This window comes from Nelumbo nucifera, chromosome 1, assembly GCF_055504915.1.
Source record: "Nelumbo nucifera cultivar China Antique chromosome 1, China Antique-T2T, whole genome shotgun sequence".
Lineage (NCBI taxonomy): Eukaryota > Viridiplantae > Streptophyta > Magnoliopsida > Proteales > Nelumbonaceae > Nelumbo > Nelumbo nucifera.
In genome coordinates, this window is record NC_142649.1 from 115,803,206 (window position 1) to 115,875,294 (window position 72,089).

Below are 72,089 nucleotides of genomic sequence, written 5' to 3' on the forward strand. Positions count from 1 at the left end.
ATTTCCGTGGGGATATTATGTTGGATGTGCATCTTAATAGCATCATTTATAGTAGAAACATCACGCAAGTCTATTTGATTTTCGTTGGAAACAGACAAAAACAGAATATGAAGGTGATCTACGATCTTTTAGAGCAAATGATTGGATTTGGCCTAAGATATTGCAACTAAGGATGACTGAGAATCATTTATTAGTTTATTGATTTAGCTAAAAATAAGACTGTGTAAATTTGGTTATGCACATAGTACTTATAATCCCAAATATTTATTAATCTAGATAGAGTTGAGAGAGATTTATTTAGTGGTTTGGAGGAGGAAGAAGATGAACAGTGTTTTTGCCCTTCTTTGATATATTTTTAAAAATGTTACCATATTTTAAAAATTATATTAAAAGGTTTATCTATATATATATATATATATTATATATATATATATTAAAATAAAACGATTAAGAAATTTTCTCATTTTTTTTAATTTTCTATTTTTTTATTCTATTGCATTTTCAAGACAACCAAAGACATGCACTTTCCCAATAACCTAAATAATCTTTTCTTCTAAAATTTCTCCTAAACTACCTCCCCCACTATCCCCTAAATTATCTCTAATTCCTATTTATCTTCTAAATTATCTCTAATTCTTATTTTAGCTCTAAAATTATTTCTAATTTAGTAGAGAGTTTTTGTCCAAAATTATCTTTAATTCCTATTTATCCTCTCTCCCACTTTTTATCTATATCTTTCTACAAAAAGTTTGGATTAAAAAATTTAAGAATTATTTAAATATTCTAACAAAATTATATAATAACTTTAAAATATTTATTAAAAACACAAAAAAATAACTTTTTATTTTAACAAAATATATCACGAAATTATGTACTAACAATTTAAATTCTGTTTTTTCGGATTATCAATTTAAATGTTATTCAAATAATAAAATTTAACATTAAAAATTAAAATAATATTTAAATATTTCAACAAATAAATATATTAAATAACAAAATATTATAAATATATAAATAGTTATACAACAAAATATTTAGTAATATGCAATAGCTTTAAATAAATAAAATTAAAATAACAAAAAATTTTAAATATTTTACATATTACTTAAATATTTAAATAACTAAATATTTAACATAACTATATTTTAAATAGTTAAAATAACGAAAATATGTAATAAATTTAAAAGTTTTCTTAAAAGTAGAAAATAATTATAAAATAATATTGAAATTAATAATAATTTAATATCTTACAAAAGTAATAACGGAATTATGTAATAATAGTATAAATTATAATTTTATGGATTATTAAATTCAATAAGTAGTTAACATTTTAACAATTAAATATTTTACATATTATTTAAGTATTTAAATAACAAAATATTTAACATAACTATATTTTAAATTAGTTAAAATATAGAATTTATGTAATATTTAAAATAATAATAATTTAATATTTTTACATAATATTATAAATAAATAATTTTACTTATATCCATTAATAATTCAAGAAAACAACTTTCATAAAAATTAATATTTAATAATAATAATAATAATAATAATTTTAAACTCTTAATATTAATTTATTTTATAACTATATATACTAATATTAGTATTTATTTCATTTTAGTAATTATTTATTGTTTTTGTGATAAATGTATTTTCAATAATTATGTATAAATTTATTTTTGTTTTGTTATTGAATAGAAAACTTTCACTATTTATTGGGTTTAAACTACTATTGTTGAAATTTTTAAATTTTGTTTATTGTAATTTTGTTATAACTTATTGATTAATATTTATTAGAGATTATACTATTATTTGAGACTATACTATTTATTGACTAATTTAATATATATTTGTAGTAATTATTGTATTTTTCATTATCAATATATTTTCAATAATTGTGTATTTTTTCTATAAATTTTCAATAGTTAATGGAGATTAAACTATTGTTATTTATCAGATATGAAACTCTTGATTTAGCTGAAATTATGAGTTTTCATGAGTTGGTTCGGTTTGGTTGTAGATTGTTTGGCCAACCAAATTGACCTGGTTGTGAAACCAATTGGCCATTTGTGAAACCTACTCAGGTTGTATCAGTTTGGGTCAATATTTTGGTTTCGTCAGTCAATTCAAAAGATTTAAACTTAAAAATTAAATTTAAATTTTAAAAATTATAATGCAATTGTTAAAAAAATTAAATTTATGATATAAAACATTTTAGACTAAGAAATATGGGAAATTTTCCACTTTTCCATATTAAAAATTATATTTAAAATATAAAATTTTAATACATATCAATGGTGAGGTCATCCGATTTTGGTTGATTTACAAATGGCCAAAGCGAAATTGATCCAACTTGGTCGAGTTGAGAAATTTTTGAACCAAAGCCAACGTAAAATATTAGAAATCTGACCAATTTGGGTCGAGCTTATCAGGTTGGTTGGTTTCATCAGTTTGATGAATAAACCTAACTAAAATTAATTATTGTTATTTTTGTATTATAAAAAAATTTATGAAGAGTAGTATATACGATATGAATAATTATTAATTATTTAAAAAGTTAAAAATATAAAACAATTGTATACTCTTATGTGTTTCTATTAGGGCCATTTATTAGAACAAACCTTATAATTTTACATATTTACTTAAACTTACCTTATAGTTTTCATTTTACTAAAATATCACATATATTTTAAAACTTATTTACTTAATCAACCTTTCATTAAGGAGTACTTGTTTTGTCATTAGGCCCATGATTTTTTATTCCAAAAATACCCTTAACACTTTTTTGTACAGAAAAGAAAATTGACCAAATATAGTCACTTGAGTGGTTGCCCATGTCTTAGGGGCAAAAATGGTATTTTTATTTTCTTTTGATTAAATTTATTTAAATGAACATTAGGATCGTCACTGTCATTTTCCACTGTCATCTAATCGAAGATTGATTAAATTCATTGCAAATTATAAGTGGTGTTTTAGTAAAATACAAACTATCGGGTAGATTTTAGTAAATCCATGAAACAATAGGGGGTGTTTTAGTAAATGGCCCTTTCTATTATTTAGCTTTCGCTTAAGAATTCCCGTGCATCGCATGGGTCCCCACTAGTTTTTATTGATATTATGGCCCAAAAGTTTCCCTTATTAGCTATAATCCCTTTTTTTTATCCCCCAATCAGGTCTCTTATTTCCCTCATAACATATTTGATTGCCACAAACCCTAACTATAATTTCATAACTAGCATGGTACCACCTTAGAATTCCCTTCCTATGTCTCTAAAGTTAAGAGGATTTCCCATTTTCAATCCATATAACACACTACAAACATTACAACTCTTGTGGAGTTTTAACTCTAAGGATAAATTGGAGAAGCTTTTTACTATGATTTATAGTAGAAAAGGAACAGGTTTCAAAGATATGAATAGGACTGATGCTTGCTTCTATTTGCAGTAGCAACCCAAGGGCCATTACTGTCAGTTAATTGAAATGATTGTGAATTCTTATATTCTTTGTTTATTATATGATCTTTTTATTGTTTTTAAATTTTAATCAATCTTATTGTGTTAACTATTTCAATCTTTGGTGTGGTTGCAGATGGCAAGACGACCATAGAGATCCAGACATCCCTTCAGTTTAGGTAAAATCTTGAGAATTGATGATCCCTATGCCATAGGTGAATAATTGATAAGAATACACCTTGCGTGAATGATAGCATGCATAATTATCAAAAGAAAAATGATAGCATGCATGAACCTTGTGGTAGCAAGTCATAGTTTGTCCTTCGATAGCCTTGCATGAATGATGGCAGTCATATCCTAATAACCATTTCATGTTAATATTTCCATAGCTTTCTTTAGTATAAATGATACGTGGGATCTCAGATTTGTTATAAAAAAAGGAAGAAAGTTTTTTTTTTTCTTTTAATCACAAGGCTGGTTTCTGAGTCATCCATTTAATCCTAATATTAGTTGAAGAATAAATGAAGGAATAGACTGCCTAGACTAAACCTCGTTCTAGATGTGTAATCTTTATTTGATCTATGATTCCCTTGGAGTTGCTATCTTAGGTAGTGCCCTACAGGTTGGAGAATGATTGACTTCCTCTAGGATTTCCAGGTGGTGGATTTGGTTTGGGTTCAAAGATCAGTTTTCTCTTCCTTCCAAACTCATTTGAAATTTTGTAGATTTTTGGGTTTTTTTAAGAAAGGTGAGAGAATGCATGAGTATTAATAGTTAATAAGCAAGTCCAATACGAGTCCTGCATTCCATTTGGGTCACATAGAAAAGGGTTAGAGAGGGTTGGGTTGAGATGATATCTTATGACTTTTCTTGTTAGAAGAGAGTTTCCATCCGGGTTGTGGCTATCTTATCCCACAAGGTAGTTGATCCCCTCGTGATGATTTGATCTATTATTTAACAAAAAAGAAGCTCAAAGATCTCCAAGATATCCCTTTGTGAATTAGCTAGGATTTGGTCCAGCTTGGCCTGATTTAAATGCCGTAAGTCTTTAATTTCATATAGCAAAGCTTTTAGACCAGTTCCTTTAAAACAATAATAAAGAGAGCTAAAATGACCTTGGCCTCATATAGTAGGACTGAATTTCCCTCGTGTCTTTATTGCTCTTTGGTTTTCCTTCCTTAAGAGTAGTAGTGGCTAAAATCTTCCTAGAAGCTGTTGGTTGTGAATAAAACCCTTCAAAATTGATTCATTGACCTATCTCTTAAGGAAGTAGGGGTAATTCACTACTATAAATCCCTTTATCTTCATTCAAGTCGAATGAATTTCTTCTTGAGCTGATTGTTGTAAATATTCAGAATAGTTAAAATTCCAGTTCATATTTCTTGGTTAATGTTTGATTTCTAGGTAACAATGGCAAAGGAAATTCTTTTTTTTTTTTAAGAAATGGGTAGACTCTAGGGAAGTAGGTAGTGAGCTTCCTTCAGGATGAAATGCTTTTTTAAGTGGATGGACTCTCAGTTACCCACCATCTAACATGGCTGCTAATATTCAGTTCAACCATTTTTATCTTCTTAACTATTTTTAAAAGGAGGTAAAACATTTTTAAGTGAGGATGAAACCAATGGACTCAACGATCATTTTTTCAAGCTTTCAGTCTAGTACATCTAATATGGTTTAAATTGGATCCAGATTTTGACCATTTGAAAATGAATCCAAAATTCTTCATTGGTTTAAATTGGATCCATTCTAACTTTTGTTTTTTTTTTCTTCCCTAATATTTGAGTATAATCATCTTTTCTTTTTTTTTTATTGTGAATATTAGTAACTTAGCATTTAAAAGAGTAACTTAAATTTTAACAAATTATGCTTTTGTGCAGAGCCATGGGTTGGAAAACATTCTTTTGGGTGGAGATTATCTCCATATCCCTCATAAAACTTCACCACCAAACTAAGTAAGCCATCTCAAGCTTATTTTTATTTTCATATATTTACTAGCGGGGACCCGTGCGATGCACGAGAAAACGAAATGCAATTTTTGACAAATTATTGTAATTTATTTAGGTTGGTATTATTTGATAATTTGAAGTAATTATCATCCTATGTTCTACTAATTTTTGGAATTTAGTGGTTATTTTTACAAAGTTATAATAATTTCATCTATTTTATCATATTTTATGGAAATTAGTGATTATTTTTCTCTAAGTTCTACTAATTTCTAGTAATTTCTATTATACTAATTTATGAGAATTCTTGGTCAATATATACTTATCTTTTATACTTATTATATGATAGTTTATTGGTCAATTAGTGGAAATTAGTTCTATTATATAATTTCTACTAATTTATGGTAATTTCTATTATATACTAATTTCTTGGAAAATGTTTACTAATGTATTATATTTATTATATGATAGTTTATTGGTAAGTTATTGTAATTTATTTGATAATTTCAAGTAATTATCATCCTAAAGTCTACTAATTTGTGATAATTTCTTTTGATTTATTTTTAGTAATTTTTTTTATAAATATTGGTAATTTATGTCTAATAATGGTAATTTCTTTTAATTTATATTTGATATTTGTATAATTATTTGACAATTGTTAGTGTTACATTATTTGACAATTTTAGGTATAATAGTTATCAAATTAAAAAAACAATCAAATAGCAATATTTTTAACTTACAATATGTAACAATCTTCAAAGCACAAAATCTATTAATGTAAACCAAAGCAATCCATGGTTCAAAGTATTGACACGTATCGTGTCAGTGGCTTTCCAATACGCCCCTACAGGGGTTGTATCGGGTCAACCACTGGTTTAGAGGGCATATCTGCCCGTGTCGATATTTCCAATACGCCCCTCTAAACCGATTTCAAAAAAAAAAAATAAGTAAAGCATAAGAAAAAGGACTGACACAGGGCATATTAGCCCGTGTCGATATTTAGAACCTTGAAGCAATTCATTAAGCTAAACGCAAATAGCATTTTTAACTAACATTATATAACAATCTTCAAAGCACAAAACCCAAAAATTTAAACCAAAGAAAGTCAATAAGCAAAAAGACAAACATTATTTTTGCTGATTTTGTTAACATTATTTATTAAATATTTAATTATTAACAACATTTATCAATAATAGTAAGTAATTATAATATTTTTTAATTAATCAGTAATGATAGTTTTAATAATATTATTTAGTTGATAATTTCTTTTGATTTGTTTTTAGTAACTTTTTATAAATATTGGTAATTTATGTCTAATAATGGTAATTTATTTTAATTTATATTTGATAATTTTTATAATTATTTGACAATTGTTATTTTTACATTACTTGACAATTTTAGGTATAACAGTTATGAAATTTCAAAAAAAAAAAAAATTCAAATAGCAATATTTTTAACTTACAATATGTAACAATCTTCAAAGCACAAAATCTATAAATGTAAACCAAAGCAATTCAAGGTTCAAAGTATCAACACGTATCGACCCGTATTGGCTAAATGTATCATGTCGGTGGTTTCCTGATACGCCTCTATAGGGGTTGTATCAGGACATCCACTGGTTCAGGGGGTAGCTAGGCCGTAAACTAGCCCCTCTGAACCGATTTCGAAAAAAATAAGTAAAACATAAAAAAAAGCATCGACATAGGGCATATCGACCTGTATCGATATTTAGAACCTTCAAACAATTCATTAAGCTAAATGCAAATAGCATCTTCAACTAACATTATGTAACAATCTTTAAAGCACAAAACCCAAAAATTTAAACCAAAGAAATTCAATAAGCAAAAAGACAAACATTATTTTTGTTGACTTTTGTAAATATAATTTATTAAATATTTAATTATTAACAGAATTTATCAATAGAAGTAAGTAATTATAATATTTTATTAAATAATCAGTAATGATAGTTTTAATAATATTAGTTAGTTATTTTTAATATAACCGTAATTATTAAATTTATGAATAGGATTTATTAACAATATTCATTAAATTAATAATTACCAAAATTAAATTAAATTAATAGTATTCATAAGAAATAGTCATTAATTACAATATTTTATTAAATAATCAGTAACAATACTTTTAATAACATTTTTAATTATTTTTAATATAACAATAATTACTAAATTTATTAATAGTATTTATTAAAAATATTTATAATAATAGTAATTATTAATTATAATAACTAATTATATTTTTATTAAATTACTGTAATAACCAATAATTATTAAAACCGGGTTATAAATTTATTAACAGTATTTTTATTTTTAATTTGAAGTAAAATTAAAGTGAAAATCTATTTATTAAAAATATTTATAATAACAGTAATTATTAATTATAATCACTAATTTATATTTATTAAATTATTGTAATAATCAGTAATTATTAAAATTGGGTTAAAATAAATAGATAATAGTATTTATCTAAACTGGGTTTATAAATAAAATCGAGGTTTGGTATTTATAGTTAGTAATAGTTTGTAATTATAATCAGTAATGGTTAGTAATTATAATCGATAATTAATTATAATCAGTAATTAAATTATTATTGTTATTATAATTAGTGATTATAATTAATAATTATTGTTATCAAGGTTCAAAGTATCAGAAACGCAAGGTGTACTAGAAAGACAATTTTAAGAAACGTATCGGGATACATTTTGGATACGCATGGATACAGATAAAAAATCAAGATACGCATAAATATGTTAAGAAATTCAAATAAATCATAACAAAATATATTATTAACAAAACTTGCAAGTTTTATATGATTGTAAACAAGTCATTTAAATGTAAAAAAAAAAACATAATTTAATTTTTATATAAAATGTGACATATTGAGATATAATTAGTAGCTATTGAAAAATGATGGAATAACTAAAATGTGAAAAAACAAAAAAAAAACTAAAATATGAATGTATATACATCGATTTTCAAATAACCAATATAATTATCTTAATATTTATTAATATATAAATTTTAATAATTACTTTTAGCATTTATTAATAAGCAGCACTAAGAAAAGAAAATATTGACTAAAAACTAAAAATGCATATACTTACAACAAACAAAGTGGAGTGGTTTAGTGGTAAAATTATGTTCATTAAAATCTTGTGATTAGGGTTCAAGTCTTGCTATTGTTAATATTTGAAGTTTTTACACTAACAAAATAAAATTAATGAGAGAAAGAGAGTCATTAATTAATACAATTAATGAGAGAATTGTAATTAGGTGCTAAAATTCAAATTCAAATTTAAATTTGTCTTAAATATAGGAGTAATTAACTAATTTAGGAAGATGTTAGACTTAAATAGAGAAGTAATAAACGACATTGACATTAATGAGAGAGATTTGGTATTAAATATAAATTAATGGAACAAGGGGAACTGAAACGATTCGATTTGTATCAGTTTTGGGCTTGTATGGACTGATATAGATACAAAACAGTCTGATACAGGCCTGTATCGGCCGATACATACGAAAAGAAATGGAACACATGATTTTTGGCCGATACATTGAAATGATACATATTGGCCGATACATTGCGATATTTTAAACCTTGATTATTATTATAATTAGTTATTATAATTATTATAGTATTTAAATAATCGGTAATGAAAGTAATTAAATTACTATAATTAGTGATTATAATTATTGCATTATTTAAATAATTAGTTTACTGTCATTTGGCAAAAGGGAAGACCACCCCTTTCGTATATACGTAAGATTATATCTTCTGGTGTGAAAATAATATTCTATTTTAATTACTTGTCTTTTACAGGGAGACCCAACAACTTGGGTTAGGAACATCTAATGCATTTGAAAGTAGGGAGAGGAAGAATGTGAATAGGAAGGCAAAATCTCTTTTCAAATGATGTGTTTATTTCTTTTTGTATTTATTTGTTTTTAAATATACAAATAACAAATATTTGTTTGTAAACAAAGATTATTTTAATCTTAATATTGAAATTATAAATATATTAAAATTGTAAATTACATGTCAATAAATGATTACAAGTTGATAATATAGGTTTTTGAAACTATTTATAAATATATAATGGATGGCTTTTGAAGCCATTTGCAACCTTTGGTGATGTTTACTTTGTCACCAAAAGTAAAGTCAATGCCACTTTTGGTGACGTTTAGAGAAATGTTGCTAAAGAATAGTTTCCACGACATTTGCTAAACGTCACAAAAAACTATAAAAATGTCGCTAAAACGTGTGCAGTTGGACATATATAACGCGATTTGCGACATTTGCTTAACGTCATCGATTCTTTCCGAAATGTCGCAAAAACATTTCACAACTTACTTGGTTACGACATTTGTGCAAATGTCTCGAAAACCTTTCCACGATATTTAAGCATGTTTTGACGACGTTTACCTAATGTCGCCAAATCACTTTTTCTTTGTAGTGTGTCTAGGAATTCAAATCAAACTTGTACCATGTTTTTCTTATGCAAATGCTTGTATGTGGGAATAAAACTTTCCCATGTCATATGAGAATTAGCAACCACCCCGTGTGAATTTACATTATTCCCACTTTATGACCTTAGATCCCATGAAGTGAGAGGATGAGGTTTTCCTATGCTATAAAATCATTCATCACATCCTATTATGACCCTTTTTTAGCATCAAGCTTGTACCATATTGGAGATTTGGGTGTGACTACCCAGCATAAGGAATGTGTACCATATATACTAGAAGTAATTGTTTGCTTAGCATAATTCGTTTCCACCTTTTCAGGAATTAGCAAAGCAAAATAATCTTAAAAGGCAAAATTTTAGAGAAGGATGAATTTGATCCCCCATGTTTTTATATTGTCCCTTAACTTCCTCCAAAGTCCAAAGTGCATGTTGTTTGATGATAATATTGTTTTTTAATTGATGAAACTAATGATGGACTAAATAAAATTAAGTATATAAACCTATACCTTAGAAACAAAAGTTCGCTGGAAGTTTCCAGTAGAAAACCTTTTGGCCAAGCATATGCTCATACAGGCCAGCTTGAGTCATGTAGGTAGGTCACCCTTCAAGTCTTTTGTATCTACTTTTGATATTTAACTTTTTTGCTCAACTAACTTCTCTTATCATTTTTTTAGATATGGTGAGCATGGAGTCAATGTTGGTGGCATCTAAGAAAAAAGCTTTGAGGAAGAAGAGAAGGGCCAATCGTTCGTCAATGGAGGGTACCTTGGCCAGCGCCTAGGTGAGGTCACCGTCGTTTTCCCCTCCTATCGTTGACCTTGAGGGAGGTAGCGACCCCATGAGTACTAACCGGGACTCCATGGGCCCTGCTGCCTTTCAACCTCAGGTCAGTTAGGAGGAACATGTTGTCGACCCTTATACCTCGGGCATACCTCGCTTCGTCCTGAATGTCAATGTCTCTATGATTGATTGTTTGAATGACCCGTACGTAACTCTTCAGATGGGAAGGGGCATGTTGCTTCTGGAAGATGTGCGGTATTACCGCGGCTTGGACCCAACTGACATTGGGATTCAGATGACTCGTTGTATACTTCCGGTTTGTCCTCTTTCGAAGCTTCTATCTTTTGGTTATGCGATTCTTGTTCTGATCATACCTTTCTTCTTTTGGTAGGCGAACACCATGGGGCAGGGACTGTTGGATCAGGTCGCAGATGCGAGGAATCCAACTCAACACCGAAGAGGACCGTCAGTGATTCATCGAGCTGAGCAGGAAAATGCAGCGTGAATTGGATGAGGCTCGAGAGACCATTGTTGCCCAGGAGCACCGACTAGAAGAGAGGCGGACCAGGTATACAGAGGATATCCACCGAGCAAAGTTGGCTGACGCTGATCGTTTCCATGGCTCTCCCGAATATGCCCAAGAAAAGGTGGAGTAAACAATCCCCACGATTCGAAAGGGATTTAAGCTTTGTTGCTGCTACTTTAAGATGCTACATCCTGATTTCAACTTCGACACTTTCTCTATCAATGGCGTACCAAATGAGCTTGTTGTGCAGGTCAATAGGGAGCTCTTCACTCCTGACGAGGTTGAAGAAGTAGTTGGCGTAGAAGAGGGCGAGGAGGGCGACGACATTGATGATGAGTTGCAAGACGGTGACGAGGAGTAGGTCGGCCTTGTTGGTTTCTTTTCTTCTGATATTTCCGGGAGCATGCGAGCTCCTGTAAGTTGATGCTTCTTTGGGCCTGTGCGCCCATGTTATTCAAAATTTGGTACTACTCCCTTCTTTTTTTGTGAATGTACCTCGACCTTTGGCCTTAGCTACTTAATGAAATTTAGTTTTTCCATATTTGATATCTTCTTCAAATGGAGTTTCTTTCTATTTAATTGTCGCGCATGTTAGTCGAATTGTGGTTAGGTTGGCTAGGTGCCTTAGTGCCAAGGCGCTAGTATCCCTTTAGGATTTCTTTTGGCCAAGTTGTTGAGAGGTTGGCCTGGATGCCTTAGCAAATTTTTGCAAATCCACGGACATAGCTCGGGACTCTTTTTCTGTGCTTTCTTTTGGCCGAGTTGTTGAGAGGTTGGCCTAGATGCCTTAGTAAATTTTCGCAAATTCGCGGACATAGCTCGAAACTCTTTTTTAGAGATAGTATCTCCTTAGGTTGTTTATATTCCATGCACAGGGTACAATCTTTCCCTTTAGTGTTTTGAGCTCATATGTGTTTTCACCTATCACTTTGTAGACTCTGTAAGGGCCTTTCCAATTCGGTCCTAGCTTTCCCACATCGGGCTTAGGCACCATAACCTTCTTGAGTACCAAGTCGCCAACCTTGAATTGTTCTTGATTCCAACATTATAGTACCGAGCCATTCGTTAGTTTCTTCATCGAATATCTCGAACCGTAAGGTCGGCACTTCAATCTATGTCAGTATTACGACTTTAGTTCCGTATGTCAAGTTGAAGGGTGTTTCACCTATCGCCACCGTAATGGTCAATCGGTAGACCCATAACCATTGGGCAGCTCGTCTACCCACAAACCTTTAGCTCGGGAAAGACGAGCTTTAAGGCCATAGAAGATTGCCTTGTTTGTTACCTCGGCCTAACCATTAGCCTGAGGACGAGTGACTGAGGTGAAGTTTTGCTTTATGCCCATTTCTGTACACCAATTCTGGAATTTGATATCCTCGAATTGCTTGCCATTGTCTAAGATCAAAACCTTAGGTAGTCCGAATCTACATACAATACTCCTCCAAAAGAAATTCTGTACGTTTTGAGCTGTAATGGTTACCAGTGGTTTGGTCTCTACCCACTTCGTGAAGTAGTCGATTGCTACCACTAAGAATCTTCTCTGTCCGGTCGTTGGAGGAAAAGGGCCCAGTATGTTAATCCCTCATTGTGCAAACGACCACGGACTAGTAAGGTATTTCAGGTCAAGAGCCAGTTGGTGCAAGATGTTAGCATGTCACTGACATTTGTTGCACTTCCGCACCAGCTTGATTGTGTTCGCCTTTACTATGGGCCAATAATACCCTTGTCATAAGGCCTTTTGGGCGAGTGCCCTGCCCCCAAGTGTCCTTTGCAGAGCCCTTCATGAATCTTGTATAACACCTTGTCTGCTTCAGCTTGGCGTAGGCAGCACAGATAGGGGAGTGTGAATAACCTTCTATATAATTGCTTGCCTACTATCACGTAGCGAGCTTCTTGTCATTCTACCCTTCATGCCGCGTTACATTCCTTGGGTAATATTCCATGGCATAGATAATTAGTGAGAGGATCTATCTAGCTCAGTTCTATTATCATCACTTGGACAACCTCTTTTGCCGCCCTTTCTATAGATGGGTGCGGTAGGTCTTTTATGTAGACTGCCCTTTTCATCGAGTCGATTGTACTGGGAAACTTAGAGAGCGTGTTAGCCTCAGTGTTTTCCGATCTTGGGATTTGTTGGATGTACCAAGAGTGGAAGCCGGACAGGAGTTCCCTTACCTTGGCCAAGTAGGTCGACATGGTAGGCTCCCAAGCCTTGTACTCTCCATTCACTTGGTTGACCACGAGTTGCAAGTTGCTGCATACTACAAGATGTTTAGCCTCGACTTCCTTTGCTAGTGATAGCCTGGCTATGAGTGCCTCATACTCGGCTTCATTGTTCAAAGCTCAGAATAAGAACCAAAGTGTGTATTCCAACTTTACTTCATTAGGTTTGTAGAGGATTAACCTAGCTCCACTTCCGCTATGGTTAGATGAGCTGTCCACGTGGATTATCCAAGGCTCCTTGTCCCAGGCCAGGCTCTCTCGAATTGGGGCGGGTGTCGTGCTGGATGAAGCCTCTGAAGTGGTTGCTAGCTCGACAACTTCAGGGGTCGGCGAGATGAAGGTGCACTCGGCGATGAAGTCAACCAGGACCTATGCCTTGATTACTGGCCGTGGCTCATACCAGATGTCATACTCACTGAGTTCGACTGCCCACTTTGTAAGTCTCCCTGAGACCTTGGGCTTCTAAAGGATTTGCCTCAAAGGTCAGTCGATCCGTCAAAACTACGATAGTGTGAGCCTGGAAGTAAGGTCTTAGCTTTTGGGTTGCTAACACTAGCTTTTGGGTTACTTACATAGTAAATAGGTCGCTAAACCCTTTCTACTTCTCTAATCAGGACTGAGCTGACTACCTCATCACTCGCAAAGAGGTAGAGCTTGTGCTCGTCCCTGGTCTCAGGTTTGGTCAATAAGGGTGGCGAATTTAGGTATTTTTTTCAGTTCGTCAAAGGCGAGCTAACACTCTTCGGTCCACTCAAAGTCTTGGTTCTTTTTTATTGCTTTTAAAAAATGGTAAGCACCGCCCAACCGACATAGACATAAATTGGTTCAAGGCGGCTATTTGGCCAGTTAGCTTTTGTACTTCTTTAACCAAGTAGGGGGGTCGCATATCTAGTATTGCCTGGATATTTTCTTGGTTGGCCTCAGTGCCACATCGACTAACTATGTATCTGAGGAACTTGCCTGACGTCACACTGAAGACGCATTTGCTCGGGTTGAGTTTCATGTTGTATTTTCTTAAAACGTTAAAAACACATTCCAGGTCGACAATTAAAGAGTTTGGAAGCTTAGTTTTGACAACCATATCATCTACATAACATTCCACTTTATTTCCAATTAAATCTGAGAAAACATTGTTTACAAGTCGCTAGAAAGTTGCTCCATCATTTTTCAGTTCGAATGGCATGGCTTTTATAACAATACAAGCCCATATCGGTTATAGAGGTGGTCTATTCTTCATCAGTTGGGTCAATAGAAATCTGGTTGTAGCCGGAGTATGCATCCATGAAACTCAACAACTCGAACCCTGAGGTCGCATCTACGAGGCAGTCAATTTACGGGAGAGGGAACCTATCTTTTGGGTAGGCTTGGTTCAAGCCAGTATGGTTCAAGTCAGTATGGTTGACGCACATGTGCCACTTGCCGTTGTCATTCTTTACAAGTACTGGATTTGTAATCTAGCTCAGGTACTAGACTTCTCTAACGAAGTCCGTTGTGAGTAGCTTCCCTACCTCCTCATCCACTACTTTCCATCTTTCCGGGCAATGTTCCTTTTCCTTTGCCAGGCTGGTCTGACTGAGGGGCCAACATTCAATTTATGAGTTATTATTTTAGGGTCTATGTCGGGCATTTTTTCTACTGACCAAGAAAAAATATCTAAGTTATTAAGTAAGAAGCTTACCAGGTTGGAGAACACTAGTTCGGTTAGGCGAGTCCTTATCTGTACCGTCTTCTCCAGCTCAGTTTTTGAAGCCAACACTAGGATGGTATCTTCCAAGGGCTTAGCTTGCTCATCTATGTTCTTAGGTGGCGGCTCTAAGTCAATGTTGACAACAATCTTGCCTTTTTTCCTTTAGGGCTGCTACATAACACTTGTGAGACTCTAGTTGGTCGCCTCGCATAACTCCGATACCTCCAGCAGTGGGGAACTTTACAGCCAGATGGTAGATTGATACTACTGCCCAGAGGGCATGTAAGATAGGTTGGCCCAGGATGGCGTTGTATGGGGAGGGTGTGGTGACCACTAGGAAATTGTGATCAAACTGAACTATGTTGGGGGGTGAGCCCGCCATAACTAACATCCTCACTTGGCCAAGGGGTCAGACTACTTCTCTATTAAAGCTGACCAGGGGTACATCGGCTGGTTGTACATCGGCTCGAATGCCTCTTGGAATGATGTTGGCCGAACTCCCTGAGTCTATCAGAATTCTCTTCAATTTGAAGTCGTTGATTGTTAACCTTATCACCAAGGCGTCATCATGCGGATACTGTATTCCGTGCATGTCATCTTCAATAAAGTATATTACCTCTTCCCTCCTAGGTCATTTTGGCGGGTGGTCACTGTCATGCTCAAGTTCTTGGACTGACACTTTCCCTGCCGAAGTAGTACATCCGGCAACTATAGACCCTCTGGTGATCATGTTGATGACCCCCTAGTCGGGCCACTCTTGCTGCTGGTTTCTGAGAGCTGGGTCTCTATCTTGTTCCCTGTTCGTCTAAGGTTCCTCCCTGCGTTGCTCAATAGGTCGACCTTCTTCTTCTCTCTTCACGAACTGTTTAAGGTACCCGTGGCGGATTAATTATTCAATTTCGTTCTTAAGGCTCCAAAAGTTCTATGTCATGACCAACATCACGGTGGAAGTGGTAGTATTTGTTAAGGTTCCTGTTAGTTGGGTCACCCTTCATCTTGGGCGACCACTTTACATATTCTACCAATTTTATTTCCATTAGTATTTTGCCCCCTTTTGCATTCAGGGGGTATATGTTTTATTATACAAGGGGGGAGTTCCAGATCGTCGGCCTAAACCAGAAATCCGATGAGGAGACTTGCTTTTCCTTCTAGGCGAGCTGCTTCACCGGTTTCTTGGTGACCGACTTCTCTTTGGTGACTTGCTTCTTCACTTTGACTTGTTGCTTCTTGCTTCTTCTTCTGCTTGTTTTCTCTTTTCGGACAACTTTGACCATGATCCCAAGGCTTCTTCTGCTTTTATAAATTTATCTACTACCGCGAGGAATTTTTCCATGGTAGCCAGGGGGTTCAGTTCCATTTCCCAACGTAGGTCATGGTGATGTACGCCATTCTTGGCCGCAATGAGTTGTACTGCTGGGTCTAAGTCTAGGATTTGCAGACATTCCATGTTGAATCTTTTAATATATTCCCAGAGTGTCTCATTAGGTCATTGTATGACGTTTAACAAGAAGTTTGCAGATTTTAGGTGTCTTTTGCTGGTTGCAAAATGGGCGATAAACAAAGTGGCGAGTTGGTTCCAGTTTTTTATGGAGCCAGGGGCCAACCCCGAGCACCACAACCGAGCTACATCTCAGAGAGTTGTAGGAAAGGTGATGAACATACTTGCATCATTGGCTCCGTGGAGCAACACCAATGCTTGAAAACTATCGGCATAATCAACAGGGTCTGTTGAGCCGTTGTAGGTATCAAAGTTGGGTACCCTGAAATTCTTTGGCCTCGGGGCTTGAGGACTTTAGGGGCAAGTGGTGATTCTCGAGTTATAGGGCGCCTCGACGAGATGCCTACCTGGTTGGTTGCTTTACTTTCTTCGAGGTGTGGTGAGCACGTCTTCTATGCCTCCTTTTGAAGCCTTCGGAAGAACTAGCGACCTTTGTTCCAATGGGAGCAGTAGCTCACCTTTCCACCGGAAGCTGATTTTGATTTTGGTTGGGGACTGCGTTCTCAAATGGGGCTGGTTGTTGATCGAGTCAGGAACCCGATTGTCGACCTAGTTGTGGACTTGACTGGGGACCCGAGCTGGGATTGGATTTTGGTTATTATTCTAGTTTAGCCCGACATTTTGTTGCTGCTACAACCAAGGTGGTTGTACCTACTGGTTCTGCTATTGGGTTTGCTGGTGTTGTGGTTGTTGTTGCCCCCCCCCCATCATGGTGGAAAACTTACTCTCCCAGAATCTCATATGGTCGCTCATCCCCTGTATGCATTGCACCATGTCATAGAACTGGTGCGCGTCGACCCCAACGGGAGCCACTGCAAATTCAACCACAGGGGAGGCACGTTCAGATGGGCTGGTGCAACGGTTGGGTTCATGGAAGGTAGAACGCCTGGTGGAGTCAAAGGGCCTTCTATCTGTCCAATGGTCACTGAGGGTACTTCCGGGATCATCCCAAGCTATTCGTAGCCCCTAGTGACTTGGTTGTTGTTGGAGGGTTGGTTGCTTGAGGATGCCATAGGTATCAAGATGTTATAAAAAGAATGAGAACTTAGCTCTTTGTATTGTTGTTCCCACAGACGACGCCAATTGATGTAGCGTGATCTGGATGCTCTCGCGTGTCTGGTGACTTGGACGTTGATTCGGATACTTGCCTTATTAGGGGCTGAGTTGTGCTAGGCTGAGTTGTAGATGGTTGAGCTGCTATGTTCTGCAAGAGAGGTAGAATTAGAGTGCCCGGGTTGTCTTTACTTGGGGAGGGCACTCTGATGCTTAAGTCAGAAGGTTGTTTGAGAGTTCTTTTAAGGGATAAGAGAGTTTGCGAGCTTAATCACACGTACCTTCACTAGTAAGAGTGAGGGCTTTATATAGAGGTGAGTGACCTGAGTCTCCTCACAACGAGTCTCATGTTCTCGCAGAGCCATTTCTGCACACTTGGGAGAGTAATTACGTCGGTTACATAATTTGTGTGGGGGTTACGATCCGTCCGATTTACTCTGATGCGTGCGATACGGTAGGCCGGTCTAACGATTAATTCATTAGCACTTCAGAGATCTCGGGCTAGTAACGTATCTGAGGTAGGTCACCATATGGTGGGAGACCTGTTATCCCGACCCAACCGAGGTAGTAGATCGGCTTGGGTGAGGCATTTTAGGCTGACTTTCCGAGCTGGTTTGCTTACTCACCGAGGTATCGCTTAAAGGCCATGTGTCGTGATATAATTCGGAGGGCCAAATTATCCCTCATCAAAAAGGTTTTACATCAGGGTATACTTAAGATCGGAGAATTCAATGTAACATTTTTTGATACCTTTGCAGCTTTTCTTGTTAATTTATAACAATGGAGAGATTGAGGACATTAGTAATTGAATTGCCTTACGGATAGGCCTGTTCATGGGCCAAACTAGGGTTTAGCATTTACCCAAGTTTGAATGGGCCGAAACTGAAGCAGTGGAAAATGTTCATGGACCAAGCCTGAAGCCTGGCCCATGAACAGTTCTACTTACTACAATGGCTTGAGAAACGTTTGGGAAACGTTTATGCACATGTAACACTGTAACAGCAGCTCGGATAAGAAGACAAACACTAACCAATGAAAATTTGTCAAAATTTATGGAAGTGATTTTGATTGGTCAAACCGTTAAAAGTGAGAAGGGAGTGGATATATATGGGAATGTGATCTCCTGCATGCATAAAACTCAGCACACACTATGAATTTATGGTACGTTTGATTTGCAGTCGGAATTGGAATCAGAGTCGAAATTCTCTGGAGTCGGAATCGGAATGATTCATTCCCATAATCTGTTTGATTCAGACAGGAATGGGAATGGAAATTAAAAGCAGCAGGAATGGAATTTTATTCTCAAGGGAGGAGCAAGGAATCATTATTCCTTCAAATGGAAGAATGCCATTCTAACATAAATGAGAATGAAATTCCGATTCCGCCCAACCCCCTATTCCCACGAACCAAACGGGTTCTTAACATTGGTTGATATTTTCATTTTTCAATGTTTGGTTAGATGCAGCCTGCAAAGAACTTTAGCTTGCAGGAGATCCGAATTTTAAATATATGCTACCGGAAGATCTGAAATTTGAGAATTTGACCAATCAAAATCAGCCATGGGTGATGCCCATGAAAGCTTTTACCTTTTAGCATGTAGCTTTTACGTTGCTGCCTGCCAGAATTGATATAATTTTAACAGTAGGACCTTATGAAAATACTTGGTCCCATTATCACTCTTCTCTCTCCTCCCCCATTCGCCTTCTACACCCAGGACATGCATGAATGCAAACATCTAACCTTAGCCTATAATCGGATTTTAAAAAGGATTGGGTTAGATTCCGTTTGGTTGCCAGAGTCCTCAACTCCTATTCAACTTGATATCATTAACAATTAAAGCTCTAATTGTAGTCCAAAGTTTAACGCATTTTAGCAAGGTGCCAGTTCGTCGGTTGGCAGGGGTGGCCACGAGTCAAGTTTCTCACAAGTTATTTGAGCTCAGTTCGGCTCAGTTTAAATCGAGTTTCAAGTCGAGTTCAAGCCCAATAAACTCGGTTCACGAGATTAATTGAGCCCAATATAATAAATAAATAATTTTTATTACATACATACATATATATATACATATACATATATAATAAGTAATTTTTATTATATATAATAATATTTTATATATAATATTTTTATTTTTATGTATAATAGTAAATAATTTTTATAATTCTTATTTTTTGTATATAAAATAAAAATATTTTTATATGTATATTTTTTATTTTTTATATATAATAATAAATAATTTTTATAATTCTTAATTTTTTGTATATAAAATAAATAAAATATTTTTATATATATAATTTTTATTTTTTAAAAAAAACTTGACTTACAGTTGAATTCAAACTTGTGAGCTTTGAACCAAGCCGAATTGTCGAGTCTCTAACTCAAATCGAGCTCAATTGAATCTACCCCTATTGGTTGGTAAGGCCTCCTGTTATTTGTAGTGGAAACTTGAGATTAAATTCTGGTGCACCTGTATTCGGGGGAGGGGGGTGGGTTTATGGGTTGGGGGAGGGGATCCTTGGTGAAACCAAGGTGCAATGTACCTTGGGGTTAAGACAAACCAAGGTGCAAGCTTGCCTGAAATCAATCGGATGGTGAGAAGCAGGACCTCGTGAGGTAGGGCCATGGTTAGGATAATAATAAGTAGGGAAGCATGTGATATATATGCATATTATAAATGCTTTCTGAACTAAAAATGTATGATGGATGTGCTGCTTATATTCTCTTAACATGAATTTTAAAAACTAGATAGGAGATAAAAGGATGGGATATTTTATTTTGTAATAAATTTTTAAATTCTAAAAATAATTTATAGATTTAAACATAAAATATATTAAATTTTTCTTTTTTTTTTTTTTACAGAAATATCTTAAATTCGACTGTATTCATCTTTATCAGCCTATTTGCCATTACTTACCACTGATAGAACCATCATGTAGAATATAGAAGGCAAGAGTCAAATGTGGAGTGTTCCTTTAAAACCCAAAAGGTATTGGGTCTTTTAAGAAGGAAAAGTGGAGTGAGTGATTAATGCAAAGAGTGGAACAGCATGGGCCAAATGGAAGGCCCCACTAGAAACAAGAAGAAAGAAAAGGGAAATAGTCAATTTAAAGAGTGGAACAGTATGGGTCAAATCTCAAATGGAAATCTCCACCCAAAAAATAAATAAATAAATAAAACCAATTTTAATGCATCTAGGAAAGTAAATGGCCGATGTGCAAAGAAAAGAGTGAAACAGTATGGGTCAAATCTCAAATGGAAATCTCCATCCAAAAAATAAATGAAACCAGAATTGAAGAAGTTCTTAGCTAAGAATGATATATAAAACATTATGTTAGAAACTTAGAATAGCCTAAAATCCAATTCTCAAGTCTAATATATATACTTCGTCAACCTCTCAATTTGAAAAATCCAATCAAATACTTGTATTTTAACTTCTAAGAAGGACCCCATCAGACCTCATTTTCTTTGCTTCTGAAACCGTAATTCTTTCTTTTGACGAGTTCTGTTCACATTGGCACATGGCTCACGACGTTTATATTATCTTGGAGTGAGGTTAGAAGAACTTTGAAGAATAAACTATCCTGGTTATTGATGGGTTTTATTTTTATGGGAGCTTTTGTTTATTTTAAACCGTGATGCAGCAGCACTCGACGTTGATAAAAGCCTCAGCACTGTACTTGAGTCCGTTGTATACATCTCACTTCGTAATGAATTTGCTTGTTGGTAGTGATTTAAATTAAATAATTATAAATGCGTGAATATTTTTAAACATGCTCTAAATTTGATTCGGGTCAGGTGAGCTCGATTCAGAGGTGGAAAGTGGAAAAAGAGCAGAGCAGCAGGGTGCACCTGAGGTCACTTGTAGTCAGTGGCGCATACAGGACCTTTGATCAGTGGGTCACTGGGCACTCCTCTGGCTTAGGCCATTTAGAAGTGAACAAGTAAGGGCAACCACTCGACTACACGACCTAGGAACAACACTAACTGATGATAAGTTGAGGTGTTAAAACTGCTGGAATGAAGTTGAGAAGTTACCTCCAAGCAAGAGTTTGATAAAGATCTTCAATCACAGCAAAATTGGTTCTAAGAGAAATCGTGAATTTGTAGAGCTTCCAACAAGGCTAAGGGCCTAAGGGCCTAAGGCTAATGAAAGGAGAGCAGGACAAGGACCAACTGGCTTGGCCCGAGCCAAAAAAACAAGACAGCCAAATTCATCTCTAATCGCAATGCCCAGACCCCAAATTGAAGAGAATGTTGCGCCACCAAAGTTGATTTTTGACTGCATCGGTTGGGGCCTGGGGGTTTACTCCAGGGAGGGCAGATGGGCCCCGTGATACAGATCAATTGCTGCCAAAACGACCTTTGGTAAGAGATATCAAAGGAAATTCAAATTTTTTGTTTGATGGAAATGTAGTCCATCAAACCAAACATATCCTAAACTTTTTACCGTCTGAGTTTAACCAGATTTTGCTCATCGGCATTATAACATGATGGAATGGTAAAAGCAAGGAGCAAAGGGACTGATCAAGGATCTTATGGAAATGAGTGAAAATTCATTTTCTTTGCAACTCCAAAAAATTATTGTGATCAAGGTTAAAAAAACCGATCCTGAATTAGAACCATTCTGACCATTGGTTTTTAGGTCGATGATTTAACTCTTCGGTTTGAATGATCAGTCCATTCTAATAAAAAATTAAAAAATTAAAATAAATACTGGCCAAAAATTATTGAACAGACTAAATCACCTGAATCAACAAACCACTGACCAATTCAATGATTTTTTGTTAAGGACCAGGACCAGGTTTGAAGTAAAACAAAATCATGAACAGTTTCCAGGCCAAAAAAATCCGACCATCCAAATCAACAACACAACAGTTCAAAAACATTGATTATGATAATTAAAATCTATCTGGGCCTATCCATGCTCGTCCCATACTCACTAAGAGAAAAAGACAAGATCTCAGATCGTGATGGGAGATGAATTTAACCCGGCCGTTATCGGTTCGTGTAGTCTGGTTCGAAACGTGTGGTCCACTTTGCAGGAAAGCTTCAAACTTTTAATAGTGAGCTTCTTTTTATCTCACAGTTGACTTGACCAAGTCTACGACTATTGGAAATTTCTCTGATTCTATCTGCCACAAATGTTTATATTAATTTTAATTGCTTATTACTTTCCATAAAATAATGGCCTCTAGTAGTTGGATTCCTTTTATTTCTATCCTTTTATACCCTTCGTTGTATATCGTATAACACATTTTATCCTCCAAAATCAATGGTGGGCCCCTTGTGAGTGATAGGTCATGGATATGTATGCACGTTTGCTTTGTATCTTTATGACTTTATCTCTGTCTCAAAGTCATAAATATCTCATCCTCTTTATTCCCGGGCATGGAATATCTGTGGTGGAGCTCTGTGACCATATGGTAAATCCCACCTCTGACGTATGCAGCCGAAGGAACTGAGAAACCGTATCATAGTTTTGAAAATCGGACCGGACCCTATATCCGGATTGGTTGACCCAGTAATCATCCAGTTAATCAGTTTCGTTTTATCTTAAAATCGCTCCTGCGCAAAAACTGTTGACTTGATTAGCAATCTGTTAGTTCGGGTGGTTGAATTGTCAATTTGAAAAATCGTTATTAGCTGTTTTTTATTTTAATTATTTTTTTTTTAAATTAAAACGGGCCATTCATTCGAATCGAATGATCAAGCCGTTTGACTAGGAAACTGATAGCTAAAACAGTTTCATGTTTAGTCCGATTTTTAAAACCTTGATCTAATATCACAGAGGAATTCTCGCAAAAGCAGGTTTATTCTAATACATGATCGCCCATATAATCTATCTCAAGTCTCTACTACAACCAACCAGTTGGCACTTTGCCTTAAATGCAATTTGTTTATGTTGAATTTAGATATCTATTTGATTATAATTGTATAAAGTCAAATTTGAAAACAAGATTCATTTATTAATTATATTAAATCTGTATACTCCTTGATCTGATTAATTTTTAAAATGAAAATAAATTTATATAATTGTATCAAGTCAATTTTGAAAACAAGATTCATTTATTAATTATATTAAATTTGTATGCTCCTTGATTTGATTAATTTTTAATATAAATTCCAATTTTTGGTTCATATAAATTGATTTTTCATTTATAGTATATAATTTTGTTTATTATTTAATTTTATTTATAAATTCATGCTAATTTTACGTAGATTTCTTAATATTCATTGTTTTGTATATCTGTCCAATATTTGATTGAATCCAAATCTCCCAGATTCTTGTTGGACCGGATACAGATACACCCTGATGCTTCAGGAAGCCCAAAATTAATTGCATGCCACTTTGCTTTTGATGGTCAATTTGCCTCAATCCTGTATCTCATTGCTGCCAACACCTTGTCTTCATTTTGAATTAGTACATTATGCTTTTTAAGCCCCATCCATATATGCTCCATCCATGTAAGTGAAAATGGAATTCTGTTCTTGACTTCTAATGTGCTTCTATTGTGAGTTGAAATAGGCATAGAGACAAGATATAATTGTTCATTAATCTTACAACCCATATGGGAGGTAGTGTAATATTATCATAAATCTTTCTATTTCTAGAGTCCCATACTAGCCTATGAGCATTGTAACATTTCCCAACAAGAGTTGCTGCTCACTTTTGAGAATCCATTTAACAAACCACTTAACCAGTTCTGAATGTGATGATGGTGAACTATTTCAAAGCTGGGGAAAAAGCATAGCCATGTTCAATCCACACCAAAGTGTTTTTGCAAAGCGACAATTGAAAAAGGATGTTGAGGTGTCTCTGTATGCTGATGAAATAGCACACAAATCTTATCTTTATGAGATAGAGATTGGGGCTTTATTTCTTGTGAACATAATATCCCAAAACAAATTTGTAGAGTATGCTTTACAAAATAGAAGAACCATTTCCCGTTTGGTAAAAACACACTAATAGTCATCTGATTCAATTGATCTTAAGTGACTGACTGGTTTTGAGCAGCAGCCAATAGGGGTGATTCCGACAAAGGCAGGCCATTGAATAGAGGAGCAAATGGAGAAAAAAAAAACATTCAAAAGGGGGAAAAGATGAAAACCAGATACATGTGATTCCGATGAAGTAGCAGTACTGCTTCCAGTGGCGATTCCTGGTGGGTTTGGTTGTCGGAGATAGGTGACGACAGAGGAAGAATTGACAGCAGCAAGAAGGTCTAGGGCTTAAAAACGACAAGCGAATGGGGAGTTTTTGGTCGAGGGGTTTTATCGAATGGGTGGTCACATGTGACCACTGTTCGCACAAAATGGAAACACCCTTTCACCAAAAGCACAAAGTAATAAAAGCCAACTTGGTGCTTTTGGGGGTTTTTGCATTTTTAAAAAGTATGAAAGTACAAATAAAAAGTATGCTATCCAAACAGTATGTAGTGCTTTTCATACTTTTGTACTTTCAAAAGCATGAAAGTACTTTATAAAAGTCTATCCAAACAAGGCCAATGGATCCTTTAGATTTTAGATTTTGGTCCATGCTATTGACTGAATGGAAGAAGAAGACATTAGTAAAAATCTTATAGGCAAATTTGACAAAGAAAATGTGGGGTAAAATGTTTCTATGATATCTGATCCTCAGTTAATTGAGAAGAGTTGTGAACTTTTATCACGCCTACGGAAAAAACTTGGTCCATTCCCTATTTACAAGAAGCAAATCCTTTAGGTTGACTTTGGAAGAAGTACAAATGCAAATATGTATTGTGCAAATACATACAAAATACAAGATTTTGCATTCTACATATTTGTATTTATACTCATTCCAAATTCAGCCATATTTTCAAATTGTTATTGGTAGGAGGGATGCTCAATAAAAATGGAAAAACCAATAAATCAAACCGAGATTTTTGGTTAATCAAATTGATTGGTTCAGTTTCAGTTTGGTTTTTTGTAAAAACCGATGATACCGGTACATGTGTGTGCTATCTATATATTATATATAAACTTATATGCATAATATATAAATATAAATATATATTATATTTTTAATTATCTCTATATAATAATCTAATTATATTATTAAATAAATTATATATTATATATTTATACTACTTATATTATATATTGAAAATATAAAAAACCGATGGTATTAGTTCGATTTCAAAAAAAAAAAAAAAAACTCATGGTTCCAAATTGTGAGCACCCCTAGTTATTGGTACCTTGACCTTGACAATGAAACAAATCCTCCATGCTATAGTAGGCACCCACAGATCATGAAACACATTAATGGATGAACCATCCTTAACTTGCCAAATGAAATCATAATTTAAAGCACTTGCAAGTTGTAGCATCTGTTTCGAACATAAAGAATGTGATTGCTTTGGTTGTTGTGTAAATATTGATCCTTGCATCAAATATTTAGATTTTAGAATTTTAACACACAAACATTGCTTTATTCATCTCAATTAGTTTTATAAAGCCCAAACCTCCATTCTTTTTGTTTCTATCCCAATAAACAATATGAAGAGTGCTCCTATCTAAACTCTCTTGCCACCAAAAACTTTTCTGGATCTTTTTTTTTTTCATTTCCAAAATTGTCTTCTTTGGAAGTAGGGAGGATGATATAGAATATATGGGTAATGCTTGGGTAACAAATTTTATCATTGTGGTCATGTCTACTTGAGAGAGAAGAGAAGCTTTTCATGAAGATGATCTTTATTTCATTTTGTCAACTAGTTCCTTATAGGCTTCCTATTTCTAGAGGTGTCCACAGTTCGGTTAACCGAACCATAAACACTTTTTTCAAACCGAATTGGTCCTACTGGTTTTTCCATTTCTCTTAACCGAAACTGAACCGGTACCACACCGATTAATTGGTTAATCAGTTTCAATTTTTGACGATTCGGTTCTTTGATTTTTCGGTTTTTATATTTATAATATATTATATATATATGTACAATATTTTATTATAAATAATAAATGATATATAATATATTATAAAAATATATAATATATACAATATATTTATAAATAAATAATTATAAATATAATATATGTATTTTTATATATATAATGCATATATTTATAAATAATATATGACATATATTAAAAATATATATAAAATATACATATAAATATATGTACCGGACCGTTCGATTAACCGCCAGTTTTTTTCTAGGTTAACTAAAAGTCGAACTGGTCCTTAAGATTTTCAAAATACTGAACCAAAACCAAACTGATCGGTTCAATTCAATTTTTCAGTTTTTAATGGACACCCCTACCTATTTCCTCATTCCTATCCACGATATAGTGCCTAGGTATTTATCATTTATGTTTATTTGTTTAATTCCTAAGTGCTAAAGGAGGAACTGATCTCATTTTCCTTTAATGTATGTTGTTACTAAACAAGACTAGACTCTTTTGTAAATTCACCGTTTTTTTCATGTAAAAGTTCTTCGAATCTAGTTATAATTTGTTGCATCACTTGTATCATTCTTACTTCTATAAAAGAGTGAGCTATCTTCTACAAACAACAAATGCGACACTTACGGACCATGCTTTGTTAGTTTTATGCCCTTGGTTCTTATTAGCCCTGTTGTAGGGCAGCAAGGAATATATGTATAACGATAATGAATAAGTATGGTCATAATGGATCATCTTTTCTAATACCTTCTTCTTCAGAAGATATCCCATTCACTTTAAGAAAGAGGGGGTTGAAATACATTGATGGTACAAATTTACAATGTACTCAAGAAATCCCACGAGTTATAGAGCTTCTTGTATTAATGGTGTCATATGCATTTGATAATATCTACATTATAACAACCCATCCTTCATTTACAATGTTTTCATGCAGTATTGCTAGTTATCTATCCAAAACATTTAGCTAAACCCGGATTGAGTTTGGCAAGGTTTCTACTTGATAACGACAACTTTGATTCAACCATTTTTGTAAATATATAAATGATGGACCTAATATCCAACATATGTATTTTATATTGATGGTCAGTTCATTACAAATCATTCCGATTGTCGGCCCACTCAGCTGTTTGGGTCATAGATTGATGATGGTTCAACTGGTCAGCTAATTTTTGTTGCAATGATCAAAAACATCAGAACCCTTGATTCGATCGGTTATCTGCCTAATTCATTTGAAATTGGTTCACCCACCATCCACATATCACAATGAGAAACTACAATGGTATTTTTATTACCTTCTTCTCCTTTGTTTTCTTTGTTTCCATTACTTTTTAAACCTTGATTTATGCAATATTTGGTGAAGATACTTTGTATTCGTTAGGTGTTTAAAGCTTCTTAGCTTTCTATTGTTGTGATTAAAATATAACATATTCTTCCAATGTGAGCTTGTCATACATTGTCAGTCCAGAAAGAAGAAGAGTTGTATTAGGTTGCAATTGGCCCCCATATGATTAGGACTAGATGATGACGATAATGACCAGATGATGATTATATTATTTATTAAAATATAACAACCCCAGAAATAAATTATGTTTTTTATTTTTAATTTTTCATTAATTGTATCACATGGAAACAAGATAATTGGTGATTTTGTACAAGCAAACACGATGTTTTACTATTTATGCCAAGATGCTGATGTAGGAAATGAAAAACGAAATGATGATACCAAACACCCTTTACGTTTTTTATGGTGATGCTTTTTGCATTTTTGTAGGTGATGTTGTGCTTTTAGATGCTAGGTAAGGGAAGACCAAGTTCATTCGAGGGAGTTTCCCAACTACTCCAACCCAAAAGCATTTAAGCAAATAATGTAAAGGAAATAAAATGCTTTTCATTTTGGATTTTTCTTCTCCCCATTACAGAAATGGATCCCAGCAAGTAGGACCAGGGTCCAGGGAGGGCGGACTTACAATAGAGCCACAGCCATCGGAATTCGGAAGTTGAGTGGAAAAGACCTCCTCGTCTCCACAATGTTTTTGTTGTACAGAAAGCCCATTGGGCCTGCTTTGAGACATCTGCAATTACAGTGGCGGAAGAAACGATGGAAATGACATCAGACATCAATTGGTGTGTTCAACAGATGCATACCAATCGAATGGCTGTCATGATCTAATCAACTTGGCCGACAATGGTGATCATAGCGCAGCTTTCAGATAAGAGCTATATATCTTGGGCTGGATATCCTCATATCCATAATCCCCCACTAAACCATTTTCTCCCATGTGTGATCTCAGAAGTTAGAAGTTAGAATCTATAACCTCTCCTCGTCACATCAAGTTTCATTGGTTTTAGTGGAGGAAAAAGCATTCCCAAATCCGAAGAGGAAGAAAACTATTTAAATTGAAAAAGGGAAAAGGAGAAAGAAAGCAGGAGGAAGGAAAGAGGAAATTCCTGATAGTTGATACTCTTTCTGGAATATTAAGCTGTTCTTGGAACTTATAGGAGATTTGCTTTTTTTTTTTTATTATCTAAAAATCCCCTCGATGATGATAAGTTTTGATAACAAGGGTAAATCAGGAATAGAAAGAGAGGGGGACAAAAGAAACCACTTTTTTCATTTTGATCAAAGCAAAAATATGGGGGTGTTTTTGACTTTCTGTCTTTAGGGGTGTGCTCTCGTTTGTTTGAAAAAAAAAAAAAAAAGGAATGTGACCGAGAGTCCAAATCACTTCCCCGCCCCCACTAAAAATAGAAAAAAGAAGAAAAAAAAAAAAAGAAAGAAAGAAAAGAAAAGCATTCAACAGAGTCTGCTGAGAGCTGATAATAATCATATGTAGGCAGGCGTTTGGTTGTGGCGCTTAGAAATGTCAGCGGTCGAGGCTTCGACTTCCTTCTCTTTCTTGTACAGACTGAGACCCGAAGGCCAAAATTCTTCTTCACTCTTTCCCGTTGTCTCCTAGTAGTCGATGACCCAGCATATCCACACAAAGGAGCTGTAGAGACGACTCTCTCTATCTCTCTATCTCTCTATCTCTCTCGATCGACTTTGTTCTCCTGAATAAAACGAGTCCTTTTCTTTCTCCTCTGAATTTTAGAGACCGTTTAATTATCCTATGCTCCGGAGGGTAAACGGTTCATTTGAATCTGTTTCTGGGTTCTTTGATATGCTAAGTATCTGGGTTAGCTTTGCTTTTTATGGCTTTGGCTTATCGATGAAGGTACGGTTTTGAGGCTTTTGAGCTTTGCTGATTCTTTTCGTCAGCTAGTTCACTTGGTTCAAAGGATTATGCTCTCAGGGTTTGGATGTTGTTCTTTTTTGAGACGCCGCTTGTTCTCCGTGCTCTTCTCTTGGCTTATTTACGGTAGAGCTGCTCGGAAGATACCATGACAGCCTAATTCTGAGTCAAACCCGATTCAGTTGAAGAAGTTCTTTTGGTTTCGTAGTTGGGCTTTTCTTAAGTGTGGTGATTTTGCATAGTTGAATTTTTGGGTGGACCGTCTTCAGTTTACTTTCTCACAATATTTGAGAAAAGGAAGTCTTAAGGATCCTGAATTGTTGTCTTCAGATCAGAAGTTTAGAGAAAATTTTCCACCTTGTATTCTGCTTTCCACTTAGCAGGGTAAGTACTTCTGCTCTCTGATTATTCGACTGCTCATATTCTCCTTTTGGATATTCTTCGACTAATCCTTATTGATGAAATTCATCTTTTTCCGCATGGATTTCTCATCATTTGGTTTAAATTCTGTCATGGTTTTGAGGCCCCGCGGAAATCAATTGACCTAACTCTTCCTAACTTTTTTTGGCTTCAAAAAAAAAGAGGAAATTTTATTCATTATATAAAGAGGACAAAACATTCACCCGGGGGGGGGGTGGCGGCTCCGTCATACAGTTAAAGATAACAACGATATGCTAACAGAGGAAAGACGATAAGCTTACTCTTCCTAACTTTGTATAAAAGTTGTATTCTATATTCTAGGAAGCCACTAAAATTGCATTAGGAAGTTTCACAAGCTGAACCAAGTTAGTTGCAATTGGGTTTAACGACTAATATTAATTACTACCAGTGGATTTCCATTCCATGGTGTTATGGTTATGTTTAAAACTTTTATAATGACAGAAAACTTTATTTCCTGTAATAGCATATCAGTGCATACATAATAGTTTATAAATGCATCCATATGTGAGTGATTTTCCTAGAAAGAGTCAAGCAACTTATTGAATAAACTGCATGTAAAAGGTTGTTCTCGGTAAGACTTTTAGAGGATTATATAGCAGCAAATTACTAATTTGAATATTATTTAAGGAATGCTAAATTTGGGTTTTTCAAATGTGAAAATGAATGTTCAGATCCAAGGATACTTTATCATTTGATGGGGAATGATGTTGCTGAAGTTGTACAACCACTACCATGCTCTGATGTTAAGGTAGATATCGCTCTGCCAAATTGATATTATTGCTGTTTATTCTGTATGTCCCAGATTAAACGTGTTTATTTATCCTAAATGTAGAATTTTATCATCTTGGTAACTCTAAAATTGTTCATAACTTTAGTCAATTATATAGCAAGTTGTTTGTTAGGTGGTGTTGTTAGTTTTCTTGTCTTTTCCTTTTCTTTGTTTTCATTGTTCCTTCTTTTACTTGATTTATGTAATTTCTTTACCATATATATATATATATAAAGCAAGTTGTTGACTGGCTTGACTTTTTCTAATTAAGTTTCAGTGGAAATATGGGCCAGAATTGGATTTAGATTAGTTAATTACGTCCTAATGTGGAATACTTATAAGAATGTAAAAAAAAAAGAAAAAAAAAAACAATGGATCGTCTTTACATCCTTTCAGTGGAGGACTTAAAATTTTGTGATAAGAAGAGCAGCTTTCCTCTTCCTCTGGTCAAGAGCTTAGTGCTCCAATCTCCATACAAGGGATGGTTCTCCCACATTGAATACACAAACTTAGAAACCCCTGGAAAGAGCTCATGAATTTTTAAAAATTTACAAGTGTGGATTTGGAGAATCAGAAAGTGACATTTCATCACTGGAGATTTGGAGAATCAGAAAATAATAAACACAATATGTCACCTTTTGCCTGTTAGTCAAATCATTATTACATCTCTCTCTCTCTCTAATATGCTTTAATCACTATTTATAAACTCTTTAAATATATAATTAATTCTTATTATAACAACTAAAACAAATTATATGTATATATGTACTTATGTGTAAGGTTCTCCAGTGTTGCTGTCATTTTCTTTTACATTCTCACACCATGCTCTAGTCACTTGGGTCAAAGTAATTTGTAGTGGTATTTATAGATTGTTTGGAGTTGATTTATTTAGCCAAGGATTATTTTTTCTGAGAAGTGGATGTAGTTTCAATGTTAAAGACTATTAAGTTTTCTTGCTTGATTTTTATTTATTTTTCTTTTTGGCAAAGAAGATGACAAAATAAGGACAAAGAAGAATCTGAACCTTCGTGTTTAGGGGTGGTGAATTGGTGGTAGGTTCTAATTCAGTATTGAGGCCTGAAGGGAAGGACTGTACTGTACTGAGAATTACCTGCATGATCAAATCTCAGATGGGGCATGGACTGCATACCAGCCAGGCCTGGTTATGTATTTGAACTCCAAAATACTTACTACTTAGAACGTTTTACATGTGAACACAGTTCAGGTTATATGCTATGCTGGCCGTGGTGTCCAAGTCCTTTCGTTTCTTGGAAAGGCCAGTTTGGGTGGTATATTACATTACTAAATGGTAGTTTCTGGCCTAGTATCACCAGCTTTAAACTGCTTATGTCATACCATTGTTGTTCCCTCAAAAATTTTGTGTATCACTAGAATAAATTTCTATTGCCTTCTATTTCTATATTTATTTGTTTGTTCATCTCATCTGCAAGCTTTCCATGACTGCAGGTGCATCGTTTAATGTGCATGGAGCTGATGAAATTCGTTGATAGAATCTCTCAAGTATTCCCAGACATTGAATCTGCTCGACCACGATGCACACTGGGAATTGAAGCCCTGTGCTCAATAAACCTTGCAATGGAGAAAGCCAAACTACTTATTCAGCACTGTTCAGAATCTAGCAGGCTATACTTGGTATGTGTTCACTACCAAGACATTAAAAGATATGGATATATTTAAAACAGCTTTTGATGAACAATGGCCAAATAAATTGTTGAATTTGGTGGTAATCTGGTTGTTAGGATGAAACTGGATGGCTAAGATGAATTTATGCTGATTGATGGACTAGGAGAATCAATAGGTGGGGCCATCATTTAGTGTGCCTGGATTAATGAATATCTGCCTCATGTATAAACCCAAAGTAAGGGATGCCATATTATTGTATATACCACTAGGAACTTTGGTGAAGGCAATTTGCCTCTATTCAGTCTGTTTAGTGCATAACCAAGCTAAAGAAATCAATCATCAGAATCAAATTCCTGGCTTCTTATCATGTAAGATTGTAGAGCTTATAGGATGTGCTAGGAAATATAAAATGGAATTGTGTACTTGGCTGTTTATATTGGTGCAGTTCAAGCAGGAAAATAAACTATTGAAGGAATCAAAATGGAATTTGGTATATAAGTTTAAACTTTACAGATGATGATTGATGAGATATAAAGGGAAAATGTCTACGAACTAGTAAGTTCAATGACTTCCTGGTAAATCTGGTGCTGCATACTTAGTTGTTGGTATCCCTATGAAAAATGAGAACTCTATTTCATTGGATTATGTTCTGAAACTATTTCAGAACCATATTTTTAGCTAGCATTTTTTATACTGTTATGTAAATATATGCATTTTATAGTTTTTTATGTTCCCTTTTGTGATGTGTACTTAATTTTTTCCATTCATGTAGTATCTTTTAGATTGTCATTCTTTAGATAACTTGTCCTTTCCATAAATTATTTTCAGGCAATTACAGGGGAGGCCATACTTGCAAGGTTTACAAGAGTACACAATGAACTAGAACGAAGTTTAAGTCATATTGAAGATATGGTTCCAATACTGTTGGCTGCACAGGTTTGTTGATATCTATTACACCCTGACCAGTTTATCTATTTTATGCGGTTATGCAGGATGTTTTAGAAAAACTGAAAAAGGGGAATACAATGTCTTTTGTTTCTTGGTTAGGCATAATGCAAGTTTATTAGAACTTGAAGGTAATAAGGACAATACAAAACCATGATGGAACATTTGTTCTACTAAACAAGGCATGTATCCCCCCACCAGCTGATGCAAGTTTATTAGAACTTGAAGGTAATAAGGACAATACAAAACCATGATGGAACATTTGTTCTACTAAACAAGGCATGTATCCCCCCACCAGCTGATAACTAACAGTCAAGGAAAGGCTGTTTGAAATCTTTACTTTTATGAAGAGTAATGCTTTGGAGAAGTTGAAGTTTGCATTCATCACTTTCCTTCCAAAGCCACATGATATCCTTCTCTTGTTTCTGGAAATGTTAAAGACAGTTTGGTAGCAGTGTCATTTCTAAGAAACATGCATAATTTTGTTCCTCACCTTCAAGAAATTCTAACTTAGGGTGTTATACCATTTTTCCTGTAGTCAGATTTGACAATTTTAAATTCTTTATCTTTTTGTTTTCTTTTTTCCAAGTAGAACCATAGGGGCTGAATGTTCCTGGTTCAATTGCCATTTGAATGGCTTAATTATGGTTGTCATAAATAAATTAAAATATGAATATACTTATAAAAAAAGATGAATATAAAAAAATTGGGACTGAATAGAAGGGATATGAAAATCTAGAGAAATTGGAGATTTCCCTCTTCTATATTTATCTCAACTGAACAAGCACAAGGACATTGTCATCTTCCTTTGGTGTTGGAAATAATTTGATCTCTTCCAACTAATCATTGATAGTACCATACTTCTTTATGGCCTGAGGTCCATGTTTTGCTTAACCTGACTGTCAATTAACTATGGATGAAGGTGATCTTACTGTTGGATGCCTTAGTCTTCAAAAACCTGAGATAACTATCCAAAACAACAGGAAACCATGGAATGATTTTCGGTAAATTCTTCCTTTCCTGGCCATTCATGGCATAAAACATGAAACAAAATGATAAAAACAAAGATAAAGTAAAATCTGCATCAATTGTTTGGAGCATAGTTTTCAAGGTGCCAAGGCGAACCTAGGCGACAAGGGAGTGCTTAGTCACCTAGTTGACTAGGCGCCTGCCTAGGCATTGCTTAGTGTCTAAAAAGGATAGAAAAACAAGGGGCTGATCTCCTATTTCTACTGTAGGAAAAGAAGTAAAAAGACCAAAAGTAGCATGGAAAATATGGGGTGGAGCCCCTACTCTTTGCCTTTCAAAAATCAGAACACAAAAAAGAACTCAAAAATGGTGGATACCCACCCCTGTTTTAGTTACAGAAATAGGAAGAAGAAGAAGAAGGGGTGGAGCCCCTGTTTTTGTTCCAGAAGAAAGAGAAGGGGTCAGAGATCCTGTTCTTGTTCCAGTAGAAAGAGAAGGGGCGAAGCCCCTGTTTTTGTTCCAAAGAAAGGAAGAAGAAGAAGAAGAAGAAGAAGAAGGGGTGGAGCCCCTGTTTTCATTCTAGAAGAAGAAAAATAAGAAGGGGCGGTGCCCCTGTTTTTGTTCCAGAAGAAGGGGCTGGAGCCCCTGTTTTTTGTTCCAAGAGGAAGAGGAAGAAGAAGATGAAGAAGGAGGAGATGAAGAACATACCTTCTGTGATTGGTTGGTGTTCTAAAACTTCAAACTTTGTATCACTCAAACTCTGTTAGACTTCTTCTTTTCTTTAACTTTCGAATATCTCAGAACCCTAATAAAATAAGCAGCTAAAAATAAAAGATAATATTTTGTGAAAGAAATAGTAGAATGATACAGTGTATCATGCCTTTATTAATATTATACAGTAAAATATAAAAAAAATATGAAAACATTACAAAACTTTGTATAAGTGGTATATAAACCACTTGGCATTTGGGCGAGGTGAGCCCGTAGACACCTAGGCGCCGCCTTGACAACTATGGTTTGGAGAAGGATGTTTTCAAAGAAGAAAGAAAAAACCTTAGATGCTATCTGAGGAATCTTTTGGGTTATGCAGGTTTTCCTCTTCAATGCATTTTTAGTGCTAAACAACCTTAGGTCTGAAAACCTTGCCTTTCCTCTTCAATCCATTTTTAGTGCTAAAACAACCTTAGGTCTGAAAACTTTGCCTTTCCTCTTCAATGCATTTTCCAAGTATAGGATGTTCTTTCTACCCAATAGTAATCTGTTACCACAGTTCCTTTGTTTCTAACCAAGTAGCCAACACAAACAGCTCTGGAAGCCTTTCTTTTAAAGTCAGATCTCCTTTCCAGGGATCCAACCAAAATTTTATTCTACCACCATTACCAAGATGATACTTTTTGTCTTTCATAAAATCAGGGGCGACTATATAAATTCCCCTCCATACTTCACAGCCATAGGACATCTTTGAACCATTTTCATCCCAGCCATTATCATGTTAGCCATACTTCTCAGAAAGTAACTCCCTCCAAAAGTCATTAGGATTAGTACAAAACTGCCACAGCCACCTGCCCAAGAGTGCAGTATTAAAGCTTCTAAGTTTTCTTGTCCCCAGTCCACCATAGGTAATAGGCTTATAAATAAGATTCCAACTCACTAAATGGAGCTTCTTTGCATGTATCCCTTTGTTTTGGGAGGGTCAAAGTAACCATTGCTGAATTGTTCAGCAAAGAATATCTGGAGATCATCCTAAGATCACTTGATCGGGTTGATCATAATGCTTGGATCTCTCAAAAGGACCCCAATTGGTAGTGGATTTTTACTTGCCTGCAGCTGTCTGACATATCTAAGATCTTCTGTTTGTAGACTCTTGATGTCTACCAACAGGTATCCTGTTTTCTCCACTATGAAATGAACATCTTAATTTACTTAGTTTTTATGTTATACTATAATCTATAAATATGCTTTTTTCATATATGATTGATCTACAGAATCTGATAGACGCTAGTTTTGTATTGCAATTTGCTTGTAATAAAGTGCATATAATCTCTTATAGATCTCTTAACTGCATTATGAGTATTTGTCTTTGCTTCCTGAATCAAAATTCTCTGGTATAGTTTTATAGTAAAATGTTATCTGCAGATCTCTGGAATCGTTGATGATCTTAGGGTTGCAAAATTTACATTGGAATCCTCTGAAGAAGAGGCTGGGAGGGTTTTACTAGCACTGATTCGGAAAGACATATCTACATCAGATTCAATGGAACCATCTGAGTTTGAGGCATTTCAATTTGCGGCTGCGAGACTGCAACTTACATCCCCAAAATCTCTATTGATAGAGAGAAGAGATATTAAGAAGCTAATTGATAAATTTCATGACACTGAGAAGACGAAGGAAAGGATCTTGAAGTACCTCCTATATCTTGTGAAGAAATATGGCAAATCATATGGGGGTGAGCAAATGGAGAATGCCAGTAGTGATCAGTGTGAAAGTTCACTTACAAGCACAGACCATGTACGCAAGCATGTTGTATGCAGTCAATCTATTGAGAAGAAAATAGATGTTAAATATGGACACTACAAGTCTCAAACTGATACATCTTGTACACCTCCTGAAGAATTTAGATGCCCAATTTCTTCAAGGCTCATGCATGATCCTGTTATCATTGCTTCCGGGCAGACATTTGAAAGGGTGTGGATAGAGAAGTGGTTCAATGAGGGTAATGACACATGTCCAAAGACTCAAAAGAAGCTGCAGCACTTTTCTCTGACTCCAAACTCTGCACTGAAGGACCTTATTTCTAAGTGGTGTAAAAGAAATCGCATCACAATTCCTAACCTGCGTTCACAACCAATTCCTGCAGCACTTTACCCGTGGAAAACTTCATCTTCCAATTCTATCGCTAGCCTCGGAAGTTCTCTAAATGATGTACATCTCAGAATTGATGTCAGCACTGTATCCATCGACTCTTCAGATGCTAGTTATTTTTCTGATCCTTCAAATGTTAAGATCAGAGATGATTCAAGTTTTGTATCCTCTCAGATGAATGGAAATTCTCATGAATGCCAATCTTTTGACAGTTTTAGCAGTGGGGAAAATTCAGTGTGGCTATCTAAACTTGCTGCACTTCCGTGGACATCACAATGCAAAGCTGTGGAAGACATAAGAAACCATTTCAATGACAATGATCAAGCATGTTATTCTTTGTTATCTGATAGTTCTATTGATTCACTGTTTAGATTTTTGAAGTATGCACATGATGTTAGTGATACAAAAGCACAAAGGGATGGTGTTCAAGTACTTTTGGCATTTCTAAGGAAGAGCAGGTAATTTGTCTTTTTCTTTTTGCTGATAGGTATGACTGACAAGTATTTTCTTGAAATCTCACTATTTTCTACAACATGCATAACACTTGAACATTTTGTGAAATAGATTGAGAATTTGATAAGTAGCGTAGATGACTTTGAAAAATCATTCTGATTTTGTTGTTTTTGAACAACATTAGTAAACAATGAGTTGATTCAACTCTTAGTTTTCTTCACCCTACAGACAAGGTGTGGCCCATGAAAAGTATGTACAACTTTGCTTTGTAGTGTTGCTTTTCATGGATCCCACTATATCTCTAAGGTGAAGAATATAATAATTGCATAAACTCATTGTTGACTAGCATTCCTCATTTTGAAATGCTTCATAATGTTTTTTACCTGCTCATCAAATGATACATAATTAGTTTCGCTTAGGCAATGCCATGTGCTTTTGTGGTAGACTGGAATATTTGCACAACTTCTAAATTTACTGATGGCATGATCTTTTCCTGTTGTCAGTAGATTGGTTCTTAGGGTGTCACTCTCACCCTAGAACGTCAACTTGTTAGACTGTTCAGAATGGGAAATGTTTTATTTCAAACTTGTCCCCACATCTGTTTCTAGTTCCCTTGATTACAAGTATTCATGATCATGCTTCTGCATTTCCTTTACCTTTCTGAAACTAAACCTCTTTTTGTTGTTTTATGCAGTGAAATACCATCTTTAAGTGAAGAGATGTTTCATCTGTTGGCTGTTTTTCTCGAGTCTGAAGTTACTAAAGAAGCTCTAGCAATTATTGAAGTATTATCCAGCCACCAATACTGGAATTCCAAGATTGTGATGTCTGGTTCTCTTCCTTCCATCCTAAATATTCTTGACAACCAAGTTAGAGAACTCCATGCTCCTGCTGCTAGAATATTGTATAATTTGACCTTAAACAGAGACACTGGGTCCCGTGTTATATCCATGGGGTGCATCTGGAAGTTTATTCCACTTTTGGGTGATAGCTCACTTGCAGGGTATTGCATAAAAATCCTGAGTAACTTGTGTGAAATTCAAGCAGGAAGGGTTGCAATTGCTGAAACCAATGGATGCTTAGCTTCTATTACAGAACTACTTGAGACAGAAAGTCAAGAGGAACAAGAACATGCAGTTGCTGTTCTCCTTTCTCTATGTTCTCAACGGACTGAATATTGCCAGTTGGTCATGGATGAAGGCATCATCCCATCTCTAGTTAATATATCAGTAAATGGGAATATTAGAGGGAAGGAAAGTGCAATGGAATTGCTTAGGATCCTGAGAGATGTAAGATATGACAATCCTCTTGAAAGTTCACTTCCTCATCCTGGACCTATCCCTGAATTCTCACAGGACTCTTGCAAGCGCTCCAAAGAAAAGAAACCATCTTCGAAGGTTCGTTTTTTGGGAGGAATACGGACATTATTCTCAAAACCCAGAACTGTAGCACTTCCTTGAGCTCTGATACATTGAAGATCACAAAGTTCCAGGTACAGCTCTTTGCATATTTTGCAAGACCAACTTTCATGCTTGTCCAGAGATTATGAGAAAGATAAAGCTTGGTGTGTTGTGGGTGGATAACTGCGTTGGTCTGTCATGCTGACTTTGTACATGTAATTATGCTTGGCTATTTATTTATCTACGTTGTTTCAGCCAGTCTTGCTGGTTTTATACCTCACAAGAATGTACAGTTTTGTTGTATTTATGCGGGGAGGGGCTCTTAAAATTATGTATCAATTTTGATGCTTTTGATATGATTTGCTGCATTTTTTTTCCAGTGTCCCTGCTGAGTGTAACAAATTTTCTTCATTGTAGGTCAGATTTTTAAATACTAAATAACTGTATCAAAAGGGTCATTACCCAATGATGATCCCAGCCAGCTATCCAGGGTGCTGGGACTGGATATGGACTTAGCCTTTGGCAATTTTTTGAAGTGGCCACTCTCAGTCTTGAACATTCGTTTTCATGCTTGTCAGCCCAAGATTTTACCCTTGCAACAGACAATGGTTCTTTGCATTGACTATATCCTATTAGCTTTTTAGCTATACATATTATAAGACTGCTTGCATATGTAGGTGTCACCTTTCATACATTTATCTCCATATTGATTTATCTGTTTTAAGTAACATATACCAGTCCTCTGTTCAAGTTTGATCCGGTTCCTCACTTACGAAGATCTCGGATTCTTTATATGATTCCATATATATATATATATATATACGTTTTCCCAACTCAAATGTTAACCCAGATGCGAAACCAAGGTTCATTCTTCAAAAGTGTTTCGTATTGGGCTTCTCAAGTATAATGGGCTGAACTGAAAAAGTGTTTCGGAACGTTCATTCTTCAAAAACAAAAGCACAACATTGCTGCTCAAAAATAATGTGATCGATGGGTCCGGATGTAGTAGGCACGTTAGGTAAGCACAATGAGTATATAATAGCTGTGTGACACATGTTCCAGTTAATGCGTCTTTCATTCAAACTTTTTTGCTCCCGTTAGACAAATTATCTATTATTTTATTATTTTTGTCAAAATAATTAAAAATAAAAAACAATGAAAAAATAAAATGTAAACGAGTCCCAACTCCAAACACATTTAAGTTTTTTTTCATTGTTTTTATTTTTAATTATTTTGACAAAAATAACGTGCCTACTACATCCGGACCCGTGATTGAGTTTTATGACAACACATTTTATGTTTCCGCAACTTCTGATGTGCCAAACTGCTATATCCTAAATACAGCATTTTCTTTACATTCAACGTGTTTCTACTAGAAACATTGACACAATATTATGGTTTGGCATAGTTGAGCGAGTCGAAACAGCAACACCAAAAACGTCAACCGTCCCAAACACTTGCAACAAAGGGGTGTTGAGCCAATTGTTTTTCCTGAGGCGGTAGTTTGTTTTTGTTCTAAAAATAAACCCTCCCGGTGGGGAATCCAGATGAAATTGAATTTGAAGCTCATGCTGCGCTCTTGTTGGTCTCCAGTTAGCCCTGGAGGGGGGAGGGGGTGCATCCTCACTCAGTTATTCTTGAGGGAGATTTTACAACTGTTAAATCGAGTCTAAAAGAGGTCAACTCAGACCCTCCTTGGCGAATCAGATCTCTGGTTGCAGATTGCAGGTTCCTTCCCTCTCTGCTCAGTTAGCTGGATTTCAAGGCAGGATAACAAGGCCACGCATATCCATGTCTAAATATGCTCTTTCTATTAAACAAGAATTTGCATTTTTTATATTTGCACATTGCAAATAAATTTGCATTGCAACCAAACGCAGCCTAAAGCTCGAAGTCAAAGCCAAATCCATTCAACAATTCAACGTTGGAAGATACAGAGTACAATGTATGGTGGGTCCTCCGGTATGAAATCAAGGGGCCCAGCCTTTTTGGAAAGAAAAGTATGTACTAACATCGGAGGGAGACATGGGGCCTCCACATCAACTAGTGTAATCACACAAGTAGTAATGTATGGTAGAACAAACTAACGTTGTCCATGGAAGTAATCTCCTTGTCTTAATTGGTGTAGCTTCATTATAATGTAGTGTTCCATAATTTGTGAGGATGAGGAGTGATCAGGTTTTCATCTAGGAGGTGCAAGTTGGGCTCCGAGTTGAAGAATTTCAACTACACTTTGCCTCAGGATCGGACTTGGACCCAGTCAAATTTTAACAAATACTCAACTCAAACCAAAGCCAAGTTGCACTCCTGCTTGCAACTTCCAACCCAAATTTCCTCCTCAAGAATTGGTCATCATTTCCACCTCACAGCACATGCAGCCGTGCATTGGAAACATCTCCTCATGAATTAAAAAAAATTACAAGTAGGAAGATATTCCCAATGTATGGTTGCAAGGGCTATGAAGCGGGTGCCAGGACCAAGTCTGTGAGGAGGAAATCCCAACTCTGCATCTTCCCAATGGTGATTGTTCTTAGTTTATGCACCTCCCCTTCTGCAGAATCATCCTGTAAATAGAGACGACTAGAAATTTAAAAAAATCAGCTATCCTCTCCAAAGTTTATCTTTAGGCTGTTTTGGGCTAGCAAAAATGATTTTTCGAACGGAAAGAGGACCTGAAATGAATTCTAACCCCACACTAAGTCTATCGAATTCAATCGACAAATATCTTCTATGAATTCCAAATCTATAAAAAAGAAAAAAAAAAAACTAGGGGTTGGATGCTTTCTAAATTAGTCTACTAATCAAAACTTTCTTGTAGATCATTTGATTAGTAGAGGAAGATTGGCTCAAATTTATGCATTCTTTGCAAAGAAGTGTATTATGGTTCATTTGCTTTTTCCTATAGTTTCACTATGAAATTATGGATTTACATCTATATTTTACAATCTGTTCTGTTGACTGAACCCACAAAGCTCCAAGCCTCCAAGGGCTCATTAAGGCTGTGAAAGATTAAAGCTGAGTCCCTCTGTGGTTATGATTCATTAGCTAGAAAATTGGAAAGGTTAAGGTTGGAAGAATCTTTGTCACTGAATCACCTCTGTCTCTTGGCAGTAAGGCTATAAATGAGTCGAGCATGTTGAGCTAAATGAGCCTGAACCATTGCTAGGGTGGGCTAGTCTAGTCCAAAGCTCGATAGGATAAGAATATATAAGCCTATCTTGTTTTACGTGTGAAGGTATGTTACTGATAGTCAGATAGATGTTGCCCAGTAGATCTGTAAAGTGGGTTGGGCCACCCATGGGGAGGCACGGCCCAGCATGACTTGGGCTGTGTCAGGGCCAGCCTAAACCCCAGTGTCATACCACATTGGGGTTTTGAGGCCCGTTGGGCGGCACGGCATGGCATGATAAAGTGGGCCGTGGCATCATGGCCCGTGGCCCAAGCACATCACAGCACACATGTATTAATATGTTATTTATATATATTTAATTGTATGTATGCATATAAATTTCTATTTTCAATTTTACTATACTACTGTGTTCCGATTTTATTGTAAATTTAAATTTTATTTTATTATTTCATAAATAAACAATTGTATACAAAAAATTGATATGAAATAAAATTTTAAGATTTTTTTCAACTTCTTGTTTATCTTGTTACTTTATTTTAACCTTTTTATTATCATTTTTAAATTTTTTAAAAAATCGTGCCACCCATGGGCAGCCCACAAAAGTGGGTCATACTAGCCCGGCACATGTTACATTTCTAATATCCAAGAGTAGCATTAAGACAGGACTTTTTGATTTAACGTTTGGGCTTTTCTATCTAACTAGTAAGTGTGCACGTACTTTGTACGTGGCAATTCTATATGATGATAATGATAATAATAATGTATCCAAAATTGTCTATAAACTTTATATATTTTTTACCTTTTGTTTTTAATATTAATTGGATGTAGATTTCAAAATCAAAATCTGATTACATAAACACCTCATCTAAATATATGATAATCAGATCGAGTTGTAAAGTTTCAGGTATCATTGACAGGTCTACCTGCTTGGTTAGACTCTTCTTTTTGTAATGTTTTATCTTTTTTGTTTGTTTATAAAAAAAAAACATGTAAGATTTAAATAGAGAAAATTGAATGGAGTGAGAAGTAGTAGTTCAATTTACAATTTAAACCTCACAATTAAATAGAGACGAAATTCAAAACTGAGTATTTTAGTAAAAAAAAGTTTCACAATCTTATTCATATTTTTAATAGTAGTGTAAGTATAGAATTATAGATGCGTTCAATTTTTTTCATAACCTTTTGTATTTTTATGTGTAAAAATAATTCTGATATGTGCCACTTACTTTTTGTTTAATATAATAAATATATGATATTATACATGTGCCTAAATGTTTTTTGACAAATGTATTTTTTCATTTTTATATTTTTATATTTTATTAATTTTTATTATTTAGCACATTTGACCCAAAAGTTAAACTATTGATCTTTGCCAAATAGTAAAATAATTTCATTTTTTTGTTAGTTCTAAATTATGTATTCCATTTCCATTATTAATAAAAATAATTCTTTTTTATTGCACTTATTTTTTTAATTTGATTTATAAAAATATCTTAAATGTGTCTAATTTTTTATACATTTTTGTAATTTTCATATTTATTTTTATTTTAAAAATTTTATTACCTAACTATAACTTTATAGGTTGATCAATTTGATTCAGATGGTTGAATTGCTTAGCCACCACTTGGATAAAGAATAGTTTTGTTTTTGAGTTAGTTTTAAAATATAGATTTATATTATTAAAAATATTGACATAGATCTAATTAATTAGTAGCATTTATTAGTGAAAATGGCTTAATGAGAGTGGATTAAATGAGGTGGAAAGTAATAATTTAAATTGTATTTTACAATTAGAGATAGGCTAAATACACAAATATGGGTATTTTAGTAGACATTAAAACTATAATAAAATAAGTTTTATACCCTTTATCAAATAAAGAAATAAAAAGTAATTTTAATTAAAAAAAAGTTTCACTCTACATCTGCACTTTTATAAATAGTATAGATATAGATAACTTAAATTTTAGTAAGCTGAGCCATGTGAGCTTTTGATAACCAAGCCCATTGTTTAAGTGAGCTGATTTATAAAACTTTCTGATTGGTGGCCTTTTTTTTGTGCGATATCCAAAAGTTGGGGAAGTTTTAGACATTATCAATAAAATTAGGAGAGGTTTCAGATAATTTCTGAAATATCAATAGGTTGTGTAGGAGAAAGTAGGGTCAACCATCGATGGGGTCTGCTTTGCCATAAGCCAGCTGTTATGTGCCAACCTGCTGCCATTGTTTGGATTAGAATCTGAAAAGTATTGATTCTGAGACCCAGCAGTGATATGGGAGCTATATGGATGTGAATGTGTGCTCAGAATCGCTTTTCCTTCAAATCATAAAACGGCCAGCAAGATGCCCATACATGCTTTTGCCATGAAAGTGATCAAGTAAAAAATGTGGATGAGAAGAGGACATTTTAACCAACTTCAAGTTTTTAGGGCTAATGAAATGGGAAGAATCGAATCAAACAATTCTTTCATAAAGTTTAAAACAAGCTTCTTCATTTGGGCTTTGGAAAAGTTGATAGGTTTTGGTCTCTGAATTGATTTCACTTAATACTAAAATTATATCTGTTATCCAATGAGAGTACTAAATCAGAAAAAATCACAACTTTTGCTGTCTGAACCAATGAATGACAAACCCAGTAGGCTACGCATGACACAGTCAATGAAAGCGCCCCCATTGGATCTCCATTCCAATGTGCAAAGGTGAAAGATAGTTTAACACCAACACAGTCCAGCTGGCTCTCTCAAACCCATCTTAAGCTCTTCAATCAAACACCATCATAGCCCAGGACTTCGCTTCCCCACCATCTTTAGATGAACAATTGAACAACCGAATCAAGTCCAGGGACTCTGTACTGTCATCTACAAAGAGACTGACCCCTTTGTTGGGACCCCCAAAAGCATCTTTAGATAAAAAAAAAAAAGAAGAAAATGATAAAAGAGGAAGATTATTCTCCAGACTCCAAAAGGTCAAGATCACTTCTAATCCTTATACTAATTAAGAGAACAATAATTAGACAGTGGGCAGAGATTGTCTCTTGGTATTCAGATGGTTAATTTGTCGTTTAAGCTTGACCTTTTCCCTCCTCATATTGTACTCGTTAAGTAATTAGTGGTAATCAAAGTGTTAATGTCATCAAGTATCTTGACTTCGATTTGATACTAGACAGCTGGGGAATGGCTGAGAAGCTGATGCTAAAGAAGGGGAGATGGCCATCTGACATACATGGTTTAAAGTATGGATACACTCAAAACTCATAATTGAATATCTAGCATTTAATCAGTTTGATACTCTTTCTTCAATCTTTTTAGTTTGCTAATTTGCAGATATGTTTATTAAATGAATATTAACATTTGAATTTATTAAGGGTAAATTGAATATTAGAATCCTGTACTTTGGGGCTAATCTCATTTTAGTATCCAAATTTCAAAACGTGTCAATGCAGTCTCTAAATTCCCCAAAACTAAGTCCAAAATACCCTTCAGATGTAATCTAATTTTCTTTATGAACTAAATACACAAAAGAATTATCTGTTAAGTCACTCAAAAAAGATGCCTCGTAGTCGATTGAACACCACAAAGGATGAAACAGAACTCGATTTGAAACAGTCCATTATGTTTCTCCTTGATTTCCAACTCCCCTCTTCACCGTCTTGAATTTTACCTAAACATCACCGCCCTCATCTTGGTAACATCACCTGGCCAACCCTTAAAATCTTGCCCATCTTACCATCCCATTCGACCTCTGACATCCAACGACCACTGGATTAGTTTCACCCTCTACTTGATAGTCCCCATAATCGGATACACCTCCAGCTATTCTCAGCTTAGAGTTTCAGGTTCTCTCACGTAGACCATCTGCATCTAGCAGCACCTAATGGAAGTTTTGAAAGAGACACACGTCCAGCCATTGATCGAATGACTCTTCCTGCAGGTTTCATGTTTCCGGCTTTAATTTTCTCGCTTCCCAATATGATTTTGTTTAACTCCAGCTTTCCTCCTTCTTATTTTTGTTCATTAAGAAAACCGAGAATCTGGTAGAAAGAACCTACCCCATCACCCATCCTTTGAACATTTGAGAATTTTTGTGGCTCTTATAGTGGCAATAGGGTGCAAAGATGCAACCCAACATACACTTCCTCCTCAAGAACTTGCAGGCAGCACGGGGAGAGTTGGAAGAACTCGATGAAGCCATCCTCTATGCTGCATTAGTAAATAAAAATAAATCCAAATCACGATGGCAGAATCAGCTAGCATGGTGGGTTTAGCCACTGCAAGACATGATGAACAATGTCTTCCGGAAGAAGACGATGAATAGTATCTTTTTTGAAAGATAATTTTGGGCGCATGAATTAAATACTAACAGTGGGGCCTAAAATGACAGGTTTCTGGAGTTTAGAAATTTGGGTATTAAAGTGAGATTAGCTATTAATCTTCAATTTACCTTTTATTAAATAAGTCTAACTTTAAGGTTATGTTTAGTTTAAAGGAAAAAATACGGAAAGGAAAGAAAAGGTTGGGAATCCCATATAAGTATCTTTTCTTTTCCTACTTTTTCTTTCAAACCAAACACAGCCTAAGGGTAAGGATAATCCATGGCTTTTTTTATCAATAGTATTTTTCAAAGTAAATTAAACAATTCACCATTTTTACCCATAAAATTTTATTATTAGAATAATCAATTTTATTTTAACAACTTCCCTTAAAGTTGGAAAGTTACTTGATTACCAATGTAAAATGATTATATCCATGAGCAAAGCAACTTAATTACAAAAATGGGAACAATTTTCGCATCGACCAATTTCCCCGCCTCCATTTATTGAAAAACAAACGCAGCCAAAGTATCCAACACATGGATGACCCTGGAAACCGATACTATAATATAATTAATATTCACCGATACATTGCAATACTTGGAACATTGCTCACAGAATGTGAGTGAGATAGTGAGGACGTCCAAATTCGAAAACAGCTAGCAAAGAAGAAGTTGGATCTGCTATTTGGCTAGGCACATTTAATTTGGATATGGAGAGGCCATGTCATTTCTTCAAGTTTACACGCCTCGTGTGAAACCACAACTCATCATCTGATCACATAAAGCCTTGAGAGACTGCCGACCTGTCATGTCCCTTTGGAAGTGGTCTTATACATCTCTCTCTCTCTCTGGCAAGAACTATGCCAAAATGAAGGCCAAGAAGAAGACAAAGACAAACTCAAAAGATGGGTGGCCAAGTATCAGTTAAATGAAGATGGGTTGGAGGGGAACATTAAGCCAAAGAGGAGTGTAAGTTGGCACAAAAGTTAGCGGAGGAGTAGGTGACGGGGCGGCCATGGTGGCCAAGTGATACGGAGACACAACCATATGAAGGGAATGGAAATCCCCCCAACCATGTCTCCTACCAATCACTTCTCCTTCATTATTATTCCTAAGATGCACTCCACCCTCTACCAATCAACATCTATTATTATAACAATTCTTTTGGCTCTTTTATCTCTCACCCATAAAAGACTTTATGTGCTTATACCAAATCTTTTACATCCCCCCTGAATATATCATGTGACATTGTCTCTTCATCAAGTACTCCTTTGATTGTTTATATAACCAGATTAATTAATTAATGCCCTACCAACTCTCCTTTCCCATTCCCATTCCCCACCATCTACTACTCTCTACAACTGGCAAACTCCAGCTACATCTACAAACCAGGTTATCACAACAATGGTATAAGCCCCAAATTATAATTACTATCATTATTGTTTTTTGGTTGAAGTGTCACTAGAGATAGAGGAGCGAGTCCTTTCAGGTATATATTTCAAATCCTTTTTACATCTCTTAGGTCTGAATCTGATGTGGATGAGTTGGAAAAGTGGAGTTTGGTGGAAGTGTGGAACCTTATTCTTCCTACCTCTTAATTTGGCATATGCTGTCTTTGACTTTTGTTACAGATGTAGCCGTTTGTTTGTAGTGCACTTGTACAGATGCATGATAGGCTCAGTTTGAAAAGAATACGAATATAAATACATATAAAATACAAGGTTTTGCACTCTACGTATTTACATTTGTATTCCTTCCAAATTAAGCTATAGTGCAAATGAAAAGAATCTACTTTTGCTTCTATTTTTACTTTGTTTGCTTTACAAACAAACAATATTTAAGTAAAATTTAAAACAAACATCTTCCCCACATTACGCGTGAAATTCACGGGCCCCTCTTTCTGCTTTTCATCATACAATAACCTGCAAGTGTAGAAGAGAAGAAACAGGGCCATCTCCATATCTGTTGTTTTTAGAGTACAGACTCTCTCCAGTCTGAGGCCATATCTTTCTCTCTCATGGATTACATAGTTTGACAATTGTTCGATCCGATACTTGAAAGCACCTAAACATATTAATCTTCACCAGCATTGTATGTTTGTGTGTATGTGTAACAGGTAATATATGGGTCGGGCCAAAATGCGGACTCCAAGTCATAAACTGTAATCTCCTAAATCCTCCGCCAACAAGAACGTGGATCATCATGTCAAGCAGCGAATCATCTCGTACGCAGCAATTATTTCGAGAAAACGACGATGTGGTTTTGGATTAAATGTGTACGATGGGAACTAAGCTAGGGGCCTAGGGCTGGGAGCTTCGGGATCGAGATATGCTCCTCACAGAGGGCGTTTCACACGCGCCTCATACACATTTTATCATGCATTGGAAACATTTTTCGTACTTTTAAGTTATTATTCCCGGGAGATCCTCTCAATGCACGGTGAATGTGTATGTGAGGCATCCGCGATTCAGTGATTCACCCCCTACTCCTTGTAGTAGTGACAATTAATCCATGTGGGATTTTTTGTTGGTATTGAATCACTCGCCTTTGGCTGTGTTTGGTTCTGTGTGCATCTATTCACAAAAGGCCGCTACCACATAGATGTTGGAGTTTATTGTATATAAAACAAAATGAAATAATTGTTTAGTTTCATCGTATATAAATAAATAGTAGAAAACTAAAACATTTTGATTTTTGTGTGGGGCATTTAGAGAAACGTCAAATTCTTGTTTTCCCCAACGCCCTAATGTTTCTTGAAACCAAATGTTGATGTGCCACACTTTAATGGGTATTAATTTGAGGGGGAGAGTAAAAAACGTATAAAGTAAAGCCCAACCAAACAACAAAAAATATGAAACTTTTAAAGTAAAAAACGTTTAAAGTGAAAAAGTACAAATAAACGACCTATCCATAAACGCCCATGGAACCAAACACATACTCTGCCTACAGGTGTAAATCGCCTATGTGCAGCCCATGCAAAGTGTGGGTCATGCCGAGCTTCCCTCCCCTAGGATACTTTAGGGGGTTGGTATGGCATGGCCCATGGCTCAAGTCTGTGCAGGCCTGTGCTATGTTGCGGACCAGGTTCGTCCATGGGTCAATCCACGCCAAGCCATGTTTTTAAAAAATTTTTAACATAAATTAAAAAATATAAAAAAATAAAAAAATAAAAAAATAAAAAAAAATCTTAAATTTTTATTTTATATGAATTTTGATGTATACAATTGTTTATATATATAATAATAAAATAAAATAATATAATTGAAAATAAAATTTTATATATTAATATATTATATAATTATATATAATATATATTATAATTATAATACATATTATAATTATATAATATATTAATATTAGCTAACATTAATAACTCTTCTCATGATGAATGCAAATGACGGGGCTCGAAACCGCATCTCACATAAGACTATCCAAACTTTAAAATGCGATAATTCAGTATCTAAACTTTTAAAATATGATAATCCAGTACCTACCTACCATTAAATAGTTGTTAAGTGGCGTTTGAAAAGACACAAATGTCCTTCAAGTGTTATTTAATTTTTTTTTTATGAATGATCTAAACGTTGACAAAAAATTAACAGTCCCAAATCCTTGTCTTTTCCATTCAAAAAAGTTGAAGTCATGTTTGAGTGTGCTTTCGGTGACCCCAAATTTCTTGAATAGAAGAGGCAAGGATTTGAGGCTGTTAATTTTTTGTCCATGTTGAGATGGTTAATAAAGAAAATTAGATAACACTCAAAGGGCACTTGTATCTTTTTCAAATGCCACTTAACGACCGGTTAATAGCTACTGGATTGTCATGTTTTAAAAGTTGGGATACTTAATTGTTGCATTTTAAAGTTTGGGGACCAAAGTGGCACTAGGCCCAAAATACAAGTACTAATCAGGAATTTTCCCATATTTTAATATTAAACTTGTTTAAAAAGAAGTACTGAATCTAACCACGTGACTAGGGTATTGGGGCTCTAATTAATTTACCGTATTATTAGGGGATAGGAGAGGGACATGTAGTGCCATTTGAAGAACATTCACTTAATATTTTTGTGCCTCATATATAAAATTCATCAACCATCTTATTTTTATCATTAAAAACATTAAATACAAAAATAAACAAAATACTTTTAAACATATTCCAATATAAGTCTAGACACATGGAGTGTCCATGCTTGCAATAAGCAAAAATTGCATAATGCGTGATTCAACGGGGCGATACTGATTATAAATACTTTCAGTTTTCAAGATTTAAAGCATCAACTCGGAAAAGGCAGGGGTAAGAGGTTCAACCAAGGTGGAACTAGATGAACAATTAATTAATCTAATTCTTAAATCCTAATATTTAATTATTTGATTTATTTCTATTAAATTTCAGAAATTGATTAATTGAGGTTTCGGGCTTTAATTCACAACAAAATTTGTTCTTCAGTTTCAGCTGCAAGGGTGCAACAACTTCTATGTGATAACATAGTCCAATTTGGCTTCTTCTTATCCATTCAATTTTATCCGTTATACCGTAACTACCACTGTACTTATTTTCAAACCACGTCACTCAGGTGTGTGACGGGTGATCTTTCTCAAATTGTCTTTTCTGTTTGAATGTTTAATACTTGTTTATAGTATCAGAGCCCTCTACAATGTTGCTCTTTTTGTTCTTTTATAATGACTTGGTCCAGTTCTACTTCAACACATAATTTAATTCAGGTTTGTCTTATCATGTTATCAGTGTTTCATCTTTGACAAGCACAGGTTCATCATCTCCGTCCTTGATGATTTCTAACATCACTAATTTAATTCCTATCAAACTTGATAGTACTAATTACATCCTTTGGAAATCATTGTTTGAACCCATATTCAAAGGCCATCACTTGATGTCCTTTATTGATGGATCAACACCTATTCCTAACAAGGAGGATCCGTTTTTCATTACATGGTATGAAACTGATCAAATGATTCTGTCGTGGATTTAAAAGCCACACTTTCTGTTTCAGCCCTTCCTTAGGGAAGAAACATGGGAGACTTTAGAGAGGCGTTATGCCTCTTCTACTCCAATGCACATTACTGCTCTTTCGAGACAACTCGATCGATTGTTTTCAGCAGTTGAATCTCTCTTACCAAGGACGCCACCCACCTGAGAAATTCCTTGCAATGGTGACATCTACTTGTGATGATGTTACATGGCTAATTGATACAGGTGCACCTCACCAGTCACCATATAACTCCTGGCCTTGGTAATCTTCATCTCCATCACCAATATTCAGGTACTGAGAATGTTACAGTTGGTAATGGACTTGGACTTGGTATAAAAAATCGTGGGTTCTACTGTGGTATCCACCCCTAACATGAATTTTACACTTTCACTGCCCCAAAGCCTCAACTAATCTTATTTCTGTCTCTAAATTTTCTAAGGATAATAATTGTATGTTTCTTTTTTATGATGTTAGTTTCATTGTGAAGGACAAAATGACAGGGAGGATCCTACATCGAGGACTGATTGAGGGGGACTTTATCCATTCAAGTCATCACCTACACCAACACATCAACCCACTGCCTATGCTGCCTCATCAGTTATTGAAGACATTTGGCACCACTGCCTCGGCCATCCATCCCTAGACATCCAAGCTTCTATCTTTCCAGCCATTCGACAACCCCATACCAGCACTTTATGTTCTTGCCAACTTGGCAAAAGCTCTAAGTTACCCTTTTCACCTTCTACTTGTTGTACTCAAAGACCATTAGAACTTGTTCATTGTGATCTTTGGGGTTCAGCCCCTATGAAGTCACATTCCAATTATCGTTACCGTGTGTTATTTGGTGATGATTTTACAAGATATGGATGATTGTTTCCCTTATATCTCAAGTCAGATTTCTTTGACATACTTGTTTCATTTAAATCCAAAGTTGAAAATCTTTATGACTACAAAATCAAAATTCTTAGGACTGATGGTGGGGGAGAATTTTCAAGCACACCATTTACAACTTTTTCTCACTACCCATGGTATCTCCCACCAACTTTCTTGTCCTCACACACCCGAACAGAATGATGTGGTGGAAAGGAAACACCGACACATCATAGAAACCCAATTAACTCTTCTTGCTCATGCTTCCATGCCACCAACATACAAGTTGGAAGCCTTTCAGACATCACTTTATTTAATTAATTGCATGCCTATTCTTCAATCTCACACTCTTTCCCCATATGAAAAACTCTTTCAATCTCCACCAGATTATAGTCATCTTTAAGTCCTTTGGTTGCCCATGGTTACGTCCATATGTCTCTAACAGGTTACAGTTTCATTCCGCCAAGTGTATATTTTTGGGTTATAGTCCTCAGCATAAGGTCTATAGGTGCATGGATATTCTCACTAAAAGAATTTACATATTTAGGCATGTAGTTTTTTTATGAACACAAATATCCTTTCTCTAGCACTCAATCTACCCTTGTTGTCATTCCTACACTCTCACCCACTCCTGAAACACTCATCCAATGGTTACCACTACAAAAACAGCCCACTGACATAATCTGGCTCCATACCCAACAGTCTCCCTTAGTTACTTCGATGTCAAAGGATACTCTTGTGTGTACTCCTTCAGGTGAACCACCATTGTCAAAGGCTAATCATCTTCTTGCATCATCCTCTCCACTATCCAATCCACCATCATCACCTTCCCTTGTCCAGCCCTTTCCTAACCTCCAATCCCACAAATCCTCTCAGCCCTTGCGTACCCATCCTATGAAAACTCGCTCTCAATCAGGAATATTTAAACCCAAACTATATTCTACCAAATACCCCCTTCCCATTACCCTCGTGGCCACCACCGTCATCGAACCCCGTTCTTATACACAAGCATCCAAAATCCCAGCATCGTGTCATGCCATGGATCAGAAATACACTTCTTTTCACCACCAAGGTACTTGGACACTAGTGCCTTTTCAACCCACCATGAATGTCGTAGGTTGTAAATGGGTGTACTGGATTAAACATAACCCAGCTGGCTCTATTAGCAGGTTCAAATCAAGACTAGTTGCTAAAGGTTTTCATCAACAACTGGGTGTTGACTTCATTGAAACTTTCAACCCAGTTGTAAAACACACCACTACATGGGTTGTTCTTTCTCTAGCCATCACTCTTCAATGGCCTCTTCACCAGTTGGATGTTGAATGCGCATTTCTCCACGATGATCTTCAAGAAGAAGTCTATATGGCTCAACCTCCAAGCTATACAGATCCTTTATGACCCACACATGTTTGCAAGATGCGGAAGTCCATCTATGGCTTACAACAAGCACCGCAAGCCAAGTATGAGAATTCAGTTCTACACTTTTAGATTTTGGCTTTTCCATCTCTACTTCTGATTCTTCCCTCTTTATTTACCATCGTGGGCATGATAGCATCCTCCTCTTATTGTATGTTGAAGATATCATCATCACGGGCAGAAACTCCACACTAATTTCTATATACTCATTGTGTTTCTTAACACCAACTTCAAGATGAAAGACTTGGGCCGATTGTCCTATTTTTTGTGTGTTCATGTTCATCGTACTCACAATGACCTATTTCTTAATCAATCCAAATACATTATAGATCTCTTCGATCGTGCAAATATGGGGGGTTATAAGCCAACATCCTCACCCACTTCTTCCTCCCCAATTACACATGATGACAGTCCATTGTTGCATGATCCATCTACATATCGAAGCCTAGTTGGAGCTTGTTAGAGCTAGCCGAATAAGGGTAGATTAGTCATTTTATTTCTGTTAAGTTATGTGCTTATGTGGCAGTTTTAATAGAGACTTCATGTCCCATATTTAAGTGGGGGGGGGGCAGTTTAGTCTTTGTACAACTAATTAGAGGCTAATTCATATTAGGGTCGACTGATAGGGTTTAAGCTATCAGATTCGACTGTTCCTCTTCTTCTTCTTCTTCTTCTTCTTCTTCTTCTTCTTTCTCCTCCTCCTCCTCCTCTGGTTCGAATTACTGAAGCCACTGAGATAACATGGTATTAGAGCAGGACGTTGCTCTTTAAATCTCTGCTTGTGACTGCTGCTCATTTCTGTTTGTGACTTCTTTTTCTTCTCTCTGGACTGCAAATGGAGAACACAGAATCGACCTAGGTCTGAGAACACTTTGGCCTCTCTTTCTCTGCTTAGAACTTGATTGTCTTTCAAGAGAATAACTCCAGAAATAAGTGGATGGTCGACTGAAGCTCTCCATCAAGGTTGGTTATCCTTTTTTTTTTTTGTTGGTGTTTCTGGGTTGGAAAACCCTCAAAAACCTGCTCAGACTGATCAGGACTTAAAGAACTAGGTTATTTGTAGCCTTGGTTCTTGGCAAAAGACCCAAGAACAGGCTGTGTTATAGTGACCGAATGGTGTAAGGGTTACTATAGTGGTTGTAGTTGATGTCTTTGGACTGGTAGTGACCTTTAAAAAAGAAAAGAAAAGGGTCAGACAGACCTGTACCATGTGGGGCAGAGATGGTTCTGTGGTGATGCTTTTGATGTTCACCCTTTGTTGAGCAGCCTCAAGAGAGCTTGTATGTGGTTAGTAAATTGCTGAATTATTGTAGTGGTGATTTATGGCTCTGTGTAATCAATAGTAGTGTGAGCAAGAACAAAAGTTGTTTTTTTTTGGGGGGCTGAAAGGAATGGCCGAATTGCCTACATCAATTTTTTGCCTTGTTGGTGTTGTCTGAATGTTGGTTTACCTTTTGTTCTTAATCTGAATGGTAGTTTGTGCATAGTGGTGATTGATTGTGATTTGTTGTGAACCTATCACCTAAGTTTAGAGACTGTTGTAGTGTTGCCTTGGCTGCTGTAGTATTTGGTTGGTGACTAAGAGTTCAACATTAGAGATAGCAGTGGGGGAGACATAATGGCAGCAACGGGAGGTGGTTCTAGTGATCAAAAATCGAGTGTGATGATCCCCTCCGATTATTTGGGTGTGCAGATGACTTCCATTAAACTTAATGGTGAGAATTATGTGACATGGGCCAAGTCAGTGGAAGTTTTCCTCAAGGCAAAGAGGAAAGTAAAACACGTGAAGGAAGATAAACCATCAACTGACTCTCCAGGGTTTGATGACTGGGAACAGGAAGATGCCCAAATCATGACATGGTTATGGAATAGTATGGAACCCAAAATAAGTGCCAACTTTATGTTCTTAGATATAGCTAAAGACATATGGGAGCATGCCAAGAAGCTTTATTCTGGGCAGGATAATACTACAAGGGTATATTAGCTCTATCAAGAGTATTTCGATTTGTAGTAAGGGAATAAAACCCTAGAAGAGTACTATGCCAGTATGAAAAACCTCATAAATGAACTCAATGTCTATCATCCCCTCAGTCCAGATGTTAAGGTTCAGCAACAACAGAGGGAACAACTAGATGTCACTAGGTTCTTAGTGGGGTTGAAATCAGAATATGAACCAGTTAGGGCCCAAATATTGAGAGGTTCTACTCTTCCTACACTTGAGGAAGCTTTTGCACGGCTTCGTAGGATTTCTTTGGGATCTACAGAGAATCCCACACAATCTGACAGGTCAGCATTTGTGATAGCTAGAGGAGGTGGACGTGGTACTAGAGGGGGAGGACATGCCTCCCGAGGAGGTCGTGGTGGTTTCGTATTTGGCCGTAGTGGTGGTCGTGACCCAGGGGGAGGTCGTGGTAAAGGAAAAAGTAACTCTACAAGGAAGTGTACCCATTGTGGCAGGGACAGACATTCGGTGAATTTCTATTATGATCTCCATGGCCCTCCTTTTACATGGGCTAATCATGCAGCAGTTGGGGGTTGATGTCAGTGATAACCAACAGGCAGATCTAACACCTTCCACATCTACATCTATTTCCGGGAAAGAAACGGTGAGTGTACTGCGCGATGAGTATAAGAGGTTCCTCCAGGCTACTTCACAGCATACTACAGTCACCCTTGCCCACTCAGGTATAGCTTGTCTGGCATCCAAACCCTCTCCCTGGATTATTGACTCTGGTGCCTCTGATCACATGACTGGGACTCCAAGTGTGTTCTCTTCCCTCTCTGAAACTTCCACATTTCAAACTGTTACCCTTGCCAACAGTTCATCTTCTCCCATCTGTGGTGTTGGTAATTTTGACATGGCTTCTCTTTCTTTATCATCTATTCTATATGTCCCTAAGTTTCCATTCAATCTTATGTCTATTAGTAAATTAACCAAAACTCTTAATTGCTCTATTACATTTTTCCCTTCCTTTTGTGTTTTTCAGGATCTCAAGATGGGGAAGAAGATTGGTGGGGGGCATTAGGCCAGTGGATTGTATTACCTTGGCGATGGTGGATCGTCAGTTGCACTTCAGACTTCATTCACTCCTCTACAGTGGCATTGTTGACTGGGACATCCATCTCTCAAGGCACTCAAGATACTGGTTCCGTCTTTGAGTCATTTGTTGTCTTTACAATGTGAGTCGTGTCAGTATGGGAAACATCGTCGGGTTCCTTTCAGTCCTAGAGTTGATAGTCGTATGTTGAGTCCTTTTGCTTTGGTTCATTCAGATGTTTGGGGTCCGATTAAAATAGTCTTATAATGGTTACAAGTATTTTGTCACTTTTATTGATGATTGTTCAAGGATAACATGGATTTATTTAATGAAAGAAATGAGTAAATTATTTTCCATTTTTCAAAAATTCCATGCTGAAATACGTACACAATTTGGTGTTCCAATCAAAGTTCTTCGTTCAGATAACGGTCGTGAATACTTTCTTACTTCCTTTCAATAGTATTTAGAACAACATGGCACTATTCATCAAACTTCATGTGCATCCACTCCTCAACAAAATGGGGTGGCTAAATGAAAGAACCATCATCTCCTTGAAATTGTTCGGTCTATTCTTCATCATATGAGTGTTCCTAAACAATTTTGGAGTGATGCTGTACTTACCGCATGTTTCCTTATTAATCGGGTGCCCTTCTTCATTCTTCATGGTTGGTCTCCCTTTTCTATTTTGTTCCCGACCTTGTCTCCCTTTTCTATTTTGTTCCCGACCTTGTCTCCCTTTCCATTAACACCTTGCATCTTTGGCTGTGTGTGCTTTGTTCACAATCTAAGTCCTAGGATAGACAAGTTGGATGCACGCTCTATTAAGTGTATCTTTCTTAGCTACTCTCGGACCCAAAAAGGGTATAAGTGTTATAATCCCATTACTCGGAAGTGCTATGTTTGTCCTGATGTCACCTTTTTTGAGTCTATCCCCTTCTTCTCGGGACCTGAAGCATTGGTGTCTCCACCTTTTCTTCCTCTTTCTCTTCCAGTCCGTGACCCCATTCTGGTTGTTTCAGTTGGGGTTGACCCTTCACCTCCTCTAGTGCAGATCCCTACTAAACGGCCACCGATCCGGCACGTGTATACTCATCGACAGACATCGGCTCCTCCCCCAGCTTCTACCTTGTCTGCGGATCCTGTTGTTGCACCTGTCCCAGAACCTTTAGGACTTGATCTTTCCATTGCTTTACGAAAAGGTAAACGTAGTTGTACCCTCCATTCCATTTCCAACTTTGTTTCAGTCTCCCGACTTTTCGCTTCACATCGCCAGTTCGTTTCACTGTTGTCATCTATTTCTATACCTAAGAATGTCCAAGAGGCTCTTAGCTCACCTAGGTGGCGGTAGGCAATGGAGGAGGAACTCTCTGCCCTTCAGCATACCCAAGCGTGGGAGCTCTCTACTCTTCCTCCTGGTAAGCATGTTGTGGGTTGTAAATGGGTGTATATTGTTAAATACTTACCAGATGGTAGTGTGGAGCATCTGAAGGTCAGACTTGTTGTTAAAGGTTATTCACAGTTGTATGAGGTGGACTATATGGATCCTTCTCTCTAATGGCTAAGATTGGCTCTATCCGTGTCTTAATTTCCCTAGCAGTTATGTATGATTGGCCCTTGTTTCAACTTGACACTAAAAATGTCTTCCTTCATGGTGACCTTATGGAGGAGGTATGTATGGAGCAACCACTTGGGTTTGTTGCTCAGGGGGATGATGGTAAGGTGTGCAGATTGAAAAAGGCAATTTATGGGTTGAAACAATTGCCTCGTGCTTGGTTTGGGAAGTCTAGTGAAGTGGTAAAAAATTTTGGAATGAAACAATGCCAGGTTGACCACTCGGTGTTCATCTATGATTCAGAAGCCAGAAAGATTTTACTAGTGGTCTATGTGGATGATGTTATCATAACTGGTAGTGACAAATTGGGGATCGATAAACTAAAGGTCTTTCTGCAAAACCATTTTCAAACAAAAGACCTTCGGACATTGAAGTATTTCTTGGGTATAGAAGTTGCTAAAACAAAACAAGGTGTAAACCTATGCCAAAGAAAATATGTTCTTGATCTGCTGGATGAAACAAGACTATTAGGTGCAAAACCGACTGAAACTCCCATGGAGCCAAATGCTAAGTTGAGCAGTAATGCAGGGGAAATATTTGATGATCCTAGAAGGTATAGATGGTTAGTGAGGAAGCTGAACTATTTTACTATCACGAGACCAGACATCTCCTTTGTAGTCAGTGTGGTGAGCCAATTTATGCAAAACCCTCGGATATCTCACTAGGATGCAGTTCTTAGAATTGTAAGGTACTTGAAGGGAGCTCCAGGCCATGGGTTATTGTACAAACCAGGAGGAAGACTTAAGGTAAATGGGTATATAGATGCAGATTGGGCAGGCTCTGTGTCTGATAGAAGATCTACTACAGGTTACTGCACATTTCTTGGAGGAAATCTTGTGACATGGAAGAGTAAGAAGCAGACGGTTGTGGCAAGCAGCAGTGCTGAAGCCAAATATAAAGCCATGGCACACACTACATGTGAATTAGTATGGTTGAGAAATCTCTTACAAGAAATCAGGTTCTCCATGGATAGACCTATGAAATTGTACTGTGACAATCAAGCTGCACTCCTCATCTCATCTAACCCTGTTTTTCATGAAAGAACAAAGCACATAGAGATTGATTGCCACTTTGTGAGGGAGAAGGTCCTTACTGGAGAGATAAGCACAGAACATGTGGGCTCAGGTGATTAATGGGTAGATTTGTTTACAAAAGGCTTAAGCTCAGGGAGAGTGAACTATATATGTAACAAGTTGGGATTATATGACATATATTCTCTAGCTTGAGGGGGAGTGTTAGAGCCAACCGAATAAGGGTAGATTAGTCATTTTATTTCTATTAAGTTATGTGCTTAAGTGGTAGTTTTAATAGAGACTTCCTGTCCCATACTTAAGTGGGGGGGGCAGTTTAGTCTTTGTACAACTAATTAGAGGCTAATTCATATTAGGGTCAATTGATAGGGTTTAAGCTATCAGATTCGAATGTTCATTTTCTTCTTCTTCTTCTTCTTCCTCTTGTGCGAACTTCTGAAGCCACTGAGATAATAGAGCTCTTCAATATATCACCCTAACTAGGCCAGACGTTGCCTTCAATGTTAATTAGGCATTCCAACATTTACATTCACCCACTGAGGCCCATTATACTACTGTGAAAAGAATTCTGAGTGGAACCGGGGAACTACACTTGCTTATGGACAGATGTGTGGGACAGAGGGCTCGTGGTACCTGCTGCTCACCCTTCCTCCTCTTCTTTGAGAACCGTGTGAACAGAGAGTGGGTAGAAGGGAAGGAGATCCTCATATGGAGTCGCACACAACCTTGAGCAGTGCGGGAGACTGGGGAATGGGTTGAGTAAACTCCCCTGGGGCCGGAAAAATCACAGACGAACCTAAAAGGATCCATCACCACTAGACTACATCTTCTACCTGGCCTCCTGAAGTTAAGTGCCTATTGTGATGCTAATTGGGCTAGTTGCCCACTTGACTAGCGGTCCACTAGTGGCTTTTGTGTTCTTCTTGGCCCAAATCCTATTACATGGTGTGCTAAGAAGCGTCCCACGGTGGCTCGTTCCTCCACTAAAGTAGAGTACCGATGTCTTGCCCAAACTGTTGTTGAAATCACATGGCTTTGCACTCTCTTCAAAGAATTACACATTCCCATCTTTTATTCCCCTACTATTTGGTGTGACAATATTTCATCAATTGCCCTCACCTCCAATCCTGTGTTTCATGCTTGGAAAAAGCACATCGAAGTCGACTATCACTTTGTATGAGAACAAGTGCTTCGTAAATTTCTCTAAGTTCATCATGTATCTTTTATAAACCAAGCTGCGGATTTATTTACTAAATGACTCAACCTAGATCGCTTGCAAAGATTGTTTTCCAAGTTGAACATTGGTCCACCCCCTATTTAGCTTGAGGGGGGATGATATAGTCCTACTTGACTTCTTCTTATCCATTCAATTATATCCATTATATTGCAACTACCACTCTAATTATTTTCAAAACATGTGTATTAAGATTGTTGTAACTATAATTATCTTGTAAGTTATAAATTCAATTCTTGATCAACTCAGGTGTGTAACGGGTGATTGATAAGCCTATATTTGTACATATTTTCATATCTCTAACATGATGATTTTGGTAATAATGTTTTTGGAATTAACATGATATTGCACTAATTATGATAAAATTGTTTTGCAAGATAATTTGGAGCTTAACTGTGCAATTTTAAGGAGGAGTGTGATTTAATTGATCAAAATAATCATAGAGGAAGGACCATGCAGCAATGATGCTCCATGATGTATCCATGAAGGAGAGAATACATTGAAATCGGATTTGATATGTATGCACAAAAATCGGGAAATTTTCTGTTTTGATATAGTTCTCGTATTTTGGGCATTACTTTCTGCCTACAACTCGGATTTAGGTGATTCAAATGGATAATTAAAGCTAAGAGATAGGGCTGCAACTCTTGTGTTTATCACTCAACCTAATTCCACCGCCAATCAAGTTAAATTCGAGCTACAAGTTTCGGGTCTAGCAATTGGCGGTGTAGAAGAGATAGGAATTCAACTGAGATAAAGACTAAGAAACCTGATTTGTGTTGAATTAGGATTCTGCATTGAGAAGCAATTGAGGGGATACTGCACTATAAAAATGACCATAAACTCAAGGCAAGGGGCACATCCTTAGAGAGAATTTGGAAGAGAAGAAAAGATGAAGCAATCTCAGCACATCAGAAGAAGAGAGGAATTAGTTTCAACACGCTAGAGAAGGAGAGGAAGAATCCAAATCCAAGAGGGAGGAAGGCTTAGTTTCTGCACTTGTCTTCTACCTTCAAAGGAAAGTTTTCTTGTTATTCTATTCATTCTTTGATGTGTTCTTGTTGTGTTTCCCCTTTAATTTTCTTTAATATGTTGAATTTAATGATATCTAACTAAATTCTCTTAGCTAGGGTTTAGATGGATTTTGATCTTAAGATTATATAGTTATTTGTTTAATTCAATTCAAGACCTTTATTATTTGTATGAGGAATTTTTATTGTTAGGCTTAATGCTTTAAAAGAATTGGCCAATCTTTTAATGATTTGATGATTCATGCATGACTGACCAAATGATTGTTATGAATTAGATCCCTAAGCAATAAAAATCGCATGATAGACTATGATATCGAAAGATGATTAGCTCATGTATGGGAATCAAGGAAGCTTAGTGAGTCAAATCCCCTTCTACGATTAGAGGTTTCCAAAGAAATTAATGCTTATTTTTCCTTTTGACAACCACTTAGAAATTTGATGGTAGAATTTATTAAAAAATGATTAATATAACTTGAGAAAGCTTATTAATTAATTTAGGAAAATCCACCATCACATGCAAATAACTTTAATATACTTTAGGGTAACTTCAGTCTCGAGTTGGATTAAATAGGTAATTATGTAAACTTGATTTAATGAAATCTAAACCCTAGTTGTATTCATCCATCAATTTAGTTTTTATTATGTTCTTGGATTTGCATTAATTCTTTTAGTTTTTATCCATTCAATTGATTCACGAGTTCAACTTAGGTTAGTTTAAAATTGATTTGATACTATGATCTAGTCTCTGTGGGATCGACATTTTTCTCATCATTATATGCACATTTGACTAATATACACTTGCCTGAATTAACTATGCATAAATTACACAACAAGTTTTTGGCGTCGTTGTTGGGGACTAGTTTATTGGGAAAAATGCCATTTTATAGTTTGGGAATGAATTGTTTTAGTCCACAAAGTATTTTCTAAAGGTATTGAAGTGGATAGAGCTAAAATTGAATTAATTGAAAAACTTCCTCTTCCCAAATCGTTGAAAGAAGTTAGAGGTTTTTTGGGACATGCAGGTTTTTATAGGAGGTTCATTAAGGACTTTTGTAAAATTGTTAGGCCTTTAACTTATCTTTTAGTGAAGGATGCACCTTTTGTGATTGATAGTGCTTGTTTACATGCATTTAATTGTTTAAAAGAGAAATTGATCCAAAACCCCATAGTTTCGGCCCCCATGTGGAATTTGCCTTTTGAGATCATGTGTAATGCAAGTGATAATATTTTAGGTGCAGTTTTAAGACAAAGAATAGACAAGAAATTTTATACCATTTATTATGCAAGTAGAACCATGAATGATGCGCAAAGAAATCATACAACAACTGAAAAGGAACTACTTGCTGTAATATTTGCTATTGAAAAATTTAAACCTTATTTGATCTTGTCTAAAGTGATTGTTTATACTTACCATTCTGCATTGAAGTATGTACTTGCTAGAAAAGATGCAAAACCTATATTGTTAAGATGGATTTTATTGTTGCAACAATTTGACGTAGAAAGCAAAGATAAGAAAAGCATCGAAAACATGGTAGCTGATCATTTGTTTAGATTGGACGGGGAGTATGTGGAGAGCATGGATGAACACCCTTTGCATGATGAATTTTCTGATGAGAAATTATGTTTTGTGCATGATAATGATGAACCATGGTATGCTGATTTTGTTAATTTTCTTGTAGGTGATGAGTTGCCCCCTGACATTTCTTTTCATCAAAAGAAAAAAAATTTATCTGATGTGAGGCACTATCTTGGGGAGGAACCGTAGCTATACAAGATTTGTGCAGATGGCATGGTGAGAAGATGCATACCAAAGGAAGAAGTGTAGAGTGTATTTAATTTTTGTCATGACAAAGAAACAGGGGGACACCATGGACCATCCAAGACGGTGGCAAAGGTTTTACAAAGTGGATTTTATTGGCCTACCTTATTCAAGAATGCTTATGCCTATGTAAGTTTTTGTGATCAATACCAACGAACAGGTAATATATCAAGGAAAAAATGAGATGCCCCTAAACAATATTTTTATTTGTGATATTTTTATGTTTGGGGGATTGATTTCATGGGTCCTTTTCCAAAATCCTTTAATAATGAGTATATAGTTGTTGTTGTTGATTATGTGAGTAAATGGATTGAAGCAATTGCATGTCCCACTAATGATGCTAAGGTTATAATCAAATTCTTGAAAAAAAATATTTTTACTAGATTTGGTACATCGAGGGTTATCATTAGTGATGAAAGTAAACACTTTTGCAATAAACAGATTGATAATTTATTAATTAAATACGGTGTTACCCATAAGATTGCTACCCTCAAACTAGTGGACAAGTAGAAATTTCAAATAGGGAATTGAAAGGTATTTTGGAAAAGATTGTGAGCTTATCTAGAAAGGATTGGTCAATGAAATTAGATGACGCACTTTGGGCTTATAGGATAGCTTTCAAAACACCTATTGGGATGTTTCCGTATAGGTTGGTGTTTGGTAAAGTTTGTCACCTTTCTGTGGAATTAGAGCATAAAGCGTATTGGGAAATGAAACTGCTTAACTTTGATTTGAAAGTTGCAGGTGAACAAAGAAATAAGTAATTGAATGAACTTGAAGAATGACGGCACCAAGCTTATGAGAATTCTAGAATTTATAAAGAAAGAACCAAGGCATGGCATGATGCACACATTAAAAAGAAAGAGTTCATAGTTGGAGACAATGTTCTTCTTTATAATTCTAGATTGAAGCTTTTTCTCAGCAAACTAAGGTCAAGATGGAGTGGTCCGTACATAGTGACTAGAGTTTTTCCCCATGGTGCAATTGAAGTATCTAATGAAATTAAGGGGACTTTCAATGTCAATGGGCAAAGATTGAAGCCTTACATTGATGGTGGACATAATCCTTTCTTCAAATCCACCATTCACTTGAAGGATCCATGCAAATGGAAACAGAGTCAAGTTAACAACTATAACTTAGAACTATATTTTTCATTTATGCACTTTAGGATTTTTAGGTGTTTCGTGTTTTTTTTATTTCCTTTTAGGTTTTGTTTTAATTTTTGCTTTCTCTTGTTATTGTTGTTTTTTCTTCTTTTTTGATTGATGAAAGGTATGTTGCAATTTTGGAATTTAGGGACAAGAAATTTCAATATGTGCAGCCGAAACCAAGACCAATTCAAAAGGATGTCTCTTTCACTTCTTTGTGTTCATTAATTTGCTTAACATTGAGGACAATGTTAAATTTAAGTTTGGTGGGGAGGAGATTACAATTTTTGTGAAATTTTTGTGAACCCGAGAGCATGGTATGATTGCACCAAAATTTTTTCGAAATATGCTTTAGCTTAAGTTTGCGACTGCTGAATTTTTTTATGACTAAAAGCCTATGATAAATTCTTGATTGAAATCGAATATGACTTAGAAAATGAAGATAAATGCTAATCTTAAGGACTGATTGATTCTTGTGTTAATTCTATTGTATCATGAAAATTGAAATTCTTGAACACATTTTACCATGATTTTGTGAATTTTGTGCAACTTGGTGAATGATTATGTGAGTTATATGGAACAATATGATCATTATGTGATACTCTAGAACTTGTTGGATTAGCCTTTGCGGCGAAATCCTAAACAACATATTACTTTGGAGATGATTTAGGCCATCTTTGGATCGTTTGAGCCTTTTCAAACCAACCTTGATATATTTCAATCCTTAGTTACCCTTTTGAGCCTTTTCAAAAGAATGGCATATGCAAAGCATAAGATTAGCCACCATTCAAATTATTTTCTTTAACACTCATTGTACTTAACCTATCAAACCCGAAAAACCATGATCTACCCTTCAAGAGAGCTTAATTTTGCACAATGATGTTGATGAATGAAATAAGAGAAGATGAAAGAAAAAGAAAAAAATGTGTTGAGAAAGAAAGAAAAGAGGCTTCAGAAATATATCATGAGCCTAAAATTATGTGCTGAAAAGCTTATTCACTACCCAAGAAGATAAAAAAAAATAAGTTTAAGGGTTGTAATACATGTGAAAAATAAAGAATATGGGGATATCTAGAGAGTACATTTATATGTGCATATCCTTCTATGCTCTCTTTCTTTGTAATTCCTTATCCTTTCTTGGTTAGCCCCTACCTAGGCCTCACATTACAAGCTTAATAAATACCTATTGATCTAAAGTTTTATGATTGTCTACATTAATGGAGAAGGACTATGAAGAGCAAGCCTATGGAATATCCAAAAATTTCAAATTCAATGGTTTGCATAATTTGAGCTAAGAAGCATGCATGACACTCGAAAATTGGCAAAACACACACACACACACACACTTCAATTTTCATGATGAGATTTTGTTAACATAAGATTCATGATAATTCTGGGATGGTATTTTGAATGTTTTCTAAATTATATACCTTATACAATCTTTGAGGCATATACTTTGGAAAATCAAGATAAGCAAAGCATGATCAATTCATGAGTTTAAGTATGATTTTAATTATGATTTTATTCATGCATGACTGACCAAAGGATTATTATGAATTAGATCCTTAGGCAATAAAAATCACATTATAGACTATGATATTGAAAGATGATTAGCTCATGTGTGGGAATCAAAGAAGCTTAGTGAGTCAAATCCCTTTCTACGATTAGAGGTTTCCAAAGAAATTAATGCTTATTTTTCCTTTTGACAACCACTTAGAAATTTGATGGTAGAATTGGGTTAATAAAGGATTAATATGACTTGAGAAAGCTTATTAATTAATTTAGGAAAATTCACCATCACATGCAAATAACTTTAATATACCTTAGGGTAATTTTGGTCTTGAGTTGGATTAAATAGGTAATTATGTAACCTTGATTTAATGAAATCTAAACCCTAGCTGCATTCATCCATCAATTTAGTTTTTATTAAGTTCTTGGATTTGCATTAATTCTTTTAGTTTTTATTTAATCAATTGATTCACGAGTTCAACTTAGGTTAGTTTAAAATTGATTTGATACTGTGATTTAGTATCTATGGGATCGACACTTTTTCTCATCATTATATGCACATTTGACTAAGGTACACTTGCCTAAATTATTTGTGCATAAATTACACAACAGTGATCTTTCTCAAATTGTCTTTTCTATTTGAATGTTTAATACTTGTTCGCTAAGGTTGAGTTTGGAAGAATGAATACTAGCATTGGATTTAAGCAAGCCTATAAACATTAAATATTAAAAAATAATAATTTAATGAATAATGGTTAGTGGTTAATTAATTTCTAAGTTCCTATTGAATTATTTTGGTAGTTAAATATTAAAAAAGAAAAATTTTCAAATAAAACAAAGTTCTAGTTACAATCACAAGCAGTGGGAGGAGGAGGAGGAACCACATACTGGTTGTTGTGTGCACAAGTGGCAATGAGTAGACCACCGGCTTGTGAAGAAGAAGGAAGAGGGAGAGAATACCTAGAGGTGGCATGGCAGCCGGCGGTGAGAGTTGTTGGAGGTAGCGGTGAGTCATGGAAGTTGGAAGTTGAGGGTTTCGTTCAAACAAGGAGGAAGAGGAACAGGAACAAGGGTTTTGGGTTTGGCCTTTTGTTGTGGACTAGGTTTTAGTTTCGATTTTGAATATGGTAGGGATGTCATTTTTTTGTCTTTTTGTGATTAGGAGGGATAAAATGGGGGTGAAATAAAACTAGAAGATTATGCAAAATGAGACCGGCTCACTAGTTTCCAAGTCGAACTAGCTAGGTAGACTTTTTTATGGTTTTTTAAAGGAAGCATTTTTGGGTTATGTCCAAACCGACTAGGGGTGTAGGTCTGGTTTGACCAGTTCAATCGCTCAATCCAATCTAGTTTTCTGAACATTGGCATTTCCTTTTAGATCCTTGTATTTGATGTACGATACGCATGTTACTTTGAACCTTGAGTTTACACACCATCTAAGAATCCATATCCTTGTATGAGAAATCATGGTCGAATTGATTTGTTCGACTTTGATTAATGATATTTATAGAGTACTAAGATAAGTAAGTCCTATCTTGATTAGGATAAGTTAGATGAAACCTAACTAGGATAGAGCTTATCTCACTAGGATAAGTTTATCCTTTACAAAGTAATCTACAGAGATGAGGATTATCTACAAGGGAGAAGTACAGTAGAAGAGGTAATTACAATGTGAGTTGGAGAGGGAGTTTATAACATGATAGAGGAGAAGAAGGAGTTCTACTCACAGATGCCATACGTGCATGCGCCATGCACGTATGCGCATTATCGTTTACACCCCCCCCCCCAAGCACAGTCGGGGAGCCATGGTGAGCTTGTGACGAAGGATCCCAAATTGTTGAAGACCAAGAGGTTTAGTGAGAATATTTGCAATATGATCTGTATGTATCGTACATCAAGGAACTTAGCCGCAACTTTCTCTCAAATGAAGTGAATATCCAACTCAATGTGTTTAGAGCGAGAATGAAGTGCAGGGTTGTTAGCAAGAAATTTAGCTCCCATGTTATCACACCATATCAAAGGAGTCGTAGAGAGGGAGACACCTAATTCTTGGAGGAGCATGTGAATCCATAAAACTTCTACAACAATAGAGGCTAAGTTGTGATAATCTGATTCAGTGCTGGATCGTGCCACTATAGGATGCTTTTTAGAACTCTAGAAAATTAAGTTAGGACCAAGAAATACACAATATCTACTCTGAGAACACCGATCCATAAGACAACTTCCCCAATCAGTATTAGAGTAAGCAACAAGAGAGAAGGTACGACATGGTTGAAGAAGCAAGCCATAAGTGATTGTACCTTTCAGATAGTGAAGAATCCTTTTTGCAGTTGCCCAGTGGACCGTAGTAGGAGATTGCATGAACTGACATACCTTATTTACAACAAAGGCAATTTCTAGATGAGTAATATAACGTACTGAAGAGCGCTAACAATGCTATGGAAGAAAGTGGGATCAGTAAGTGGTTCACCCTCTGACTTGGTGAGACGAGCGGAGGCAGACATAGGAGTGGAGAGAGGTTTGGCATCATGAAGTTGTGCTCGATGCAGAAGATCATCAATATACTTGTGTTGAGAGAGATGAAGACCATGTGACAATCTGTGAAGTTCAACACCAAGAAAATAATGTGCAGAGCCCAAATCACAAAGAGAAAACTAAGAGGCAAGATTCTGAATGAGGGTGTTAGTGGCAAATGAAGATGAGCCTGTAATGATAATGTCATCCACATAAATAAGAATTAAAATGTTGTCAGAACCAGAACGAGAGATAAAAAGGGAGGCATTAGCCCAAGATTCAAGAAAACCGAGAAAGAGAGAGAGAAGAAATTCACACAGCCTGGTAAACCATGCATGAGGTGCTTGTTTCAATCCATAGAGAGATCAATGGAGACGACAGACATGTATTGGAAATCTGGGATCAACAAAGCCAACCAGTTGCTTCATATAGATTTCTTCTTAAATGTTACCATATAAAAAGGCATTGCTAACGTCCAATTGGTGAACATCCCAATTAAAGGAAACAGCAAGAGAAACACTATGTGAATGGTAGCCGATTTGACTACAAGGATGAATGTTTCATCATAATCAAGGCCTGCTTCCTAGGAGAAGCCTTTGGCAACAAGGTGTGCTTTGAAACATTCAATCGAACCATCAGGCTTGTGCTTGATTTTAAAAACCCATATGTTTCCAATAATATTTTTATTAGGTGGGGTTGGGACAAGGGTCCAAGTGTTATTTTGAAGCAAGGCCTTATATTCATCAGTCATGACAAGAACCCACCAAGGATCCTTATGAGCTTGAGAATAACAAGTCGGCTCAGATTCAGCAAGGGGACCAACAAGTAAGGCCTACCTCAGATTTGGCTTGAATATACCATGTCGAGCTCGAGTGGTCATCGGATGCAAGGAAGAAGAAGGTGGTAAGGCAGAAGTAGTGGATTCAATAGTGGAAGATGAGGGCACAGCATCTTGAGGGGACAATGGGGAAGATGAGACTTCACCTAGAGAACCATTGTCTGAAGCAGCAACAAGGGGAGGAGCCCTAACTAGAGGAGGTGGGGTCAATGATGGTGGTGATGCAGTAGTCGTATGATGAAGAAACGGAAAATGTTCCTCATTGAAAATAACATCGCGAGAAATAAAGACCCATCCTGTAGGCTGATGCAGACAAACATAACCTTTGTGAGAATTAAAATACCCAAGAAATACACATGAAAGGGAGTGAGGTTGTAACTTGTGCTTGTTATATGGCCGAACATGAGAAAAACATTCACACCCAAAGGCACGAAGTTCGAGGTAATCCAAATGATGCCCAAATATTTCTCAAACGGAGAGCATGATCCAAGAACCAAAGTAGGAGGCTAATTAATGAGATAGGAGGCAGTGGAGAAGGACTGAACCAATATTTAGGAGGGACTCCATCATGAGTCATGAGAGCAAGACCAGTCTCAACAATATGGCGATGTTTGCATTCAGCTTGCCCATTCTGTGCCTGTGTGTGTGGACATGATATATGGCGAGAGATATCCACATGATTAAAATAATTTTCAAAATTCTTGAATTTAGAGCCACCATCACTTTGGAAATATTTAATTTTAGCATCAAATAATAATTCAACAGTAGCTTTGAATTTCAAGAACACATTAAAAGCCTCAGATTTGTAGGTGAGAGGAAAAATCCAACTATACCGACTGAAATCATCGACAAAAAGAATATAGTAATGATAGACAGAAGCAGAAGTTACTGGAGAGGGTCCCCATAAATCACAATGAACTAATTCCAAAGGATTTTTACTAATAGTATGATTTTTGGCAAAGGGAAGTACATGACTTTTGGCCATTGAGCAAGCTGAACAAAAATTAAATGCAGTACTAGAAGTAAGAGGTAAATGCTGAGAATAGATAATAGCTTGAGTCACTTTGAAAGTAGGGTGACCCAGTCGATGGTGCTAGATCGCAGGGCTGGCACGAATACCTACAAACACAGAGGGGGACGAAGCTGATACAAACCATCCTTATTCGGCCCTTAAAGAATTATCATCCCGGTGCGTCGATCCTTCACAAAAAATTCATCAGGATGAAATTCAAAGTAGACATTATTATCAGCAGCAAACCGAGCCACAGATAAGAGATTGAAGGAGATCCGGGGAACATGCAGAATAATATTCACAAGCAATGATGTGGAAGATAAAGTAAAAATAGTAGAAGAGCCAAAATGAGCAGTCTGCAAACCTGAACCGTCACCAATAGAGACTCGATCAGATCCAACATAGTCAGAATGGATTTGCAGTTTATTAAGATCTAAAGTGAGATGATGCGTCACTCCAGAATCAGGAAACCAGATATCTGTATTCTGTTTATTGCCACCAGAAGCAATCATAAACGCCAGGGGTTGTGGTCGTTTAGGGTTCTTCAAGCTGTCAATATGTGCAAGTAATTTTCGATAGTACCTAGCAGAATGATTTCATCCTCCACAAATCTGGTAGGGATTATTTCTATATTTCGAGGGCTTGGTGGAGCCATTACCCGATTGAGGTAGATCAACTTTATTATATTTCATGGAATCTTTCCCTTTGGAGGAAAGATTCACAGGAGAGGTAGCCTGTGCAGTTACGGAATGAAGCAAACAGTTTTCATGAGTGAGAAGCATACCTTGTAAGCTAGCAAATGATAACTCATATGTCCGGGTAATGATAGCTGTAGAGAAAGAATCATAGTCTGGACCGAGACCATTGAGGGCATGATGAATCAGCTGCGAATTTGTTAGAGGTTCTCCAATTGTGGCGAGTTTGTCACCAAGCACCTTGAGTTTTTGTAGATAAGCAGTCATGGAGAGATCATTCTTTCGCAGTGCGTCGAGTTCGTTTCTAAGGCCAACGACACTAGATGTTCCTCGAGGAGAATAGAGATTCTCAAGGGTTTCCCAAACATCCTTGCTGGTTTTGCTTTCCACGACTTGCACCAGGGCTGTTTTCGTTAGAGAGGATAATAGCCAGCTGAAAATATAACGATCCTGCTTAACCCATTGTGTGTAGGGTTCTATCATCGAGCAAGATGGACAAGGGTTTGTCCCATTGACATAGCTGAGGAGCTCATGCCTTAGAAGGGCATTTTCAAGCTGAAAACGCCATACAATATAGTTGGAACCACCCAACCATACTGAAATCAACTGAGGA

General features: G+C 35.9%; 1 protein-coding gene across 1 annotated transcript; it reads left to right on the plus strand.

Moving 5' to 3' along the window:
* The first annotated feature begins 29,386 nt into the window (after positions 1–29,386).
* LOC104601847 (ARM repeat superfamily protein) lies at positions 29,387–39,665 on the plus strand. The gene is made up of 6 exons (XM_010265336.3): positions 29,387–30,187; positions 30,916–30,992; positions 32,481–32,666; positions 33,486–33,593; positions 36,708–37,891; positions 38,581–39,665. The coding sequence occupies exons 2-6, from the start codon at positions 30,939–30,941 to the stop codon at positions 39,344–39,346; spliced, it is 2,298 nt and encodes a 765-aa protein (XP_010263638.1). The 5' UTR covers positions 29,387–30,187; positions 30,916–30,938; the 3' UTR covers positions 39,347–39,665.
* The last annotated feature ends 32,424 nt before the right edge of the window (positions 39,666–72,089 follow it).

Coding starts and splice junctions, on each gene's coding strand:
- LOC104601847 (XM_010265336.3), top strand. CDS start 30,939: ATGGGGAATGATGTTGCTGAAGTTGTACAACCACTACCATGCTCTGAT. Junction 32,667..33,485: donor AATCTAGCAGGCTATACTTG/GTATGTGTTCAC, acceptor AATTATTTTCAG/GCAATTACAGGGGAGGCCAT. Junction 33,594..36,707: donor CAATACTGTTGGCTGCACAG/GTTTGTTGATAT, acceptor TGTTATCTGCAG/ATCTCTGGAATCGTTGATGA.